This window comes from Phodopus roborovskii, unplaced genomic scaffold (genome assembly GCF_943737965.1).
Source record: "Phodopus roborovskii unplaced genomic scaffold, PHOROB, whole genome shotgun sequence".
NCBI classification, from domain to species: domain Eukaryota; kingdom Metazoa; phylum Chordata; class Mammalia; order Rodentia; family Cricetidae; genus Phodopus; species Phodopus roborovskii.
In genome coordinates, this window is record NW_026125295.1 from 32,068,761 (window position 1) to 32,137,065 (window position 68,305).

Sequence of the window (68,305 nt, forward strand, 5' to 3'; positions counted from 1 at the left end):
AAGCTAATTTCCCTTGTAGAAATATGGCACATGCTCAGATTCAACAATTATTTATTTGAGTACCAACCTCTGATATGCACCCTATCCCATCTTTGTCTTACTGGTTCATTTTCTCTGGAGAACACTGTGTAGAGGTTGGTGTTAATATTACCTGTTGAAGAAGAGAGAAATTAGAAGAGGTTGTGTGTCTTGGCAAAAATCCTTTAAATGTTTCAGAAATACCTACTCTGTCCTGTTGCTCACACCTCAGGCCAGTAAGGAAGGCTTCCCTGGTGAGCAGAGTGGCCTGTCTTACTTCCTCCTTTGGGGATCCGCCTCTTTTTTCATCTCTAAATAATCTTGTTTTCTAGCTTTGAGGCTCTGAAGCAGTGGTTCTCCGAGCCTGGGCCAGCAAGAATAGAATTACTTGGAACTTATTACATTTTAGTTATCTCAGACCTTTTGGATCAGAATGGGGAACAGTGGGCATGGCTAACAGATAATTCTAAAGTTTGGGAATCTCCACACTTCCTAGAAACTGCTCCCTACAATTACCTTAATTCATTAAATCCTTAATTCTGAAGTCATTGGCCTGAGTACCTGGGCAGTTTGTCTGTATTGTAGTTGACACTTGGTGATTTTACCAGAATCTCTCCCTGAAACTGTCTTTTGTTATCATGTATTTTTATCTTATCCTTACTTCAGGGGTGCTGTCCTAGTTAGGTTTCTAGTGCTGTGATAGAACACAGACCAAATGCATCTAGAGAAGGAAAGAGCTTATTTCATTTTACAGTTTGTAATTCATTGTGACTGATGAACCTAGAGGCAGGAACCTGGAGGAGAACCCATGGAGGAGTGCTGCTTACTAGCTTGCTCCTCATGGCTTGTTCAACCTGCTTTCTTATACAACCCAGGACTACCTATCCAGGGGCAGGACTGCCCACAGTGGGCTGGATTATACATATCAATCATTAATCAAGAAAATACCTCACTGAGTTCTCTCCAGGCCAATCTAATTGAGCTATTTTCTCAACTGAGATGCCCTCTTGACCAGGGCTTGCATAAAGTTGACAAAGAAAAAAAAAATCCAGCCAACACCAACACATCTACCAAAACAGAATCCCTAAAATGTCTAAGTTCCCAAGTTCCCACAGCCTTGAGCATCATGTATATTCATATCACTGGCTTCCAAATTCCTGCCCCCTTCCCAGAAGGGTCAATTAATGAGTTGCTTTGTTATTTATTAACTCAACCTGTGTTTGCTACAAAGTAGCAGGCACAGTCAAGCACTGGGGGAGGGGCTTCTCAGAAGCCAGAAGAGAAATTTACAATTGGCTTTAGAGCATGTACAAGAGCACTATCTGATCTTGACTTACAAAGATCACTCTTCTTCCCTAAATTGAGTTGAGTGTTAGGTAAAGTATAGTCATCCACATTAAAATTAGTTGGCTCTTCCCTTTGCGTTCATGCCATTCACACCTTTTATTTGGGGACTGGTCTGGTCCTCAAGCCTTGATGCTTCTTTAAATATATGGGTCACCTGTCCCTTGTGGACAATGCAGTGGACCCTGTTCTCATGGATACAGTGACAGGCTGTGCAGAACATACTATAACTATACTAAATAAACACACACTAGACCCATTTCTCCATTCCTTTCCTATCAAGTACATCTTCCACAGTGTTCTCTGATTTATTTCCTTCAGAAGTGAGATCTTGTCTCATCTTAACCCTGCTTAAAATCCCCCAGATAAACAACTGCAATGCTTGGATGGTTCCCAGTTGCTCACAGAGAACAAACTACACAACGCTTAAAGTCTTACAGCTATCCGTTTAACTTCCTCATCACAGTCTCACTGTGCTCCTTGGTGGGCCCCAATGTGCCATGCTTTTTCTGCCTTGCTATCCTGAGCTGTGTCTGTGGAGGGCCTTCACTGCTTCTCCACTCAGAGCTGTTCCACATCTGAGCTCAGTTCTGATGTCCCCTTTCTTGACAGTTTTCCTTACCTCTTCTGATGCTGCCCCAGTCCCCTGCAAAACCAATAGCTTTCTCCTTCGGGTTCCTAGACTGTTGATTTGAGTAGCAAGGTCCTTTGGATTTTACACACCTTGAGAAGGAGGGTTGTATCAACTCACCTGGAGAGCCCTGGCAACCCACTCAGTGCTTTGCACATTAATAGATATTTAATGAATCAACTAGGCTCTGGTTTAATCAGTTTGGTCTCTGGAATCACAGAATATGCAAAGGGGAGCAATTTGACATCCTAGACAGGTACAAGTCTTAGGCATGGTTGACATGGAGAACAGTGCCACCACCACCATCCTCCCAAGCAAAGAACTGTGGGGAACCCAGGCTATTGTCCACAGTGTGCACAGGCTTGCAGTGGGGTATGCTTGTTCACTTTAGAAACATCAGGGCACATTTGCAAACTCCTTGTGTATGAAAGAAATGCCATGTTTTCTTCAATTAAAACATCAGGAATTTAAACAGGTAGTTATAGCATCTGCAACTAGTAAAGAAATTAACATCAAGATAAAATTATTTTTAAAATAATGAGGGGCAAGAGGGGTATAAGGGTGAATATGGTCAGAATACATGATATATTTGAGTGAAGCTGTCATTATAAAACTCATCACTTTGTATGCTAATACTGATAAAATTTTTAAAAGTAAGTAAAAACATATTGATATTTTTAAATGGAAACTTTTTGTTTTGTTTTGATTTTTCAGATAGAGTCTGTCTGCATAGCCCTGACTGTTGTGGAACCTAACTATGTGGACCAGGCTAGCCTCAAACTCACAAAGATTTGCCTGCCTTTGCCTCCCAAGTGCTGGAATTGACCACCACATCCTGCAAAAATAAGATCCTTTTATTTGCCACACAGACTCTGAGCCATAGATAAAGAAGATTGAAAACTGAGAATGAACATTTAAAATTTATAGTAGCTTTACATCTTTGTGTCAGTCTGGCCCTTCTCTGTGTACTGACCTCACTGGACAGAATAAATAGCAGCTCTGGTGTGATTTGATTTTCGTGTTAAGTCATATGGTGCGCAAACAATGTGAAGTCACACACACACACACACACACACAGAAACAGACATGAAGTTTTAAGATTTTTTAAAATTACGTTTATTGGTGTGTGTTTGTGCGCGCGTGCACACGCATGCTTATGTGTGTGCGTGCACACACACACGCACATATGTGCAGGTGCCCATAGTGATCAGATCCCCTAGAACTGGAATTATAGGATGTTGTAATCCATCTTACAGGGTTTCTTGGGACCAAACTCAGTTCCTCTGCAAGGGCAGCAAGGGATCTTAACCACTGAGTCATCTCTCCAGCCCCAGAGGAAAAATTTAAAGAAACTTTTTCACAGAGAGTTTGAGGCACTTGTGACTATATCAAGTTAAGGAAAGAGCTAATGTCAGAACTTGAAGTTTCTGATTTCTGACTCATCTTCAGTTGGCTGGCTTCCTCACACCTCATATCTTCAACCCACATCTCTGGCCCATTGGGAGATCAAGGGCTGTTCCTCATCACAGCTAAGCCCATTGCAGGGACTCCTGAACTTTCACTAGCTCTGGACTGGTGGTAGTCTTTCACATGGGTTCCAATGTCGCATGAGTGCACTTCCTTCCAACATTTACCTCCACTCACAGCTCTTATCCTCAATCCCATTCTGGACCTTGCACTATACGGTCAGCAGCTTTGAAAATATGCATAGCCTCAAGGCACCTGTGCTGTGTCCCCACTTAACGTGCATGGGTGAGTGTGCATGTGTGTGCACGTGCACACACAAAGGAATTTGGATCCATTCCATTTTCATTTAAATCAATAGTCACCAGAGCCAGGAAGGGTGGTAGTGCAATTTGGGAGGTAGAGGCAGGAGGATCAGGAGTTCAAAGCCTACCTTGGCTGTACAGCAAGTTGGAGGTTAGTCTGGGTTACATGAGACTCTGTTTCAAATATGTAATGAGTTATGGAGTTCCAGACAAGCCTGGACTTCAAAGTGAGACTGTGTTGATAGACAAATTAGGTATGTAGGTAGGTAGGTAGATAGATAGATAGATAGATAGATAGATAGATAGATAGATAGATGTGCATGCTGGGTGTGGTAGCTCATGACTATAATTCCAGAACTTACATCAAACAAGCAAACAAAAAAATCACCTTATATTTAGCAGAACTTTTGAATAATCAATTCACTGAATTGCTTTTTTCCAAGTGTTTAGTTTGGTAGTTTGGATGTATGGTCACGTCAGACCTGTCAGATGATTCGATGGGCAGCCCACTCAGGTGACTGCCAGTTCCCATGTAGTTCACTTTGCAGATGCTGCAGCTCCTTTCTAGGACTCCCCATTCAAAGATGTGAGTAGAAGGGCTTTACCCACCATGGAACCTTCACATGACTCTGCAGGCTGTTCTCTGCCTGGCTCTGCACTACAAGAGGCAAGACAAGAAGCTTGAAACTTCTCCACCTTATAAACATGTGGGAATGTGCTCACAGACATTCTGCAATTGGGATGCAGAGCCACCAGCAACTATCACCATTGCTGCAGTTGTTTCTGATCACAATGGAGATGCTTTCCAGTTTGGAAGAGAAAACTGGTCTTCAACAAAATGAGTGTTTTCCTACTTATGGTGCCAAATAGCAAGACCATAGGACCACTAGCTCCACCCAAGTGTTGTTTCCTGTTGGACACATTCCTTGCATTGCAGAGAGGGACCACAGCAGCTTGTGCCCGGATGGGAGTGTGCAGATTAAAAGGGGGAAATTAGAGGGAAGACAATGAGAGAACAAAATGCAAGAGCAATGCCTTTTGCCTTGACCTTTATTGAGCACCTTGCCATCTCAAAGGACATTCAAGCATACAACTTCTTTCTGCACTCATCATCACTTAATGCATTTTCAGGGCCCACTTTAGAGCCCCCCTTTTTCTATTAAAGAAATTGAGGCTCATAAAATTTAAAGAACTTCCTGTAAGTCATAGAAGCAGTGAGCAAAAGGGTAGGCCCCAGAAACCACTGCTCAACTTGGACTCCTTCACTTGGCCCTGACTCCTACATTGTTGCTTTTTTTGACATTTTTGCCTAATAGAATACTGGCCAAATAGTTTCACCAACATTTCCTTTAGGTAATGAGTTTGCTTCTAGCCATGACTTCTCTGCTCTACTCATATAGTTAAATGGCCTTTTAAAACCTTTTCCTTACAGCTCATTCAACTCCAAAATCTTAAAGGCAGAGGCCAGGTCTTCATGACCCATACAGTTATAACGTGTCTTCTGGCACTCACCAGACGCCCATTTCATCCTTCCTTTGGCTAAGAGCTTCCTTCGAGTGCCTTGACTACAGCCAGTGAACATCACCCAGTCACACCAATCACACAGTTCGGAGGTTCTGGCTGAACTTAGACCCACGCACAAGTTCAAGAATACAATTGTTCTAAGAAGAGGCGACAGAGTGCTCCTTCTAGTCCCTTTGCCTCACCACAAAGAGCTCTCAGGGCCTATTGTCTGCTGTACTTATGATCTGGAATATTTGACTGCACTCTGTTGAACATGTGCTAAATGATATTACAATACACTCTTCAGCGAAAAGGTAAAATTCAAGACTGTGTTGAGGAAACCTTCACAAGAAGACTGCAACCACTTTACACATGTAAAACTCCTTCCATTCGGGGTGGGGACCATGAAACTTCCACCAAAGCACATGCACATGAAAATGACATCAGTGGTCTGTTCCCCCACCTCGTAAATGAACCAGACCTAGGCAGAGATATTCGAGCAATGTCAGCTTTTGTCAAGCCAAGACAAGGTTTGACATCTGTTAAATCATTAAAGATGCAGATAAAATGGTGACCAAGATGGAGGAGGGAAGGAAAGTGTGGGTGACATGTACTAAGACTGCGGGTGACAGGCCAGGGCGGGCTGATTAAGTCCTGGATTGGAAATATCACTCAAGCACCTTGGCTAAGCCTTCCCAAGTTCTATGTCACTGGTAGCACACTCATAGTAAAACGACTATGGGAGTCTATAATAGAAAGTTTTGGGGCTTTGAGCACTGATGAGGTTGTTTCCAGTAAGTGGGTATCATTTGGTACCTCACATCCTCATGTTCTTCCAGGCAGCTTGTTTCAATACTGTGGAATATAATTTGCCCTGACCTCCAAGAGACCATTGTCCTTGAAATTGCCCCATAAGAGTAAACCTGAACACAGCTTACAATTACTCAGTTTTATTCCAAGTTAAACAGGAGATTCAACTTCCTCTGCTCTCTGGGTACAGTGGCCTTGGAGTTTCTCTTCTAAGCCTATGACAAGGACAAAGCAAGCAAAGGAGTCATCAAATTCTCTTATTCTTATTTCCCTTGGGAGAAGGAAATGCATGCATTTCTCCTAGTTCCTCTGCAGGCACATGAGCTTAGAAATCCACTTCTCTTCAGTAGAAATTGAACAGGAATCTATTCTGGACCAAGGTGATGGAGAAGCAATGTGTTTTCCCCACATGTGCTTCCCTTTCACAGAGAACTTAGAGGTAAAGTTCTAGATGGCATAGGTACAGAAAATTAACTTCTAGATCCTCAAGTCAAGGAAAGATGTCCCTAAAGCTACTGGGACCGAATGGCATTGGGTTACTCTGCTGCCCTTACACTGGATACACCAACTGTTGGATACACCTTAGCATTTAGTTTCATGACTCATGAATATCTTTTGGGGTGCTGACTTTTCTCAAATCATCAAGACTAAAACTTACATGGTGAGTGTACCATAAAATCAGAGATGAATATGCATCCAGGTGAGCTCAGGAAACCTCAGAGCCCTGAGCAAGAACAGAGACCAGTTTCCATTCATAAATTCATCTTGACTTCCTATAGCTTCAGGGAAAAACAAAGAAAATATCCAGCCAGTGAATGAGGGGACTTCAGTAAGGATGATGGCAGTGCCTTCATTCATATGTTAGTTAAGTTTATATTGGGAAACCATTACCAAAAACAGCTTAAGGAAGAGTTTATTTTGGCTTACAGGTTGAAGAGAGTCCATAAAAGTGGGGAAGGCATGGCAGTAGGTTGTGCAAATTGGAAGCTGGCTGATCTCTTTTGTCATCTACACAGCTAGACTAGTTGGGAATGGCCAACAGAAAATGTGGCAAGGCCATACATTCTCAAAGCCCACCTCCAGAGGCACACTTCTTCCTGTAAGGCTGCACCTCCTGAAAGTTCTATAACCTCCTAAATAGCACCACCAACTGGGGACTAAGTGTTTAAATACATATGCTTGTGGCTGGTATTTCTCTATCAAAGCACCACACTCACACAGCATTGCTGTGTGAGGGTAGGGCTTGGGAAAATGGGAGATCCACAGCAAGAGGAAAAGGCAAGAAAGCTTGACCTGATGAATAGAGCCTCCATCCAACATGTAAGACCCAACCTTGTACTAGGTCCTAAAATGGGTATTTCTAAGACAGTCTAATTAGCAAAAGCAACTTAGTAGCAGACACTTTAGAAGCATCAATCTTCCATGGAAGAAGTACACGAACCCTGAGCCAGCTATCCCAGGCTGAGAATCTGAGCTTGCCAGAGCAAGAAAGGCTCCTTTCAGGTGAGTGCCAGGCACTGAGTCAGGGGCACAGGTGCAGCCTAGCAGAAGCCAGGAAATGAATGTTGGTAAAAATTCACTGAGTTCTTCTCCCTCTGAGATTTCTCCAGAGAGTGGGCTCTGGTTCTGGCTGTTGTCTTTTTCTGTAATCTGTTAAAAAGAGGAACCCAGAGACACAGAGCCAGAGTGAGTTTCCCTTTCACCTATCTTCCCCTGGTAGAGATGGAGCTTAGAGGAGATAATGCCACAAGAGCAAGCAGGACTTTTAAATGCCCCTTTCTAGGACCTGGTAGACTCATGGCTGCCTGCATGGCACACCCAAGGCCAGAAAGGCACAGCTCAAGACCTGTTACCTATTCCCAGGACTAGAAGCCATCCCCCATGGTGCTCTCTGACACCATCAAGCCTGCTGACTTCAGGCTACATTTTTATCTAAGCTAAGAAATGGATCTGTCACCTGTCCTGGATGATTCAAGCCACACTTGACAGCAAGATTTAACCAAGAGGGTCTAGCATGTCTGCTGTCTACCAAGAATGCAGCCTTGTGGGACAGTTGACATTATTTAAAAAGTCAAGACTTTATTTCACTGAAAATATTTATCAAGGAGGATACATGCATATATTGAGGAGGGAAGTTCAGTTTTCTTTAAGCGGTGGCCCCTGGTAGAACCATGCTTGAGGGAATGGTTCCCACATCCAAGAGTGTATTATGGGCACCATAAATTAGACTTGATGGATTATTAAAATGAAAAGAAAAAAAAGAACAAGAAATTGGGAGGGGTGGGGAATTGGAGAGTTGACCTCAGAGGAGTTAGAGGAGGATTTAGAATGAGTATGATCAAAATACATTGCAAGCATGTATTAAATATCAAAGAATTAATAACAATATTATACTAAAAATACTTATTGAGGTGCTGCAGTTCAGTGGTGGACCAATAGCCTACCATTCACAAGGCCTTAGGTTCCATACACAGCATCATGTCCAATGAATGAATGAATGAATGAATGAATGATAAAGCATTGAGTGCAGTGGTAACTTGGAGGTGGTCCTGAGCTACATGAAACCCTGTCTCAAAAAGGGAGGATTGTAAAATGTCATGAGAAGATAGTGGTTTTAAAGTTAATTAGAAAGAAAGCCTGACTACTCTCAGTTGGGAGGTGAATTTAGTGTCACAAAATGTTAGTGCTACATGGTACCATTGAGAGCCCCTCATCTAAATGTTCAAGCCTTGACCTTCATTGGCTCATTCCAAGACTTTAGTCACTTGCCCTTGCTGTCATACCCCTCTGCCTGGGGCTACCTGAAGTGGAAACAAATTTCCTGCTGCTCTACACCCCCCCCCCAGGACGATGCATATACATCTGGAGGGTTCTGACCTCAGAGCAGAGGAGCGTGCAACTTAGTGGAAAAGAAGACACGGGTACATTTCTTTAAGCTTAAGACTCAGTTAACCTTGGGAAATAGACTGAAACACACTGTTGGATATGTAATCCATTCTGAGCCTGCAAGTTTCAGCAGGTGAAGGATGGACCTCCAGTATTTGCTGAACAAGATGGATGGAAGGAAGGAAGGGAGGGAGGGAGGGAGGGAGAGAGGGAGAGAGGAAGGGAGGGAGGGAAAGAGAGGGAAGGAGGGGCAAAAGGAAGGTAGCAAAGAGAGAGGGAGGGAGGAAGATAGGGAGGGGGAAGTGGCAAGGAGGGAGGGATGGTAGGAGAGGGGAGAAGGGAGGGGAAGGGAGGGAGGAAGAAAGGAAAGGGAGAAAGGCAAAGAGGGAGGGAAAACGCTAGAAGAGAGCACTTCCCCAGTGAGCCAACTCCCATGTCTTAGTGGGTAGATCCAAGACAGAGATCTCTTCATAAAACTCAACCCATTTCCTTGACTCAGCATCTCAAGGTGAGAGAAGAAGGGAAAGGAAACTTTACCCTCTCTTTCCCTGGGTTCCAAGTCATCCATCATTAGGAGAATACTGATGTTTTTGTCATGACCCACAAAACTATAGTGTATAGTGATACATTCTCCTTCCCAAATACTTAGATGTATCTGGTCCCCATGCAAACTCATTCATGCAGTAACCATGTTACACAAAGGCAATCCAGACCACTCCACAGGCTGCCACACAGAGGCCAGGTAGGCCTGCACCCTCTGTACTGACAGGCCTCAGAGGCTGAATTTGTTGTTCTTATTTGCTTGGAAGCACAGACTTAGAAATGCCCTCAGATTTCACAGCTGCCAGAAAGAAAGCTGGAAAGTAACAGTAGAGGCACAGCAGGGCTGGGCTTTGGAAGCTTCTTAGACTAAGTATGATGATCCAGGCACAGAGAAGCTCCTGTGAGTTTGAGGCCAGCCTGGGCTACAAAGAAGACCTTGTTGAAGAGACATTTCTTAGGTATCAGTCTCCAGAGTGTCCTTTCTATAAACCAAATGCCTTCATATTGTAAAGAGAATTTGGAGGGAGGGAGGAGAGGTGGGAATGTGGGGTAGAGGGAGGGAATGGATCTAAAGGTCAGAGGGAGGGAGGAAGGGGTAGAGGGAGGGAGGGGGAGGGAATTTAAGCACTTTGCCAGGCTCTGCAGTTCTGCCTGAACCCTAAGAAGCCATCTCTGAATTCAAGACTGATTCCCAAGTTTCTCTAGATAAACTGCATTTTGTAGAAGGTTAGCTTTGATTTATGTGCAGCAAAGTAAAACCACAACCCAGGAAGTGCTGGGTGAGACAGGGCCAGGTGATTCCCTAATGGAGCAGCATCTGAGACAGACCACTCCTGCTGCCTCTGTGGCTGTCAACTATAAAGAAATGGTTTGATTTCTCCTAGTATAACGAGGGTCCCGCTTTACTTCTTACCCTTGCTGCTAGGAAGCGCCGAGGCAAATTTAAAGACCTGCTTTAGTAAACAGCCTGTGGTCTCACATGCACAGCAGAGCTCTTGTTTTCTTCTCATCTTGACTCTGGATTCTGATTTCAATTTTACGCAGTCTTAAGTTTTTACATAGCATTTACATGCTTGTTGTAAGTATTCTCACAAGGCATCCTCAAACCTAAAATAAAGCATGCATGACATTAAAAAAATAATAATTTACCTGGGATGTGCTTTCATCTGTTGCACCACACAGATCCTTTAGTGCTTTGAATCCTATTTCTTTAAAAAAAAAAAAAATCTGAAGCAAAATCAAGGCACCATCTGGCTGTCTTTAGAAAGACAGAGGTAGTTCAGGTCTTTGATCTGCACTGCACATGGGCTGAAAGAGGGAGAGAGGACCAATCTCCCTGACATAGACAATCGTTCGCTTTATTAAACAAGTGTCTTGTATTACACACAGAGAGCATGCATTATGCGGATGCACACGGGAAAGTTCGAATGAAAAAGTAGATATGGAGCGAGCATAGGAGACTCTGGGTTTGAAATGTTCACATCACAGCTGTTTCTAATAAAGTCCTCTAAATGCGAGCTTATTTCCACAGCATAGACTAATGCAACTATAACTGCCTTGAAATGTTTTATTTATTTTTCTAAATCCAAAGTATCAGAAATAACTGCTCGACTAAGAGTCCATAACCATAGCAGGTCACCGACCTGTAGACAGGTTACTTCGCGTTTTTAGCTTAGTATGTGATCATTCAAGACCAGGCAGTTTGTCACCCGTTGACCTAGTAATAAAGTTGTGAATGTGACTATGAAAAAAGAAGAAAGGTCTGGGGAAACAGAGGACCACACTAATGAGGGAAGTCTAAAAGGTCACTGGGGATTGCAAATGGAAATGATGGCGGCCAAGAGGCTCTTTGCAGCTTGCTGTGTGGGAAATGAGAACTGGATGGGTCCTGGGAACTTCACAAAGTGCCCCTTAACTGGCTCTGGCCTTGGGAAGGGTGGGGTCTTGGTCAGTTGATTGGCTCAATTAACCCTGTGGTTAACCTTCACACCAGTGCAAGGAACGCTTGTTTATATTTCCCAAGTTTCGCTTTTACCTTTTAAATTTCCCATCATCTTCCTCTGTCTGAGTGGAGGTTTCCGTTTCCCTGCAGCTTTACATTTTTGTGAAAAAACGGGAGATTTCTCAGTGAAAGTTGAACACAAAAATCAGAGGTCATGGCTTTCTCTGTCTGGGTTGGTTCTGCTACTCACAGCCCTCTCCACTTTGGCAAGGGGGAAGGGGGCCACCTGCAGAGCTTCACTTTCTGCCGGACTTGGATTTCCCGGGTGCATCAATGAGTCCGCTAGAAGCCCTGTGCAGGACACAGGCAGAGCTTGGCTCTGCAGCTAGTGCCTGGCAACTCTGCTTCACTTGAAGTCAGTCTCCTGACTTCGCCAACAACTGTCCCCAGAGGGCGCCCTGGACCGGGACCCTGGTTCCAGTCCAGGCCTAAGGAACAGCAAGAATATGAGTGGGATGGGGGCATTAGGGAGCTTTGCGGGCCCTCCTGCAGGATGAGTCTTCAGTCTGTCACCTCTGCCCTAGGCCGAGGAGGGCTGGAAACAGGGTTGACTCTCTGCCACCCCTTCCTTTTCCCCACCCGAGTATATTGTCCCACCCGCACCCAGTCCGCTTCCCAGGCTGGGATGATTATTTAGGCTTAGGCTATATGCAGAGGTTAAGGCTGGGACTCCTTTGGGTCTTGCCACAAACACTTGCCCGAATCGCGAAGCACGCGCGGTGGTCACGGCACTACCCCTCCTGTAGCTCCGGATTATTCAGGATTCCTTGATTTGGGCTAGGCCCCCACGCCAGGACGTCGTTGTTTTGTGCCAGGCGGGAGTGGCAGCATGCCTTTGGAGGGGACTAAGACTCTAGATCCCTGGGCCGATCCAGAACAAGCTTGAGCTGCTTCGCCAGACCCAGGCTCTTGGTCGCGGTCAGGAACCTGCGCGAAGACCCTGCAGACAGACTCGGAGCCCTGGAAAACTGCACTCACGCCTCTCTGGAACGCCTTCCTTGGGAGTTCAGTTTTGCGCTCAGTATCCTGAACCTCGTCTTTCTTTTCTTTTTTAGTGTTTTAGGGAATTCTTAGTTCGGGTGTTCAAAAGGCACCCGCCTTTTGTTCCGCTCTCGCTTTCCCACGATCACCGAGGGCGACCTAAGGAGAATCCACAGCTGCATGCACACCAGCACGCGGCTCTGCTTACTGGGTTACCATCACTTTTTTGGATAAGGTGGGTCAAGACGCGAGCTCCTAAGGTTTCTGAGGGTTTTTGATGTGCGCTGCTAGCTGCCAGCCCTTGCCTGAGGGCTAGAGAGACGCCTGGCCAGGCCGCACTATTTTGTAACCCAGGGCCAGACCACAGACGTACAGACGCCGCGAGAGGTCAAGCCTTTACCAGACGAAGCCTTTACGCGCTGCGCCCACTGCGTGCCGGGCACCAGAGTGCCTCCTTGGCAGAGCGACCCACACGCTTGGCTCACAGTGGCATCCGTGTGCCATGCTGGCCTCCTACTGCTCTGGCTCTCCAACAGGTGTGCGGGCAAAGGCTGGAAATCGGGACCACCCTCGGGCCCAGCTGATCAACAACGCTGAGGAGAGACCGAGGCTGGCATCCAACTCTGGGAGGCGGGGATGCGGGCTAAGTGGGAGCCTGTCTCCGAGGATGAGGCTTGTGCGCTTTGGAACGGAGATGCCAACAAGCTGCATAGGGAAAGCCCGCACAGAGTTCAACTGCCCAGCCAGCCTCCGGTGGTCCCTTTTAGGGCTTCCAGGCTAAGGGCAAAAACAATTCTATTTTTCAAGGGGCAGGGCCAGCAAAAAGATCCACGGAGAGAGTCCTGGCTAGGAGTTCCTTCAACGCTCCCCTCTCCACCACTCCCTTTTTAGTCCTTTTTGGTTTCACACACACACACACACACACACACACACACACACACACACACACACACACAGGCTGGGAGAACTGTTGATGGTGAATTAGTTAGGGGTCGCTTAGGAGTGGCCAGGCATCTCCCCCCCCCCACACACACACAAATATCGCGCCCCTTCCACGGACGACTTTGAATTCTATGTCCAGTCCGACCCCCATTTGGGCCGCGGCTTGTGAGCCCTGCGAGTCTGGCTGCTGCCTAGGCACAGGGGCAAGTGGACGCAAGACGCGATCTCTGATTTATGAACCAGCGGTTCAGGAGAACTCCAACGCTTTGGCTGGGTTAATTTTTGTCGTTGTTCCTCATCAGGTTGAGATAGTTTGAAGTTTGGGGCGGGTTTTATTTATCACCCCACACGTTTGAAATATAGTCAGGCATAAAAATAACTGACTCTGGGACTCTGGCGCAATATTGGAACCGTCGGGGAATAATTTGGCTAACTGACTTGGACATTTCACCTTCTAAACAGAAATGCAGCTTTCAGTCAAACTGTAAATCAGATTGTCTTCAGCAAAAGGGTGGTAGGGGGGAAACACCAAGACCAGAAAGAACGGAAACCGAAATGAAAGAAAATGCAGATACTGACCCAAGCAACTCAAGCTTCAGAAAGCCTGGCTGGATTTTAATTTCAGGTGTGGAACCCCATCGGAAATGGGAATTCCTAAATGTTTTGCCAGCGAGATCGGTCTCCAGAGTTTTAGGATACCCCAGGAAATTGGACTTAGAAAAATATTTTCGTCCGTTTTGTATCAATACCAAGTAAGCAATGAATGAAAACAAGCAAACAAAACCCACCCAATTAAGCTTACTCTGCGTCAAAATTGAGGTCCCTTTCTAGAGTTGTAATTATAAAGGGAAATAAAGAGACAGGGACTGGTCTGGGGTCAGACTGGATGGGATCTCAGGAAAGCTGCTTAAATTTGATAAAGAGAAATTTCTTTTGCAGTCCCCTTGTTCCCAGCTGGCGCCGAATCTTGGGAACAGAACCTGATAGCCTTTTCTTCTCCTTTGGGACTCCTCCCTCCATTTATCGGGAAGTCCGAATATTAAACGCTTGATTTCTTACCGCCACATAGCACGGAGTGATCAAAAAGTCTCCCAAAGCAGGAACTGGAAAGGAACAGAAGGTCAGTCCAGGCAGCTACTCAACAACTGATCACAAAAGAGAATGCAAACTACAACCAACTAAAACATCTTCCAGGAAGGAAGCATCTGTTATTATTTTGCATTATGTCTCTCCCCCGTTACCCCCTCCACAAGGAAATTTCTTCGGAGTTCCATCCTGGACACAAAGACCCAACATTTCTCTTCTACTGTGGGAAAATAAGCTATGCTACAGCAGTAGCACCTGTAAACACCTGCTCTACTTTTAAGGCACTTAAACAAATATATATTAAACTTACCTTTTTAAACCAAAGCGCCATTCACATAACTTGCTTAGGAAATATCTTAGAAAAAAAAGCCAAAACACACACACACACACACAAAACAACAACAACAACAACAACAAAAAAAAGAATTCCATGATTCTCTTTTTTAAAAGACGCACAATTAAGTTTATACACACACACACACACACACACACACACACACACACACACACATAAGAAAAGAGAGGCAGGTGGATCTCTGTGACTTGGAGGCCAACCTGGTCTACAGAGTGAGTTCCAGGACAGCCTCCAAAGCAATAGAGAAATCCTATCTGGAAAAATCAGAGGGGGGGGGGAGGAGAGAAAGAGAGAGAGAGAGAGAGAGAGTTTTAATATAAAGATAACACAGACTTCTGGTAGGAAAAAAAGATCACTTGAAAGTAGCTTTGAAACTGTTCTGGAAGATCCCCTGGTAGCAGATGGTAATTTAGTGTCTGCTGATAATGCTGAGCGTACAATTTAAATTATTCTTGCAATCAAAACACATTTCAAATTTTTTAAATAAAATAATTAAGATGAAAATATATTTTGATAGGCAAAAGGTTGGCAAGGTGATGTTTTTGTTTCCCTCCCGACTGAATTTGGTGCGGTTTTGATATTTGCAAGGGTGGGTTCTTAATGCGATGGTGTTTTGTTTTATATCCGTTTCTAGTTTTGTTCAGATTCATTTATCTGTTTCAGAACAGGAACTCAAAAAATGCAACTTAATCTGCTGGGCACCTTTTTTCCTGTGTGGTGAGTGATCTTTTGCCAAAATGACCAGAAGTCTTTTTCAGGATAACCAGCTGGGAAATAAAACAAAAGTGTTTGTCTTCCCATACACTTATTTTTATTTGTTAGATGTTTTCCTCCTTTGCCTCTAATGAATCATGAAGAAGAGCTCTTTCTCTTTGAGTTTTGAACCACAAATATTTTTAAAAAACATGTATTTCAAGAACTAAATCTACAGATGTAATACATACTGTGAACCCTATAAAATGCGTTTACAATGCTGACTTAAAAAAGAAATTTATAACTTTCATATGTACCTTCCTTGTGCAATAGGCAACCACCATATGTTTCCGACTTCCATAATTCAGTTTTCCTGGACATCTGTAGCAGGTAGTGAGTGCTTCTTAAAGTACATTTTGGGTAATTTGAGAAGGAACCAAGCTGAAGACTAAAGGTGAACATAAAAAAGATTTTCTTTCTAGAAATGCTAGTTACTATAAGCGTTTAACCTGAAATAAGTGTTTTTGCCTCCTTGATTAATGTGGCCGAATTCAGAACGTGACAGTTTAGAAAAACCAAGTATGCTGAGGATTCATCACAACAACTTCCTAAGAATTTTATAGAGTTCCTCTTGTTACCTCCAGGCCACTCTTTAGCCTTTGGCTTGAAGATTTTCACTGACTCTTCCTGAAAATCCAATTTGAGAGCTAGAGAAATGGCTCAGGAGTTTCCTCCACTGGCAACAGGCAGTTCACATCTGCCTCTCACTTCATCTCCAGGGGACCCCAACACCTCTGTCCTTGGACTCCTGTGCTTACCTGCACATACCCACACTCAAATAAAAGTAATTTTGAAAATATTTTTAAAAGAGAGGATTCAATTTGATCATATATTCCAGAATGTCTTATTTTAGATATTTTCATTTTTGTAATAAAAAGAGAATACAACCTTTTCATTTTTGACTTCTTAATTGTTTGCGTACACTTCTTAAATAATAGAAGACTTTGTCCAATTCAAAAAGAAAACAAAACAAAGATATGTAGACAAGCCATGCTTTTGGTTCAGTTTGTGCCATGTGCTGAAAGATAGGACCATTCCAATGCTTGTTTTCAATTTTTTCTTTTTACACAATTAAATTAATCTGTTAAAATCCTGTCATTCAAGAAAAGTGAATGTCTCTTTGCTGGTATGAAATATGAATAAATTCCATCCACATTTTTTGTTGTTGTTTCAATAGATTACATGTATGTGCATCTATGCACAGATGTAAGGTACAAAAACCGGTCTCAATAGAGGATGCAACAGTTTTTATAGAAAGATTGGCATAATGGATAGAGCCTGTGTTCCCCTGTGGGGCCATATGGCAGGAAGACCACTTAGGATCAAGTGTGGAGGCCAGCCTGGGCTCACCCTCTATTGCCAAACAAAGCTGAAGGGCTAAACAGCAGTTTTTCAAGGGGGCCTATGCTTAGTCCCATTTTCTATCCATTTGTTAGACTGGCAGCCACAAGGTTGGTTGCCTTCGCTTACAGTGAGAAATAGGATTACTTCAAAGTTTCAAGAAGTATATAAATTTGCATTTAAAAATAATGAAACTGAAAAAAAAATAATGAAACTGAGGCTTTTTATGGCATAGACTACTTTCCAGTAACTAGAGAATATATATTATTTTTCAGGTTCCTTCGTTGTCTTTGATTCAAATCGTTGCTATACTGGTGTTAGCAATGCCCAGCCACTCACTTGTCCTCCAGTGTTAATTGTATGACCTTTTTCAGTCCATCTTATTTTAGACCAGGCATTAAGAAGATACAGTCCGTACGGTGAGAAGAGAGTAGGCCAATAAATGCAATAGAAGGGCACAGCACAAATATAGCTGGAAGTAGTTTGAATGAGATGAGGGGAGTTATTCACTCAGAGCCCGGATTTTCTTCTGGCTATACAGGGTGGGTTCTTTATCCCTTAGGTAGGGGGAATGTAGAAGGAAAATGGACTTAAACTCAGACTACACTTCATTTGGCTCTACCGGAAACCATATCTCTACGGAGCACAAGGAAGCAAGAAGGAAGCTTGTGTTAAGAAGATCTGGGAATCCACTGAGCCCCCCAGAGGGGAGGAAGGAACTGGGGGGGGGGTGTTCTTGTGCTGTCTGAACCTAGAGGAGACCGGTTGTTAGGAGAGGAGACAGTAGAAGAAATAGGAGGGTGTATTGGATGAAGTGTGGGCAGTTGGTGCGGGTTGTGAGTCAGTTACAGTAGCCAGCTGAAAGGAATCCCAGCTTTCTGCTCCCCTTGGCTTTGCAGTGGCTTGCTAAGAAGGTGTCTCTGGAAGAGCAATATTACAACACAGCCAGCCCTGATTTACTTAGTCTTGGTAAACTTTATGCGGGTTATGATCTGTTTGCATTTAACCAGAGTAGAGGGAGAGGTGAGGTAGCTAGGGACCAGAATGAAGAGAGGCAGAAGCAAGAAACTGGATCAGTCTATAGACCGGTTACTGTGAGAGGTGTTGATGTACATGGTCCTGAATTAAGATCCTACATCTCCTTCTGCGATCCAGTTACAAAGGAACAACAAAATACCCTTTGCTTTTGGTATTTGTAGTCAATGGTAGACTATGGCATTGCTCATCCCCCCACACTGTCGCGATTTTCTGTGTTTTTCAATCTTTTAGACAATATTAAAATATTCCTTTTAACGTGTGGAAAGGGTCCAGGGACCACCGCAAATGCCCCCAGTACAGTTGACTGGTCACTTCCCGGTACCAATATATCAGGTTTCTACTCTGAGAAATCAAACCTAAAGGTTAGAATATTTTACAATGATTGTGACCTGCAAAGTGGGGGAGGGCTGCTAGTTCAGAATGAAGTCTGGGCAGGTGGGCCTACTTTTAGAAAATCATCAATTGTTTATAAAAATAGGTGTCATATAAATCAGGCGAAATCTCTCTCTCTCTCTCTCTCTCTCTCTCACACACACACACACACACACACACACACACACACACACAGTCGCAGCGTTCCAGGCGAAAATGCTTTGTGGATACAGGGAGAGAATGTTTCTCTTCATTTATGTTTCTTTTAAAAAAAAAAGAAAAGATAGGAGATTTCCTTTTTAAAAACTTAACTCTTCTTTTCAGCGTCTACTCTACTTCATCCCAAAAAATGGACCATACTGGATTTTCTGCCTCCCTTTGGGCTACAAATTCGCTCTGGCTGACTCCATTCTTAAAGGGTGGCTTTTATTTAAATAGTGCCTGTCTGTTGCTGGAGAGGCCTGCGTGAGTGTGGCTTCAGTTCTAATCCTGCTTTAATGTAAGGAATACAGTGGGAGAAGACATTTTCTCTCCTCGTGTTATAGCACACACTTCATAGTACTTAGATCTTTCCCAGGCTTACAGGTGCTCAGTCAGGTGGGCATGCACACAACATGAATACAGAAGGTCGCGCGCACGCAAGAACACAGGGGCACACCGACAGACCCTTGCTAATGAGATCCCAGGATTCAGAGGATCCCTGGGGCATCCCTGCAGGAGGATGTGGCCCTTTCCTAGTGTGCCCTCCTGGCATGGTGGAAAAGGGCCTTGGGAGATGGTGGCTTCTTTGGCTTGAATTCTCAACTTACTGGAGTCTAGTTTCTCTCTCCAGCCCATGATGAGATTCTCTGCCAGTTTCCAGGGAACATGGGTCGCACTTTGTGCACAGTTTATTACGCAGTGGGAAACCAGCTTGTCCTTGGTTCTGGAGCTGGAGCCCACCCAGTTCTAGCAGTGGCGCTTGAGCTGAAGCTTGATTCGAGCAGGCGAGGGAAGTGACCGTGTGGCAAAGCCCAGCCTGGCCTAGGACTAAGGGAGCTAGCGCCCCCATTCTGCCCTGAGTGCGCTGTGCACACTAGTAAGCATAAGGGCTACTTTTATTTCTCTTGTCAGTTTGTACTATTCCGTATGTCCGCAAGGTCTGGCTTTCCAGTTCATTTGTTATGTCAACCCAAGTCCAAATATGGTGGCTTGTGCCTCCAGCTGCCAGGGGTAAGGTCGCAAGAAGAGACAGAGGAACAGAGGAAGGCTTGGAGCCCCATGGTTCTTAGGGAACCCTTGAAGGCCTGTTTAATCATCCCAACACAGTTGGTCTAGAAATCCCGGAGGTTTCTTAGAACCTGCCGCTCCTCCTTTTCTTGCTGCGTGGTCAAGTAGGCCCGAAACCTCCAGTGACTCCACCCCTGGGACACAGAATTTACGAAATCTCCTAGGCTGCCAGCAGGGCTTGCTTGGAGAGTCCCCCTCGGATCGCTCCACTGTAGGATCTGGGAGGGCCAGGGACTGGGGCCGGGCACTCTAGCCTAGCGGGCTACTGAAGGTGGCTTCACGCGCTGCGCTGCAAGGGCTTTACTCACAGTCGGGAGCTGTGGGAAACGCCTTTGGAGTCTGAATCCCACTTCACCCCAGACCCCGCTGATCAGCTCGAACTTGCAGGCTGCCTTTCCAGGCTCTTTTATCGGCTCCCGCTTTCTTTCCGCCAAACTTCACGAACAGGGCTTGAACTTATTTCCCTAAAACACAATGTCCTGCATACTGCTGAGTTTGGGGCTCTCCGGACAGCTCCAAGGAAGTGACACAGCCCCCCCCCCAAAAAAAAACAACAAAAACCAAAAACCAAAACTAACAATGCCTTCTCAGGGACTTAAAATCTTCACCCTCGACCAGGATATTACTAAATCTTTCAGGACGGAAGGCTGTTGCCAGGCTTGCCCTGGGCCTGCAAGCACCTCTAGGCACTCCTGCTTGGTCCCCTCTTCCCCAGCTTTCTTGCCCTGAAGGAACTGAGGGTTTCTCCAGCTATGATTAAAAAACAAAATAACTGGTTCCAATGGTGATGCCACGTCCAGAGTCCAGAAGTCACTCTCCTGAAGGCTGGGGGGAAGCGAGAAGATAGCTCAGGTTTGCAGTGCTCAGCTGAACATTGAACAGAAACAAAACTAATCGTTCCTAGCGTGTCTTTTATACTAAAGATTTGTGATCACTGTGAATTTCATTCTACAAGAGACTTTTTAAGTTCACATCAAACGCCTACCCTGATAAACTCAACTTATCCTAAGAAAAAGTTGAGTTTAAGCAACAGAACTGCATATACGTGTTTGCTGTCGTTTAAATGCTGTTTTCCTTTTAATTTATCTTAAAGAAACACACCAAGTCTTAAAAACCCAATATGAAGGCACTTTAACTTACAGATATTACAAAAACCTACAAGTGCGTCGTAAAACTTGTTTTACTTTGTGAAGTTGTAAGGCGTTTTAAAGTTAAGCCAGTATCTTTAAAGACATACAGAATTTAAACCCTGTGACCTGTGTTTTAAAATAATTACTCTGAAATAAAAGGAAATCTCCATAAAGGAGGCGAAACCTGATAGTTTATATGAAGGGCTGAGAGATAATAAAATAATTAACTTTTAATACAAAAAATTCAAATATACGTAAACTCATCTCACCTAAAGAAAAATCTACGAGTAAGATTTAAGGCCATGGCCATGTTCTGCGGAGAATGGGCATTAATTAAGGAGGGAATGTTTAAATGGAAAAAACAAAGCAAAACAAACAAACAAAAGACAAACATGTTGTTTGTGAGTTCTTGCCCATTCCAAATGCTGTGATTTGTAGCACATCAATAAGGATGCGGGATAGCAGATTAAACGTTCCTTAAAAGACCAGTGATAAATGCTAACTTCGGTGTTTTTCTTTCGTTTAAACCTGGAGACTCAACTTTTCCTGGTCCAGATTTTAAAAGCCTTAGGGTCTGGACTGGGTTGGTGGGAGTCAGCGAAAGAGCGGTCAGCTTTCGCTAGGCTGGCACATCCGAGCCAGATGGCGGCGCTTCTCAGTCCGAGATTTTTCCGACCTTGTAAGGAAGTGGGCGCGGGCTGAGTAGAGCCAACGCCTCCTGATTGGTGAGTCATCGCAGAGATGGACAGCTCCGTAGGCTCCGCCCCCACCGCTTTATTGACACTAATGAGCAAGTTCTTCCCACCGCTCTCCTGCCTGGAAGTGCTGACAGATCAAGGCAACAAATTTCAATTACAATCCCTAATTTGTGTCCGCAGAGTGTTTTTTTACCCGTGTTAGTGCTCTCTGGCGCATCAGTCCAGGCAGATCTTGGAGCAGTAGGAGGAGGTGGAGGGGTTGGGAGTAAAGAAGTACATCAGGGAGCTCTAGGCAGAGAGGGAGGGAAAGAAACTTGGCTGCTGCGTTCCTGCGTCCTCGGATCCCAACGCCAGAGAGAAAGAGGAAACGGCAAATTTGGTTTTATTTTGCCGGCCGCGGGGAAGGGAGCAGATCTCGGGAGGCGTCGGGAGCTGCGGAGCGTTTGGTGGGGCCAGGAAGGCGAGCGCGTGCCTGCGCCCCGGCCGCGGGTTTATGAGAGAGGGGCGGGCGGGCGCGGGGCGGCGGGGATGGCGGAGAAGCGGAGGGGCTCGCCGTGCAGCATGCTAAGCCTCAAGGCGCACGCCTTCTCGGTGGAGGCGCTGATCGGCGCCGAGAAGCAGCAACAGCTTCAAAAGAAGCGGAGAAAGCTGACCACGGAAGAGGCGGCCGGGGCGCCGGACGACGCTGGCTGCAGCCGTGGCGGTGGCGTGGGCGATCAGGGCTGCTCCGAGGCCGACGAAGACGCAGCTCTCCCGCTGCCGCCAGCCGGGGCGGCGTCCGGGACAGCGCGGAGCTGCACGGACGTGGAGCGGAGCTGTGGCTCCCGCGGAGCGGCGGGTGAGTCGGCCCCTTCCTGCCCCAGCGGCTTCCCGGGGCGTCCTCGCCCGGGTCCCGTGAACCTGAGGTTCGGCAAGGCTGTGCTGCTGGTGCGGGGTCCCCCGCTCCCGGCCTCTGCCGCTGAGCCCCGGGTGTCGGGCGCTGATCTGTCGGCCTCGCGCACCGTCGGACCGGGGATCCCAGCCGGGCCCAGCCGGCTATGGCTGTCGTCTCCTCTGAGCTCGGGGTTCCAGCTCAGAGTGCTACTTTTCGCCTGGCTAAGTTTTAGGAGCCCCAGGGCGCATGCGGGAGGGCGCGGGCTGAAGCGCCGACACGGGACGGATGCCCCAAAGCCGGGCGTGCCAACCCGGGCTGCGGCGAGCTCGCCCACGCTCCTTCCCCGGGATGCCGAGCGCTTCCCTGCCGGGGCTCTCGGCGCCCCAGGGCTGACTTTTCGCCCTCTTCCAGCCGCTGCGCCCTGGGGCCTGGAAAGCCTGCAGCCGGGAGGATTGGAGGGAGCCAGGTCTGGAGATGTTTCCAGAAGGTGCCTCGGGCCGGGCCCTGAGAGAGGCTCGGCCGCTGCACAGAGTGAAGGGAGGCCCCAGGCTGCCCCGAGAGAGGCGGCGGTGGCGGCAGGGTCTGCGCCCTGGAACTGTGAGCTCAGGAACGGGTCTTAGACAAAGTAAAGTGTGTGTGTGTGTGTGTGTGTGTGTGTGTGTGTGTGTGTGTGTGTGTGTGTGTGTGTGTCTGTGTCTGTGTCTGTGTGTCTGTGTGTGTGTCTGTCTGTGTGTCTGTGTGTCTGTGTGTGTGTCTGTGTTTTACACCCGAGAGCGGGGCCACATACAGGCCAGGCGCATGGGGAGGACACGGCCCTGGCTTTCAGAGATGGGGACTTAGTGGGAACCCACAGGCCTCAAGGTAGGTCGGAACGCCCCGCGGCAGGACTGCGGGCGGCTGTCCTAGGGCCTGGCCTCGAGTTGGTCCCCAAGGCCAGTTCTCTCCCTCACTGCTACTCCATCTCTGCCCTCTGCTGTCCAGGCAGCTGTGAGGACGGCTTCCTGCAGGGTGCCTCCCCGCTGGCGTCCCCGAGAGATTCCCCGAAGGGGTCTCCGGTACCGGGCCTAGCCCGGACAGGGACCCCGCTACCCGCGCCGCAGGCCCCGAGGGTGGATCTGCAAGGAGCGGAGCTCTGGAAGCGCTTTCACGAAATAGGCACGGAGATGATCATCACGAAAGCCGGCAGGTAAACTTGTGCTCCCCAGGGTGCTCCTGGATTCTGGGTTCATCTTACCCTTCTCCTGGCCATAGCTGTGACCTATCCAAAAGGGCCCTGGACAGTAGGCCCCTTTTTTTTTTAGAGCTTTGGTTGCCTTCTTTACCGAAGCGCTGTGGATGAACAGGGCCCAGTCTTGCTAAAGGTCAGGGAGATCTTTGTCACTATGGATGTTACAGCCTTAGCTGTGGATGCTCTGAGTAAGGGAGTGCGGGCTGGTTATGCCAGGTCATGTGTACCCCAGTCTGCATTTAAGGCTCTAATTATCTGTCCTGAACTAAGTAATAGATTCACCCTTCCCGCTTTAGTTATTTTTAATTCTTATTTTCTTTTGCATACTCTGATTTTTTTATTTTTATTTATTTTTTATTTTTATTCAAAACTCCCCTGCTGGTCCTGGACCATGAGCTCATAGTGTATTGTGCTATTCTGATATTAGGTAGCCACGGTCATATTTAATCATGTATTGCTGTAAAAATCATCATTATTATTATAGCAACACACACACAAAATCCAGCCCATCACCTTAAATTTACTGAATACAAAAACATTTGGAAGGAAATTAGCTTTTAGACTACCTGATTTGTGCATCCTTCGTTAGTCAAATAAATGAATTAGTTGGCCACATCATAATAATTTGAGGTCGATGAGAGAAATTTGCGCTTTCAAGTTTTCAGCTCATTTAGTACATTTAGAATCATGAACCCTAATAATAATATGTTCCTTTTAAAGGTTCTTTAAAAAGCACACACAACTCTTTCAGGGAGTACACATGGTAAAAACCTGGGTAGCATAAAAGTATCCAAACTATTAGAAATTACCAAAACATATTTTATTGAATCCATATGCTACCTTTTGCATTCTCAGGGAGGTTTTTGGTTTTTTTGTTTTGTTTTGTTTGTTTGTTTGTTGTTTTGGTTTTTTCAATTAATGATCCAAATGCAGTCTTCAGCAACACAAAGCAACAGTTGTCTTATAAAGGATGTAGTTAAAGACCTTTCCTCTTTATCTTACAGGTGCCTTGAAAGAACACTAACACAGCCAGCATATTAAACTGCTCATCTTCATGTTAGTTAATATTGATGGACTTTCCTTTGTCCATCAGTGGTCTTTAATAGCATTGTTGTTTTTTTAAAAAAAAGTAGATAAATTTGTGTTATAAGGTTACATGAACAAAACTGAGCTTATTTGGAGGGTCCTAGACATAAATCATTAGAAGAAAGTCTTTTTTTTTTTTTTAAGGGTGAAACTTATGTTGTTTTTAATACACAGTAATGCCATGTTGTATTCCTTGCTTCTGTGGCCCCCTTTAAAGGGGATTATGTGCCTTTACTTCAGCCTCTCCTTTGATATACATAACAGGGAAGTCAAAAGAAAAATGAAATTTTCATTTGCTTTAATTAGCAGTAATTGTGGTTAGAAAAGAAAACATTTTTGGGTTACGGCAAGGGGAAGGAAATTCGTAAATATATGTTGTGTTTAGTTTCTGCTTCCAATAAAGAAGTTTTACTATACCTTTCAAATTTAGAGCGCCTTTTGCACTTTACCTTACCAGGCTGCAGACAGGAAGTCCTGTCTCAATAAAGAACATATTGTTTGGTTATAGCATGGCACATTGGCTCCTTGTGGGATTTTTATAACCCCCTTTAAAATTTCACATTATAATATATTTTATCACTTTCAGAAATTTGAAATTTCTATCAATGATGTATTTCATTATTTGTAGTAAGAGAAATAGGCTTGTTGGTTTTGCTTCAAAAGTAAAGTTTCTTCGGTGTAAAATCCTTTCACTTTTAAGATACATCGATGTTTCAATAAACACAGAACATGTACGGTGCAACAGATCACATTTTTAAGGTTGTAGTTTTGATGTAGCCTATGCTCTGACACCCGGAGTTATGTTATCTAAGTGAGTGTGATAAATTTGTCTACATTAAAATGGAAATTAGACTTTATTCCGTTTCTAGTCTTAATCTCGAGCAAAACAAAACCCAATCCCCGTTTCTCCCTCCCTTCCATTACAAACAGGCGCATGTTTCCAGCAATGCGAGTGAAGATCTCAGGATTAGATCCTCACCAGCAGTATTACATTGCCATGGATATTGTGCCAGTGGATAACAAGAGATACAGGTATGATGACCGCAAGCAGAGCCATAGCAACACCGAGAAGCTGTGGTCTACTGCCTGTCTCATCCACACCCTTGCGGTCTTTGTAGAATTTCCAGATTCGCGATCTAACTCCCATGGGCTCTAGAAGCTCGAATGGTGCTTCTCCCCTAGAATATGTGGAAACTCGGTGTTTGTTTTGTTTTTAGTAGGTGAAGAGATGTCTTTAGTCTTTGAGACTGTGAGCAGGATCCAGTTTGGCGTTGCTGAGTAAACTCTATGTTTAATGCTGGTTAGCAGTTGAGTTAGAATTTTGATATGAAGTGTTTAATGGAAAGTTTGCAGATACACTTTATAGTAAGTGTTATATTTTTGCTCTTATGTTAATTTTCTTGTTATATTAAAAATAATTATGTATTTTAGACTTTCATTTAAAAAAAGTGTTTGCAAGTTAGAAAAATAAAATCTCATAATTCGTTGTGACATTAAATCATTCTCTAAACTTGTAGTGAATTGTTACCCCTGGCCTTGTTTTTAGGTTGGTAATTGACAATTCTTTAAAATTTTCTATTGAATTTTGAAACAGAATATATTTGTCTGTGCATCAAGTAAACTCGGAAAAGATAATCAATTCTTTAGTTTCAAACTGTCTTTACTTAGGCAAGAAAGCTAGTTAGTGATTTTCAATGACAATGCTTTTCCCTTGTTGGAAAAGTTTGAAATGCTAATCTGTTTAAAAGGAAGTTTGAGAGTTTGGGAGATCAGGAGATGGGTCTCTGAAAATTTCTTTTTCATTTAGTATTGATCTAAATGAAATAATTTGGTTTCTCTCACTTTTTAAAAAATGGGTGCTAGTTTTAATAAAAAAAGAGTTTTTTGATCTCAAAAATATTTAAATTTAAATTTGTATATGAGCCTAGAATATACTAAAACTGTTGAGTATAGTAGTTTTATTGTGTTTTCTACTCAAGTTATATTCTTCTAATTAAACAAGTCATTAGAAATTTTGCTCCCATTATCTACTGACTAGCAGAAAGTAGAACATATTAAGTTTACTCATTAAATATACATGATTTTAAACCATTTTCTAATTTGAGTTTTGTGTTAAGGTACATAATATAATTTTTAATGAGTTTCTATTCTGTTTCTTCGTCCAGTTTTCCCCCTTATATTTTAGATTCTTTGTTTTACACAATTCATATTTACTCTCACAGAGAGCAATGAAAATTTAGATCTTGGTAGATCAAACTGTGAAACACACAATTGCTTTCTTCCATTGCTCCCTAACATACATTTAGCTTTGGTATTTAGACTGCTTTATGAGGAATGTTTATATGTACAGTTTATTTTCTTAGAGAGTATTGGATTTTGAACTATTTAATATGCATAATTTTTCAAGGTTTTGATAAAGCATTTTTATTTATTTTGGTAGAAACCCAAGTCTTATCTCAAGTGCTTTTTTCCCCATGCATCTCTAAGGTTTCTATTTTATTTTACAACTTGTTTCATCAGTATCAGAAATTACTTTTTGACTTATTCTGTCAAAGAAAGGTATTTGGTCCAAGTTAAAAGCATTATAAAAAATGAATAGTCACAAAAGCTCATAAGAATTTGTTTATTAAAGCCATACCATATCAATTAAAGGAAGGATTTAAAAATTAATTTAAATGCTGAACTTACATAATTTGCTTCAAGCAAAGGAATTAAAATCCGCAAGGGACATTGATCTTAAAATTCATCTAAGACAAAGAACTTCACCAAAGTTACATGTAGGGAAGTGTTTCATGCTTTTTTATGAACGATGTGTGTTTGTGACAGGTATTTCTGACACTATCTGGATTTATCACTGTAAATTGTGTTCGGTATCTTAACACATGAGCTGGAGGCAATATATCCAAATGTATAATCTCACTCCATCATTTCACTATGCTTTCTAGTTCTTAAATTCACATTGTTAGATAATAATCTGAATAGTCAGCTAAATTTAAAGATTTTTCATCTGTTCCTGGAAATTTACTATTTAAATGTTTTTCTTGCTAAGTCAATTTATTCGTGTATATATATATAAAAAAGCAGAATAAGCTGTTGTGGTTTTTTACTGTGAAAATAACATTAATTGCCTGTACAAATTGAGAGCATTTTGCATGTTGAATGTTGGTAGTTGGAAACTAGTGTTTGCTAACTGAAGTAATTTTCTTAGAATGGTTAAGAAGGAGAAGCATGGATGATTAATGATAGCCTATATTTTATAACTCCTCAACAATTTAAATTAGCCTGAATTATTTTATCCTGTAAGTATAACATTGAAGAATTGGGGAAAATGATCCTAAATGTTAAAATGATTAACTTTCCCCCTCCCCAAACCTTCACCAAAAAACAATGTGACAGTTTCCTCCACTGATTTTTCCACCAGGCTGTACAGAGCCAAAAAGGGAGTGACCTTTAAAATAAGACACTGAAATTTACAGAGATTTACTCAGAGGTGAGATTGATGACTTCATAGTGTCTTTGTGTCAATGAAATATTCAGATGAAAAATATCAGACTATCAGTTAGGTCCTATTGTAAGTGTAATGCATTGGAGTCAAGATGCTTTGTGTTTATGGGAGAGACAGCCTGTATATCTTCACTAAGCCCCACAGTACAATCTCAGAATTATTTAAAGGCTTCTTTGGGTGTATAGAGAATTAAGTTTATATTCAGAAAAGCATGTTCGTTTGGTTTTAGTTGCTAATTCCAAGAACTGGGGTAGTACGTTCACAGTTGGACAATTTTGTCTTTGCCTTGTAGGTATGTTTACCATAGCTCTAAATGGATGGTGGCAGGCAATGCTGATTCCCCTGTGCCACCCAGGGTGTATATTCACCCAGACTCACCTGCCTCTGGGGAGACTTGGATGCGACAAGTGGTTAGCTTCGACAAGCTGAAGCTTACCAACAATGAACTGGATGATCAAGGCCATGTAAGTACACAGCCTCCTGCAAGAACCAGCAGGCGACATTGCCCAGTGTCAGGCTAAAATATGCTAAGATTGCAACACCCCTTTCTGTTTGGTCAGTATATGCCAAATCAAGTTTATATTTGTACCAGAGACCATGTCCATAACTGAAGTGTCTCATAAAGCAGTATCTGGTTTAAGCCAGATACTGGCTTTGTTTTGGAATGAAGGGACCCAAGGCAGTGACTTTAAAAAAAAATTTATGTGAAATCCCACGAGGTACTAATTATTATACTTGAAATGTGCTTGGAAGTTTGGTAAAAGAAATGATTTATTGTGTCCTCTCTGTATCCAGCTCTTTTCCCAGTGGAGGCTCAGGGCAGTCAGTAATGACCCAGGCTTACGTTGTTTGTGTGCTCCATCTGCAAGTTTCCAATTGTTTTGTAATGACATCTAATGTGTCGAAGTATATTATAATTCCCTTTACTCCTAAAACTGCTGAAACCTGATATGTGGGACCAGTCCAGCTGTTTCAGAAAGACAGTCATTGTTAACAGCTTGCTGACTTTAGGCAGGATTCTACATTATTGTTTTAATAGCTCACTGACTCTGGATACTGCGCATTTCTGTTCAAAGCTAGCCTTTTTGTTAGATGTCTGTTAGTAGAGTTTAGATTAAGAAGAATTGAAATGCCTTTACCAACTTCCTCATGTCCCAAACAAAGAAGATACCTAGCTTATTCAGAAATAAGTCACTTAAAACGGCGAACTGTAATGAGCACTAATACAGTGCTTGTGCTGTGGTTTGCAGGTGTCTAGATGAGAACCTTGGGGTACTAACCATTCTGTGACAAACGCAGTGTCACAGCTAGTAAGATTTCACACGGCAGTGCTTCATGGTTGCCTTTATGACTTAAGTCAGAATCAGGGAAAGAAGATGTTTCATTTCTTCATATATTTTCTATATGACTTCACATTCCTTCTTTTTATTTTTTATAATCCCATAATCAAGTTGTAAGAAGTATTGTTCACTTAGTTTCAGTGTGAAAACATATCAGGTTCCTCTGTCTGACTGAACTCTTGCTAGCACACGCATCTTGGGGGGGGGGAACTATTCTTCTGCCTTTTAGTAAGAAATTTAGACAAATTTGTGTTTTGTGTTGCTTGCTTTCAAAACCTAAAGCATGTCGCACTTTCTGAATTCTATAGTTTAGAAATATATTTTAAAAGAGATAATTATAGCTCAAACTATATTCTGATGAAAATTCAAATCAATATGTAATCATCTTATAATTCTAAGTCTTTTAGTTCAGACTATTTACTGGCTTTATACATGGTATGTAGCATACCAAATTTTATATATATTTTTAGAAATGTAACTATGATTTTTAGATTTGCTTTTATGTAAAAGAACATTCTCCAGAAAATATAATATATATGTATGTGTACTACATCTGTACATACAGAGAAGATAGTTATATATGGAATATTCCTTTACACTATGTGTATGTGAGAGAGAGGAGACAGAGAGAAGAAAGAGACAGAGGTAGGAGAGAGTACAGGAAGAGAGGAGGGACAGGGGAGAGAGAAAGATGGGATAAATATGACTATTGCTTCATGTGATTGTGGAAGAGTTGAAGTTGTGACTTGCATCTGAAGGTAGTCTGGTATCAGAATGTTGTCATCTTCCAGGGACTTTACTGTTTTCTCTCTTAGGGCCTTCAACTGATTGGATGATGGCCACTCACTTCTACAGAGACTAATTTGCTTTCCAAAGAGTCTACTGATTGTTTTTCTCTAAGCCATACTTTCACAGCGATATCTTTGGTGCTGTTGGGTCAAAAATATGGATATTGTGTCCTCGCCAAGCTAACAGATAAAATTAACCATCACACAGTGTTTGTTTAAAACATAAGAGAATAGTTCCAAATTGAAGTTGAGTGTCTTGGACCTAAATAAAGAATCTCACTATTAAGAAAATTTACAAAAGCAGCAAAGAACAATCAAAATTAAGGAAATGTTCTGTCTGCTGGTGAATTTTTTTCTCTTAAGGTTGTGATGGGATGCACTAAATTAAGAGATTAAAAAGAATGCACACAGGGAACACTGTGGGGGAAGTACTCTTTCACGGTACTCAACTCACAAATGTGTTAAATGTGATCAAGGACACTGAAGGCAGGGACTGGCTTCATGAGTTTCATGCATAGATAGAATGAGAAGGGAGCCTGCAGATGGCTGTCCTGTCTGTTTATTGAGGTACAGATGTACTTCATCCCAGCTCATTCCCCAAACCGGGAGGGACACCAGAAGTCTCCTGCTGTGAGGACTACATTTGATGGCCCAGTGGAAGCAGATTAGAGATTGGGGACATGCTTATAATTCTGCTGCCATTTGGGTCTCAGAAGGCAGTACTGTCATGGTGGAACCTTAGCAGAGACTCCCAGGGACATCTGCCTTTTGCTTTCCATCATTCCACCAATTGTAAAAGAAGTCATTGTCACCTCCAATAAAGTTGCATGCACCATAGTTAATTTCCTAAATTCCTTTCCTATGTTTTAATCTCACCCCTCCCCCCCAATTGTACTGTGCTAAAGGTGCACATGTATATAGCTTTGTGATGGGTGAACTCTGTGGCTCTGGGAGTTTTACTAAATTAGCATAAGGTAATCACAGTAATCAAAGTCTTGTAGGCAGTCACTAGACTTGTGACCACATGAGATAATGTGTTTTCTCTAAAGTAACTTTTCAGCCTCCCAAGTACCAGACCTGGTTCATGAAAGAAAATTAAGGAGAAGTCAGGGTGTCGGTATCCTTCAGAGCCATAGCTAATCCTTGAATATTGTGGTAAATTGTAGGCCTGATTTGATCCTTGAGGATTCTAGCCAGCTTTCTGCTAGCTTTGGTAGACACCCAGTCTGGTTCTTGGGCTGCTCTTGTACAGGGGGTTCATATGTTTGGTGATAATTTCTCACCACATGCATGCTTCCTTATTTACCTGCCATCTGTCCTTTGGAGAAAAGCGTTGATATGAGCATCTCTCTGAAAAGGAAGACATTTGACAGTGTACCTTAAATGACAGCAGTATAATACCTATAGTCCTGGATGTAGGCCCTGGCAAGTAGCCATAGTCATGGGCTTGTGGGAGGCCTATGTCTCTACTGCTGACAATTTTGTGACACACCTGCTCACACTCTTATTGTTCCTCCTTGAACATCCAGACTGGGAAGCAGGGTGGTACAGGAGAGGTAGCTGAACTCTCTCATGGGGAAGGAAGCTGGAATCGCTGTGGACACCATATCAGCGATCCCAGGCAAGTCCGTTCCACTCTCTGAGGCCTTGTTTCCTTGTGGGTCATATTGGAATTAGAGATCCAAGGAAGCTGGCAAACTTGAAGGATGTATTTAAGAAGGGCCTGAAACACTATCCCATAAGAACAAAAGGGAAAAAGCTACTTTGTCTGAGATTGACTGATAACGTTTCAACACTGTTTAAAGTGAGGCACAGTTGGTGTAACAAGCCACATAGGAAGTGGGGTGGGGTGGGGTGGTGGGGTTAACCTGATCCTTTTAGGTCCTTTGCTTGGCCTAATCCAATCTATTGTTTCTTCTCTCATAGATTAAATCCTGACCACAATTTCCCCTCCCTCCTCTCCTCCTAGCCTCCACCTCTCCCCAAGATTTGCTCCTTTTCCTTTCCCTTCAGAAAAGGGCAGGACTTCCAGGGATATCAATGAAACTCAGCATATCAAGCTATAATAAGAAGACTAGGTACAAGCCTAATAGACTCTTGAGTTTGTCATCTAGAAAAATTTTAGTTTTCAACAAATTCCACTATCAAGCTGTAAAATTAGAAGCCTTATCTGTCAGACTTCAAGCTCTTGTCAGATAAGTAAGCATGCTTCTTTTGATGTAAGTACTTTATGATTAATTAATTAATTAGCAGTGTTAGAGGTTAATCCCAGGGCAAATGCTTTACTACTGAGCCACATCCAAACCCCTCAAATCCAGTCTTTAAAGTGCAAAAGCATGTTTAAGCCTATGAATGGAACACACTGTATCTGTGGACATAGGGCTGTGTGGCTTTTCTAATATTATAGTTAGTCCCCTGCCCAAATCCTGTCTAAATAAATCAGACAGTACATAAACTACACACAAGATATGATTATTTGAACTGTAATTATGGTCCCTTTTTAAAAAGGCCAGTGGTCCTACATATCCCACTAAGTAAGCAAAATATTTACTACTATGATAAACGGGACTGTTAGTTGTGTTTATTCATTTAGTGGGTATTGAGGTTTTGCATCCCTGTATGCCTTTGCATAAGTCTAGAGGTCAGAGTATACCTTGCAAGAGCTGATCTCTCTTTCCACCCTGTGGGGACCCCAAGATGGAAGCTCAGGTGGCCAGGGAGCACAGTCCTAACAAGACAAGTCCGTAAACAGGAACTTTTGCTACCTCCATTCCAAATCACTTCGTCCAAATGCTCTGAAGTTGGCTGGGCACTTTGCTTATTTGCATGGAATTTTTATGTCTTTGATTTTTTTTTTTTTCCTGCTCTGGAAATCACTTCTAATGGGGTGGTGATTCTCTCTCTTGGAGTTTCTAGATGCTGCCATATGTGAGCCACTGACATTGTGATTCTTAACTTGGGGAGGAGGAAGAGTTCTCCTTCAAACATTTCAACCCCCAAAGATATCTATTGCAACACAGTTTTCTGAAGAGAAAGTTAAACAGAGGAGTGCAAGGTTGAATGAACATTAAAGTTATTTCTTTAAAAGTGATCGTTTACTATTTTAGGTTATCGTTGAAAAGAGTGTGTGATTACAATAATAAGTCATAGGAAAGGGACCATGGCAGTTAGGCTTGCAGTTGGGGTTGAGACACAAGCTGCATCCACAGGGATTCAAAGCCATTCTTGTGTTCCCTTTATTGGATATGGCCGAGGGACTGTGCCTACCCACATAGCATAAATTCATAAGGAAGGTATGTAGACAGGAAGGGAAAGAAAACTGGCTCTGGGCCTAGGGAGCTGTGGGGACTTGGAAGTCTCTAGAAACTGTAGAACTTTCCAGTAAAAGAAAAGTTGAGATTTGGAAATATCATGCAGAACCCTAAATATTAAACAGCTATACTTCTACTGAATCAGGGAATAGAACGAGGCTTCCCGCTCTGGCGCTCCCCTCCCCAAGCATAGCCAAAACAAGACAAAACAAAACCCATGCAAGGATATAAAATGCATTAAGAATAGAAGCTTAGATTTTTTTTTATCTGTTAAAAACAGATTTAGTGGGCATAATATAGTAATAAGGAAATAATTAAATTTCCTCATCCACTGAAAGTCTGTTGCCAGGCTATGCTAATGGTTAGACTCTTAGTAGAATTTCATTTTTGCATTTTCCAAACTTGTATCCTGGGTCACAGCAAGGCATACCTTTCATAGGATGGCTGTGTGCACACCTACACACAGCCAACAAAAACTTTTGAAAAAAAAATTGTACCTATCATGGTACAGGCAGCACCCTGTTTACTACTGTATTTTATAGTTTTATTTATTTAAAACTTATTTTGGTCAAAGCTACTAATAGTTCATCCAAATTCTGCCCTTAGTCCTAGAAAGAGGCAGTGGATTGCTTCTTCCCCCAACCCCCACCCCATTAGGGTTGCTTCTTTTGCATGTTCTTATATTCATGCTGCCTCCCTCAAAGGCATGCCTGGTTGGCAAGATCCTTAGATCAGCTTCTCAAAGTGTGTTTGCCATTGACAAAGAAAGAAACAAAAACAAAGCTGCTGGCTGCAGTGTTGGCTATTCTGAGGGTAAAGGCCTGCTCTCCTGACAGCAGCCACAGTACAGGGCTGTCTGTGTTTGAGGTGACCAAAGGCTCTGAAGGTGGCTTACTGAACTGCCTACATTCCGAACAACATGACACATCTCAAACACTGTGTTTCCCATGACCTTTGTTTGGGCATTTTCCTTCTAGGATTTTTAATTTAAAGCTTAGAGTTCAGAAAAGTTGCACACTTGTTAGCTAAAGTAATTTATGAATATCTGAATACAAATGCCAAGAAATAAGAAACCTGCTGTCCATGAAAGTATTAAAACATAAAAGGCATATGTATGCACATGCATGTGTGCATACTTGAGCACAAACACCCCCCACACACATACACACCTGTGCACACATGCACATATACATCCCTTCCTGTGATGCCATCATCAGAAGTGATCACTGTTTGTATCTCTATATGAGTCCACTGTACTCTTTTAATAAACTGTAAAATATGTCTACACATTTAGGTACTGTTTTATCATTTTAAGATTAAAAATAAAGCTGGGGGTGGTGACACACACATTTAATCCCAGCCCTGGGGAGGCAGAGGGTAAATGGATCTCTGAGTTCAAGGCCAATCTGGTCTACAAAGCAAGTTCCAGGATGGACAGGCCTGTTACACAAAGAAACACTGTTGAGAGAGAGAGAGAGAGAGAGAGAGAGAGAGAGAGAGAGAGAGAGAGAGAAAGAGAGAGAGAGAGAGATTTTATTATATGACTGAAATTTGCCTAAACAGCATTAGCTGTTATATTGTGATACCTCGTCTCACAATATAAATTTCTATTGGTACCTACTAATCTACTCATACAAGTAGCTTATAGTTCTTTCACGGCCATACATTATCTAATACACACCCTGTTATATGAAAAACTCAGGACCAATCTGGGTGGGATTGTGGAGACCACATGAGAGACTCAGGGCAGGATAGGGTCTCCATTCTCCAGTCTGAGATTTGAACAGGAGCATGGGCATTCTACTCTTCCAACAAACTAACGACTTTGCAGAACAAACACAGGAGATGGTGGATGTTCTCAGTGTGTGTGCGCTATCACCGATGAAGGAACAACTCCCTTGGAATTTGAAAGTCTTTGTGTATCATTTAGGAGATGCATTTGGTCCAAAGCACATGGTCATTTCAATCTCATTTTTAGTTTCATTGGTATTGACTCTGGTCTAATTCATCTCATTATACATACAATATTTATGAATATATTATCGTGCTTTAAGTAATAGAAATTTGATGTTGACTTCACATGGCTACAGAGAGGATTTCACTGAAGAGGTTTGCATTTTTATATAAACGTTACAGATGTCTTCCTCACCTTTCCCTGTAGCTTTGCCTGATTTTGTTAAATTAACTTCCTGTGTTTTTAGAAATGCAACTTTCCTGCAAGAATTTATTTTCCATGTTGACATATTTGTTCATTTTCAGATTGGGAGTGGTTCCTGTTTAATGTGTTTTTTTCCCCTTGATCTAGATCATTCTTCATTCTATGCACAAATACCAGCCACGTGTGCATGTCATTCGCAAAGACTGTGGGGACGATCTTTCGCCCATCAAGCCTGTTCCTTCTGGGGAGGGAGTGAAGGCTTTCTCCTTCCCAGAAACAGTCTTCACGACTGTCACCGCCTATCAGAATCAGCAGGTATTGCTTTCAGCAGTCCTCTTGCTAGACTCCTACTTTCTGTATTGCTGTATCCAAATGTCAGGAATCATCATAAACCATTCCTTATACATGACACCCACAGTGTATACAAGCATGCACACAGGGGCAACTCCTAGTCCAAAAATTCCCAAGCAGGTTACTCTAGTGAGGACTTAAACCATGTATATATCTTGCAGTGTAGTTTTACTTTCCATCTTGAGATTTGGAATCATAGTGTCATAATTAATTACAATTAAAAAGCATGTTATTTGCCTAGAAAATAGATACCTAAAGTATGAAAAGCTAGTTGTATCTTAGAGCATGAAGTGTGGTTTTGATACTACAGCTGATGAATTATAAGAAAATGTTTAGCAGGAGGATTTTTTCCTATACGTTTCTTTTCTTTATTTTTAAAGGGGTTTTTCATTTAGCCATAATTCAAACTATTGTACAGAGTACTGATATGCATTATAGTCCGAGAGATGGGCAATTTTGAAGTGATACTTTTATAATGGTTTAAGTAATCTGAGAAGTGGAATGTTTCTTTTCTATATGGACAAATGGTTGTTGTTTGTTTAAAGTTGTTTTATATGAGTCAGGAGTGTGAGTGTCAAACCCTCTTACTGGTTGACTGATGCAGATACACATGTGTGCGCACACGCATGGATGCAGATACATACATACACACACACAGCACATTGTGATGCCGGGCATACTGGCAAAACAGTTAAGAGTCAACAAATTTGAATGGGAATGGACAATGCTGCCACACCCAGTTTTAATTTTTTAGAACTATAATTTTTAAGAATTTAGAAAACTGATAGACTCTTCTGGCTAATATCAATGTGATTTCTATAGCCAGGATTCCTGGGCCATTGTATGTAAAAATTGCTTTAAAAGAAAACATAAAACTGGGATAATAACTGCATATAAGTTTCTATATATCAAGTGAGGTGTTTGGACAAAACTCAGTATGGCATACCTTTTCTATGTTGAGTAAATAGCATTAAAAGTAGTGATAGAACTATATTTTTGTTTAGAAAGTTGCTGTTGTATAAATCTATACTCTTATAACTTAAATGAACAGAGCTGAGCTTTAATAACATCTGCAATAGAAAATTCCCTTCAGTGATAGAATGTCATATATGATAAATTAATCAGCAAGCTTTCATAACACCCTTTATAATGTAGTTATATCCATACACCAAGACAATATCTTACGGGACTTGTGTGTCTGAAATATTGCAGTGCCAATAAGGCTGAGGCCATGCACAGGCCAGCAAGGGAGTCTCCAGGGAGGCCTTGCATTTCCTCAATGCTGTGTAGCCGGTCTCATTCTTAGCAGGTTAATGTAATCACAAGCATGCTCATTAACGTCATAGATTTCATTAAGACCAGGAATTGAGAAAGCAAAATACAAGGAAATACAAGGAATAGGCTCTGCATTCCTCAGATCTACCAAGAAACAGAAGAGTGTTACTTAAAATGTCAAGTTTAGGATGGCATGAGTCCAAACCAAAATTAACGGAGATGCTGACGTTATAAGTTCCTTTCTTTTAAACCTTGAGATCTTAGTGAACAAGGAGCCAGTTTTGAGGCAACAACTTGAAACTACTTAGAATTAAGTATTTTTAAATTAGTATTTATTTCTACCACTTTAATATGATTTTGTTCTGTTAGAAAATTTTAAGTCATAATCACCTCTGTTTAGACGTTCAGGATAGTTTCAAGACCAGCTAGTACTGTACAGATGAGAGATAAAAGAATAAACACAAAGGGTAAGGGAGAGGCAAGAAAAATGTGTGGCAATAACGTTAGGGAGCATGGAAACTCCCGATTATGAAGAAGGGAAACAAGCTTGCCAATAAATGTAGGTTGCTGAATGACCTCTGACTCCCAGCGCTACAAGATAATCGGGGTTAAACCATATCCTAGAGTCAAAGGGAGTGACTTCAGTTTGAGAGGATGGTCGAATAGGACAAAGCAGCAGGAGGCTATTCAGGTTCCCTCTGCAGACATTCAAAAAGAGCCTTTATCCATGTATTAAGGTGGAAAATGAGTGAAGAAGTATCTCACAGCAGGTGGCTATTCTAGATGACTTCTGAAATCTTTTACCTACACTGCCGGGGTATTGAAACATATGAGAGAGGAACACAAAAGAACCCTCTGTTTATTTTTGGATTGGTGGTAGTTCTACAGTTATTCTTAACTTTTAAATAATTTTAAATAATTCCATGTGATGTTTATGTAACATTTAATGTGATTTCTTCTCTACTCTGCAGATTACTCGCCTTAAGATAGACAGGAATCCATTTGCCAAAGGTTTCCGAGACTCTGGAAGGAACAGGCAAGTCCTTGTTAAATCTCCAGGTTGTTCTAGTAAATATATTAAAGTTGTAATGTAATTTTTTTCCATTATGAGCTTAAAGGTTAGCTTAGTAAACATAGGGTTGCAATCACTTCTGATGTGACATTAAGTCAGTAAACACTATTGTGTCTTGGAGGTAACTTAGGTATAGAGTGTAGTCATGTGTCCTGCCCTAAGATGAACTTTAATGCATGAGGCTGGAGTGAATATGCTAGCTTTTGGCATGTAGACTGCATGTTATTTCTGGAGAGGCCATGGAGAAACCTATTTTTATGGCCCATGGGCCTTCATAGTCCATAAAAATCGTCCTTTCTGCCTCTTCTTTTGGTAATGTTCTTAATGATGACACAATGTCTATTGATTCTGTCTGAAGAGTATGATAGTCTCTTATTAACTCTGACTTTCAACTATAATATGAAAGCATTTCACACTGCCAAGAGATCTGATCCTCTTCAGTTTCCAAATTTGTCTTGCTCCACTGACAGTCACATACCTGCTTTTTTTTTTTTTTTTTTTTTTTTTTTTCCCCTGTGTTGTGCTTTACGGTGTTTGTACTAAGTGGGATAACTACAACAATTAATTCCACTCTATTACTTTTATCATCGGTCTGTTAACTACAAGTTTCTATTATTGATGTGACTCTGTTCCAGTGCAGTTCAGTGTCACAGTATTACATTTTCTAATATACTGCTAGTCATAGAGGATAATAATAGAGGAACATTTTCTGGTGCCTTTTCTGGTAAAGTTTTGATATGCATACTTCTAAATATGTTTTTATGACAAGAGGAATTTGAACTTTATTACTTCGCTCCCCAAATTGTCCTGGTATGTTTTGAAATTGGCATTTACTAGGTTTGTCTACATGAACTGAAACCCCTCAATTATCAACAAACAGTTTCACTTGAAAATTTAGAAGGAAAAGCAATCAGATAATAGTCTAGATTTTCTAGGGTTTTAAGCGGACCAGGTGGTCAAGATAGGTGACAGATAGGTCTCAAATTGTGCTCAGTTGCTAAAGAGACTTGGTGTCATCCTCATTTACAGTCACATTACCTAAACGACACATAGTTAAAGTACTAAAAGGCAACTAAGAGACTAAGAGTCAGTGAGGCTGCAGTGACCTTCCAATGAGGGTTAGGAGGATCAAGACTGACCAATAAGAGAGAGAGTGTTTTGAAGTGTTTCACACTATGAGACAGTTTGCAGGTAATAACAAATTCATCTCCTGCATTGAAATTGCATTGCTTTATGTCTTTTTGGATATGTTTCAGTGTGGTGAAAAGTTGTGCCTGGCGTTTTTTTTTTTTTTTTTTTTTTTTATGCTCTTGGTTATCTTGCTTTGCAGGGATGTGTTTGAAAATTGAGTGAAAGCCATAGTTTAGTAGCCGGAAAATCATGAGTGCAGTGACTATTCTGCCTTGGGAAATGCTTGGGTGAACCTTCTTGTGAACTTAGGTCATATCAGAACAAAGTTTTAGAGCCTTGCATTGACTTTAGTTAATTTTTTTCTTAAGCAGAAAAATGTATTAAAACTCCTATAGGAGGGCCACACTCAGGCTTTGAGAGTAAATACCAGAAACCATGCCCAAGTTGCTGTTTAGTCTGGGAAAGATGTAACTACTACTGGCACTGGAGAGAAGTTCACTTATAAGGCAATGGCTTATTAATAGTATTAAAGTGTATTTTGGACAAAACACAATAACAGGTGGAGCCTCTATTAGAAGCTAGGTAATGGGTTCATAGGATAAATTTTTTTTCTCTTTTTTCCCATAGGATAAATTTTGAGGTAGAATTCTAGATATGCCAGCACAAAGAAAGATTTGATTATTTAAATCATGCCATTACAAATACTCTGTGCCGTGGGTGAAAGTAAACCACAAAGCCTGTTGTTCAGTTTGGAAGCCACAGGCTAGGTTTGACATGGATTCCCTTTCCCTTTGGCTGTTTGGAAGGAAATATGTAGGCTAGGAATCAAATTATGCTTTGTATTATTTTTTTTATTCCAATAAACCCTGTAGTGTTTTAAGTCAACACACAGAAATAATGAATTATATTTTAACACTCTGAATTTTGTTAAAATTCATAATTCTTAGTTTGCTCCAAGTGATTGTCTTGTTACAGACAAAGTGTGTTGTGTCTGCATAAAGCAGTGGTTCTCAACTTGTGGGTTGCAACCCCTTTGAGGGTCAAATAACCCTTTTACAGAGTTCGCCTAAGACCACAGAAAAACACATATGTTTACATTATGATTCATAGCAGTAGCAAAATTACAGCTATGAAGTAGCAATGAAAATAATTTTATGGTTGGGGGTCCCACAATATGGGGTACTGTATTAAAGGGTCATAGCATTAGGAAGGTTGAGAACCACTGCTTTAGAGATTTCTGGTTAATGGACTCAAGTTTCCATTCTTTCTCATGAAATACTGCTCCATATTTAAAAAAAAAAAATGACCTTAACGTGTGAAAAAGTCTGTCAATTTAAATAGTTCAAACTTATGCATTCTTTTCCTTTAAAAAAAACAAAACAAAACCAAAACAAAAACCTGTGTATAGTGTAATAGTTTTTCATATATTAATAGTCTATGAAAAATGCCCGCAATATTCCTTTATTTTTTCCTGGTTCTTCTAGGAAGTTTTACTGCTTTTAAAAACAAAATTGTATTTTTATTTTTCTCATATATGAAATAAACAAGTTGATCGGGATACAAACTAAACACAGGCATGTAATTGCCTAAGTTTTATAAAAACAATTCTGTTTAATTAAAAAGTGTCCTTCTCTGGCCACTCACAGCTCTGCAGCCTGTTTTACAGGAGTCAGTAGCTTCGGCCCTTGAAGCCCTCCTGCAGGCATTTGCTACGTGAGAGTGAATTTATGTGCTGAGAATATAGCTCCATTCCGCAGTTAGGCCTTAGGTTTGACCCTATAAAAGTTTTTACTCAGGAAGGTACAAAAATTTCTTCTCTTAAATACTTCAGGAAAAACATAACCATTTTACTAAATAAACTCAGCCATTTGATAGCATAAATGAGGGCGCTGGTAAATGTGGAGGTTGCTTGAAGGCACCTTGTATAAATTATCGCCTTGGCTACTCTCCTGCAGGAGGGGCCTTTCATCTTTCCTTTAACTAGATGGGAAAAGTCTCCATTACTGGAGAAAATGAAGGCTTTTTAACAAAAGTCCAGATTCAACTAATAAATATTTTTATAACTGTTTCCTGCAAAATATCTGAAATCCTTTGTGGAATTGGCAGTGTGAGGTGGCAGCCTCGGGCAACATGTCAATAACTCCCAATCAGAATGCTTGCAGTAGATATGCTCCCCCACCCCCAGCCATCACTTTAAACATAGGGTCATGTGTTTGCTATGCCCAGTAACTTCTCCCTACGATTGTGATTTGTGGATTTGAAACACAATTCAATTGAAATTGCTAAAACAAATAAAGCAGCAAAAACACATCGGTATGGTCTATAAACTTCTGGTTTTAGTAAAACTGTTTCATAATTAATTGTTATTTTCACTATCCCAAACTACCTTTATCCAAGTTAACCTGAGGATATATAGTAAGTGGTTTGTTTTTAAATAAAGATGTGTAGTAATTTTCTTTAACCAAAAAAAAAAAAAAAAAAAAAAAAAAAAAATTCTATCCTCTGAAAGTAGTAAAGATTTAGTATTGGTTTATGTGAAATACAGAGAGACCATCAAAGCAATACCCAACATTCATTAGTTCAGTATTAAATACAACCCACAGATAACCCTGTATTTGAGACAGACCAGGCTCACAAACTGCACAGAAAGGGATATTTTACTATAAAGAAAATATTATTGAGTTGTATGACCTCCGGGATTTGACTTGTAGTTTGGCCACAGATTTACAAAAAGTAAAGTAAAATAAAAACTAGTTAGAATGAAATGAATTATCCTGGATATAATAGGGCTTCAATTCTTCATAGTAATCTTCACTTCTCAGGAAGCTGAAATCCAGGGAAGGCAAGTAAGTTAGAGTGACTTGAAATCCCTGGCTCTTCTGATCCCAGGCTACTATCTTTACCCAAAGCAGTCTTTCTTGTGACATGTGATTACATCGGAGGTCAGATTCCATTCTTCCCACCCATGTAGCCCAGAAGAAATGGCTGGGGTTCTCCCTGTGGCAGACTGTCTTACATCTGTAAGGGCTGGTAATGCATTCTCTGAGACTGAAGAAATTAGTAAGGTCCTCATAGGAGCTCATGACAACAGTAGGCATATGCAGAAGGATGGCAATGTGAGATGTTTTGCCTGCATACATTGTTCCTGCTCTTTGAAGAGCTTTCACTGTGTTGGGGAGGTCATATGACTGGCAGGAGGTTTTCTCTAACCTTAGTTCTTAGTGATGGTTTGTGACTAGAGGGAGGCAGCAGCTGAGTTGAAAATAGTAAGAAATCCAACAGTTGTAAGAAAGGTCCAGGTGGTTAGTATTTTACCCAGAAGAAGGTTTTTGGTTCTGTAGTGCTGAGGATGGACCCAGGGCTTTGTACATGCTAGATGCACTGGTTGGGTTTTGGGTTAACTTGACAAGCTGGAGTCATCAGAGAGGAAGGAGCCTCAGCTGAGGAAATGCCTCCATGAGATTCAGCTGTAAGGCCTTTACTCCATTAGTGTCAATGAGGGAGGGCCCAGCCCATGGTATGGTACCATCCCTGGGCTGCTGGTCCTGGATTCTGTAAGAAAGCAGGCTGAGCAAGCCATGGGAAGCAAGCCAATAAGCAGCATCCCTCCATGGCTTCTGCATCAGCTCCTGCCTCCAGGATCCTGCCCTGCTTGAGTTCTTGTTGTGACTTCCTTAAGTGATGAAGAACAATAATGAAGTGTAAGGCAAATAAACCCTTTCCTCCCCATCTTGTTTTTTTGGTCATATTGTTTTGTTACATCAATAGAAACCATGACTAAGACATGAGATAAGTGGTAAACTACCAAGATGCACCCTGGCCTAGACCCATGTTATCTCTCTAACAAATTGCTTAGAGTTTAAGTGGTTGCAGATGAGGCTGTTTTGAGAATGGCTAATTGAGGGAAAGGCTCAATCCCAGATCTCAGATTGAATTCTTTAGCCAGCACATATAAGAGGAAAAAAAGACTGAATTATTTATTGTAGGAAGTTATGTTTGTGCTTAGAGTAGTGGTTTTTGTTTTCAAATATACAGATGAGTTATAAATAGTCTGCAGCCAAGTTGTCACTTTACACATCAATTCATTAAGTGTGTATGGTGAGGCTGTATAATAACTTATACTGTTGCTACTAACTCTGTGGCTCTGGAGATTACCTCCTACCCTGCAAAGCTGAGTGGGAGCTCAGTGCTGCCCACTCCTGCCTGGTTGGTAGTGGGGGATGGCCCCAGAGTAGAAGTTGGTTTTCTTTGATTTTTTCTCTGAGCTAGCTATGTATGTACTAAATGTTGGGCAGACATGTCCCTTAGAAAAGAGAACTTGACATAAAGATGTTTTTGTAACTGTCTCCTTCTTCATCAGAAGGCAGACTCCTATGACACACAGAGAGAGGCTCCAGAGTACTACATAGCCTTGGCCTCACAGTAGTCAGGTTGGACTCAGATCCTCAGTCCATGTGTTAGCTTTAGGGTCCTAAGAATGTCAGCAGGCATCTTGGTAGGTTCCCATTTTCTTCCTACATCCCTGTGCAAAGCATTTCTTCTGGTGTGGAAATCACCTAACCTGCCACTGAGTGTAGAATCTGTAGGGCATTGCCAATACCATGCTGTTTATTAAAATGCTTATTGCTAGTAAAAACTCCAACTCTTCCTAACTAGACTCGGTTTGTCCTGACCTTTCCATGTAGAATGGGATTGGAAGCCCTGGTGGAGTCATATGCATTCTGGAGACCATCACTACGGACTCTAACTTTTGAAGATATCCCTGGAATTCCAAAGCAAGGTAATTCAGTCTCTTGTGCCATGTATGCAGAAGAGGCTGAGGTGTAGAGATGCACACTTTGTCATTTACACCCACAATATTGACATTATTATCAACATCCTCCTACTCCTTTTCTGCATGACAGAAAGATGGTTGTCCTGTGGTGTTAGAGATTAAATATTACATGTATTATCTGTTTATTTCACAATGCTTACCTCACCCTGGTATCTCTCACTGAGGCATGAGATATTGGGCTCTGAAGACAGGTGTACTGTACAAGAAATTGCCCAGTTGCCCATGCCTGTTCCTCTTATTCATCTATTGCCTCTCAGTAGGGTTTCTTATTGGGTCTGTGATGAGATCAGACCATTTTGAGCTCATTTCTCACAAGCCCTGGATTTGTATCTCCTTAGAGAACGGTGCCATCTTTATTGTTCCAGTCTGCTCAGGGGGTAGACTCCCAGGTCAGGCAAATTTTTACCAAGATCCTGCCAGCTCCCAGTGAGAATTTCACATAATCAGGTTTTGGGCTCATAGATTATTTGAAGGAGTGCAATGAAATACTGTTGTTAGACTAGTGAAGGTTTTACAGCCTATTCAGCCCTTTGGAATTCTTCATTCTTCTTAAATAATGTCAAGTTTGCAAGCATCAATCTACTAGCAAATCCAGAGAAGGGAGTTGGTGATTAATAGGAGGGAGTTGCTATTGATTGGTTGCAAGATTAAGCCACCCTCTTTGAGTGTCACAGTATTGTTAATTTCTTAGACCTTTGCTCTTGTGTTTCATGCTATTTGCCAATGTGTTTTCTAGCTAGAGTTGAGATTTTTTTTTTTTTTGAGGGACAAAGTGATAGCATAGCAGAGTGGTACAATCATTGTTGCACAGTGAGAAGCTACAGATGCACATGGGGTATAGCATCCTGGACCTGTTCTGTGCTTTCCTTTCAGTAACTTTTCCTCTGTAAGGAAGTGTACTGATCCAGAGAAGACTGTGGAGAGAAAGGAAATAGTAAAGTAGAAAAGAGGAGTTTATTTTACTGTTGGAGCAAGAGGCAAAATGAGATGAAATTTAACTTTATAAAGTTCTGGCAACTTTGTCATTTGGGATATTTATTTTTACAAATAAGAAAATTACAAGAAAGCAAATTGAGATAGAATATGCATCTTACTATATTTTTCTGTATTACAAAACATCATTATTTGGAAAGATAATTTGTTCTAAAAACTTTCCTCTAATATTTCATCAGATCTAATTAAGTGTGTGTGTGTGTGTGTGTGTGTGTGTGTGTGTGTGTGTATGTGTGTGTTTGCATGTATGACAGCACATGTGTGGAGATTAGAGGACAATGTTTGGGAGTTCATTTCCTCCTTCCACCATGTGGGTTCCCAGGGATTGAACTTAGGTTATCAGACTTGGTTGCAATTATTATTACCTTTTCATTCATCTTATCAACCTTTGGTTTAAAAATATTGAGAAAATGTTATTTTAAGTTCCTTAATCTGAGTTTGATGGAATGAATTCATTGAAAGCTAGGCTACCTCTCACCTTTGCAGTCCCTCACCCCCTTGAAACAAGCTTTATGCATCATATGTTTACCAAATTTAAAGGGAAAGATGGCAATTGGAGTCATGCTTTACATTGCAACTTCTTTTTATAGGAAATACAAGTTCTTCCACTTTACTCCAAGGTACTGGGAATGGTGTTCCTGCCGCACACCCTCACCTGTTGTCTGGCTCCTCCTGCTCCTCTCCTGCCTTCCATCTGGGGCCAAACACCAGCCAGCTATGTAGTCTGGCTCCAGCTGACTACTCTGCCTGTGCGCGTTCGGGCCTCACCCTCAACCGCTACAGCACTTCCTTGGCAGAGACCTACAACAGGCTCACCAACCAGGGCAGCGAGACCTTTGCCCCACCCCGGACTCCCTCCTATGTGGGTGTGAGCAGTAGCCCATCTGTGAACATGTCTATGGGTGGCACTGATGGAGACACCTTCAGCTGCCCACAGACCAGCTTGTCCATGCAGATTTCAGGGATGTCCCCTCAACTCCAATACATCATGCCATCACCATCCAGCAATGCCTTTGCTGCTAACCAGACCCACCAGGGTTCCTACAACACTTTCCGGTTACACAGTCCCTGTGCCTTGTACGGATATAACTTCTCCACATCCCCCAAACTGGCGGCCAGTCCTGAGAAAATTGTTTCTTCCCAAGGAAGTTTCTTGGGGTCCTCACCAAGTGGGACCATGACTGATCGGCAGATGTTGCCCCCTGTGGAAGGAGTGCACCTGCTTAGCAGTGGGGCCCAGCAGAGTTTCTTTGACTCTAGGACCCTAGGAAGCTTAACTCTGTCATCTTCTCAAGTGTCTGCACATATGGTCTGATGAAGCCTTTAAGCTAAACTATGTTTGAACCTAATGGATCTTCCTTAGTTTTGAAGAAGGCCAAATGGAAAAAATATACATAGTAGAAAATGAAGGCTCACTGAGGAGTTTTACTTTCTCCTGGCAAGACTGTAATTATCTATGGCATGTGTATGTGTATATGCTATGCATTCATAGCATGTAGTATATTGAAGGCTTTTCACTATCATGTTTATCCAGTGTCCCAGAATATTGACCATATATATATATATATATATATATATATATATATATATATATATATAGTTTATCCAGAGTAGCCAGACTCTAAAAGCAAAATGGTACACTTGAATGTTGATAATGATACTAACCAAAGACTTTTCTAATGCTCCCATGCAAAGTGATGGGGTTCATTACTGCAGTCTGACCTAACCAAAGATTTGTAACTTCATCTATCAGAAGAGTGCTCTGAGCAGTTTGTATTTGAGTGTTGGTAGCATTGATTTCTATTATTCTTAGACATGATGTTGAGACTCTACAGTGCAAATGCCAGTTAATTACTAGTATATTCTGAGACATCTGCCACAATAAAGGCTTAGCTTTCCATTTCAATTTATTCTTATTTACCGCAGACCTTGGGCTTAAAAATCTATAGTTTGACTGATTTTTTTGTTTTTGTTTTTTGTTTTTTTCTGAAGAAAAGTGGAGGGAGACCCTTGTGACTTTTCACTTTCTATTGAACAGAAAAATCTTACTTACCTGCAAAAAAGATACATCTGTACTATTTTAAAATTGTTTTCCATTTCATTTAGTTTATTAAGAAGACCATTAAAAATGTCACATAAACATTTTCTAATTCCAGTTTTTACCAGGGAAGGGGTTAGATTGTATGGTATGAGAAATTGCAGAAAAGAAAAGAAAATAAGTCCTCCTCAGATTCTTTTGTCTCAGTGAGTAATGTCTATTTATTTATTTATTTTTAATTAGAGGAATAGTGTCATCCACCCTCTAGGCCTTTGTGTGGCTTGTTTTTTAGATTTAGGATCATTCTTCATCTTTGAGCTGCTTGACCTCTGGTCTATGAGTAAGGAAAAGGCATTTATGCCACTTATTTATGTCTCATAACTCCTACAAATTGAACAGTTCCCCCTCCCTAGCCTTATCTCCCTGTCTGATTCTTTTCCAAAGCAGACAGGTCTTGCCTTTATGGTGCTAATGCGGCAAGGAATTTCAGAGGGTTATCTCCAGCAATCTGTCTTGTGGTTGTAGTCAAAGGCCAAAGTCCATTACTAGAAAGGCCTCCAAGGAGGACCAAGGAGGAAGATACTCATTATGATAAGTGAGCTATAAAACTTTTAACCTCAATAGCATTTTAACTTTGGAAATGAAGAAATGAAAACAGGATTGACTTTTAAAAGTGCCTAAAAGAACACATGAGTTCAAAATAAGGAACTTTGATAGTAGATCATGAGATAAACAGCAAAAAGTAAAGCATGCAGAATGGTGCACGGTTCCTTGTGTTGAGAAACTAAAGTGATGTGTCTGCCCAGATGCTCCTTACTTTTCATGTATACCAAATGAAAAGAATGCTTTGCTATTGTGTATCCATAGGCTTACTTCATGGTGTCCCTGATATGGATGGGGAAGGAGTCTCTATCCCAGTTTACTTCTTTACAGAGCAGTATCATTGTTGGATATTTAGGGGAATGTTATGTTTAGACAGACCACATTCTGGATTTGTCTCTGTTTATAGATACTGACAAATTTCCCCATGGAGTCTTTAAGGAGATAATCAAATTAATAACAACTTGAAAATCTAAGATTAGCATAAAGGGGCATGAAATATTTTCAGTAGGTAGCTCTAGCTAAGGTTTTAAGCATGGTCTTATTAACTTGGCAGAGATTTGGAAAAAAGGCTTTGAGTCCAGTCTTTGTGTTCATTATAGTTCAAGGAGAATAGTTTTCCATCTTGAGAAAACAGCAAGTGGAGCATTTTTCTTTTTGCTGTTGGTAATTTGAGATGACACCATGATCTGAGTAGACATTTTTTAAAAAATTGTTTTGGTAAAATTTAGCAATATTGTTTCTTTTAGGTTTTACTGTAAATAATAATCACTATGTCACTCCAAAGACTAACCTTTTATTATTGTACTAAATGACATATATACATCGATAATTATAATTATCTGTCTGTATTTTATTAAGAAGTACTTAAGAAATTATATTAAAGTACATTATTAAACCTTCTTATGGTTTTGGAGGGTAATCATTTTAATTGCTTATAAATATTTTTCTAAGAATAAAGACAGCCATGTGTCCCTATACACAAATTCTGTACCTCTCAACTACAAAGGCCTGCTGTTCATTTTTCAATATAATTTCTCAGCACAATAACTATGTCATTGAAGATAAAGACCCTGACAAATGTTGAACACACAGCAGTTTGGATGTGAGAAGAGAAGGTGGAATAGCATGCCTTTTTCAGGTCTGGAAAAAAAGGCAAGGATGTAGGACTGATCTGCTTGAGCTGCTAGCCAGTGATGACAGATTACTTCTAGGCCTCTTGACTGGAAAACATTCCAGGGCACATGGAGATGGGAAGAGGGTGTTGTTATCAGGACCAGTCACATTGTGAAAATTAATACTTGCTTCCATACAAGCCCCCTCCCAGAGGTCAACAGCTTTTCGCGAGTAGGGCACACTGTTGTTGACCCCTGATTTCTGGAATGTAGGGGGTCAGGAGAACTTCATGCCTCCCAGAGGAGGCACAGTATGGCCTATAGAAAGAAGGGCTCACTCTTTATTTCAGTTCATGAAATTGTGAGAGATAAAGAAAACATTTAAAATTCAAGTAGGTCTGCATTGCCCTTGCAAGTTTAAACTTATCAGTAGCTGAGATTTTATTGTATAATAAATAGCAATTTTGGGAGATAACTGGATGTTTGATTAGGAGAAAAAGGAAGTAAGTTTTGCAGCAAGTCTTTTCTTGGAATATATGACAGAAGAAGAAGGTACAAAAAGAAATCTTCCCCCCCCAAAAAAATCCTTAGTGAAACACATTATTTCTACTGTAGGGCCATTAAAGGAATCATTCCATGGGACTGGGGAGTAATGGCAGAACTGCTGCTGAATTATATACTGTAGTCTAGCTAAAGGTTTATAAAAAAATATTTTATTTCAGTGTGAGTTTCCTCATAAAAACTTGCTGGCTCGTCTACATGACGGATTTCCCACACTTTGCATCAGCAACTAGATTTTCACTAAATTATTACCATTCTGTATTTTAATCTCATCTTTTCTGAAAATAAGTGATAAGTTGGGAACAGGGTTAAATACATGAGCATTTAAATTGATGTCCATGAATTTTACAGGTTAAAAACAAGATAATCTGTGATAGAAGTGGTTAATAAAAATAATCAAAGTATAGGAAACTCTAACATATGTTAGGCATGGTATTTCTCTATGCTGGTAGATTTGCAGGTAAACTGTCAATTTTGAGACTTTGGCAGAGTGACTATATAATTGTCTTGGCAATTAGAGAAGTTGGTTGTACATCATGGATGCCTCAATCCAGATTTTGTGCATAAATCACTTTGGATATCAATTTTTTTTTAGTGTGTAAAAGGTATATTTAGAATAGGAATCTTGACCATTACTTTCAATTTTGAATTCATGTAATACCTATTTATTAATACTTAGCTTAATATCAGTAAGCATGTTCTCATGAAATTGAAAATTTATTTGGGGATATACACATACATATATATGTGCATACACACACACACACACACACACACACATATATATATATATATCATAGCAGTATCAGGATTATTTCCAATACTGGACTAATTAAAGATAACTTTTTAAGTGAAATGGAGCTTTAATCAGTTATATAGAACAAATTTTAATGTTTTCATATTTGAATGAAACTATATTTAGTAACGTATTTTCTACTATGTAGAATATATTAACAAAATTGTCTTTTAATAATGCTTTTAATTGCATGGCATAAATCATCACATGGAACAAACATGGAAATCTTGTATCTAGTCATCTAAGTCCATTCAAATTCTTGAGATGATACTTAAACTTGTCTTTGTGTAGTTTTGTTCATTCTGAAACTCAGATAATATCAAGCCATGTATTAACTGTGTTGTTGACCAAGTTTGTACAAGACTAAACAGATCCACAGAGACATTCTTTTTTTTTATTTTATATAACCAAGTCCATTTAAATGAAAACAAACATTTATAGACAATATTTGGGAATTTGGGCGTCGTTCTTTCCAAACGACTTCCTGCTGGTAAGGGGCGCTGTCATGGGGGAATCGAAGAAGATTCAGAAATCCGCTGTAGTTTGTAAGGCTGCTTTGTCCAGCTGTTTTGAATGTAGGATCACCTGGTACTCTGTTTCAGGTGGTCTGGCTTGATCAAACCACATTAGTCTGGAAGGAATCCACATCTTTTCATTTTCTGTGGAAACAAAAATAGAAATCCTTTTCCCCAGTAACTTGTCCTTCAACTTAAATTTTGGAGTCAAAGCATTTTTTTAATTTAATTTATTATTTTACATGTCGATCCCAGTTCCTTCTCTTTCCCTCCCCCCTTCTCTCCCTCCCTCCCTCTCTTCCTCCCTCCCTCCCTTTTACCGTCTCTGCCCTCTCACATGCACTCTAACCACCCTCCCATCCCCCCACCCCAATTCCATGTGTAGGGGAATGCCATCTAGTAGGTCTGACAGGTCATGTGAAGTAGGGACTAGGGCTTCTCTCCCCACAGAGACATTCTATGTTCATGTTTGAATTCTATTTACAGTAACTAAACTTATTTACTGTTGATACCAATATTTTTCTATATATAAGGTCTATTGAGACACAGTTCATACATTATACAAATTATCTTTCTGAAGTGAAATATTTAAGGGCTTCCTTATATCTGCAGAACTGTAAAACTATTACTATCATTAATTCTAGAACATTTTCATCACCTTTCTTTCCATGCCTTTCTTATTCCCAAGTCTCAGGAAACTATTAACATGGGAATGGATTTATATAGTATGTGGTCCTTTGTGACTGGTTTCTTTCACGTACCATAATATTTCCAAGGTTCATCCATTTTTAATAATGAATACATTTATTGTATGGACAAACCACTGTGTTTGTTCGTGTGTGTGTGTGTGTGTGTGATCATCATTTGAGGCCTTTTTAGTTTTCTTCACTTTTTAGTTGGTTTGTGAGACAGTTTCACTATGTAGCCTTGGCTGGGCCCCAGATCACATTATCTAGACCAGGCTAGCCTTAAACTTGGAGTAATCTCCTGTCTACCTCTGCCTCTCAAGTGCTAAGATTACAAGTGTGAATTAACATGCTCGGCCAGTTTTTACTTTTAACTATCATGAATAATGCCATTGTAAACACTGTAGTGTAAACACTATTCTGATGACACACACCTTCGTTTCTCATGGTAATATATCTAGAGTGGAGTTGTGAGATGCTGAAATATTTGTTTACTGCATTCAAAGCCCGATTGCCTCATGCCTACCAGAAGTGTAGAACTATGATCTCCTCATACCCTCGCTGACCTTGTTATCAGTCTTTCTGTTGAAACTCAGCCCAGTGGGTATGCAGTGCTATCTTACTGTGGTTAGAGTTGCATTTCTTTCAAGACAAGAATAATACTGAACATCTTTTCCTATTCTTAATGGCTGTTTGTGTATCTTCTTTGGAGAAGTATCTGTACAGATTCCTTGCCCACTTTTTAATTGGATTAACTCTTTTTTTTTAATGTGATATATTTTTCTTTGTATATAAACTAGATTCATGTCCCTTATAAGATATATGATTTGCAAATATTTTCTCTCATTCTGTGTGTTGTCTTTCAGCTTTCTTAATGGTGTCCTTTGCAGCACACAGACCTTCATTTTTGGGAGGTCTTGTTTATTGTTCTTTTGATAGTGCCTTTGATGTGAAGACTAAGATATCTTGATGAACTCTTTTAATCTGATGTTTTATATTATTGTTATTAGTGCTATCATCATCCTTAATAGTAGCAATAGTGATAACTGATGTGCATTTTAAAAGTGCTTTTAGGGTATGTAAATTTAATAGCTCTTGATAAATTACCTCCCAACAGGTCTGAAATGTTCTTAAGGAAATAAATCAACCCTGTGGTGTCCTGATAAAAGGATCCTAAAGCACCATGGACCTTTTATTCCCATAGAAAATGGTCAGCACTTTCAACATTTATTCAATCAGTGACTATTTATTAAGCAAGCCTTCACTATTTGCCAGACGTTGTTTTAGACACAGCGTACCATTGAATTACACCATTGGTGCCATCAGTGCCTTGTAAAAATGGTTTCTGAAGAAAGGGGAAAAACATCTTCAGAATGCAGTATATCACAGTTAGTGGGGAAAATGTATTGCAGCTTGACTTTTCAATGAATTGATGCCCTTGCCCTTGTTATGACATTACATATCCCAGATGGTCACTGCAAACTTGCTTGCTCATGTGCCAAGGTACAAGCGGGATGCATTATCGCCTTAACTCTGAGTTTGTTTTGTGGTTTTCTTTGGAAATCATAGCATCATTTAGGATTCATTTTTCCAATGACTTTTTTTTATAGAACAGTAATAAGATATTTCTCCATTATTAGCAGGAAAGGAAAAAACCCTGCTTATTTAGAAGTTTTGGAACACTGCACATTTTTTCTTCAAGGTATTTGGTGAAATGGATTGCAGAGATTTATAGACTTTTTTTCTTAATTTGCCTAATTGGGTTTCAAGGGAAAATGAGTTGAACCACATGTCTTCCATACAAAATAGAAGCTCTCACTGGGCAACAGGAAAGGGACTTTAAAGCCGTTGCCATTGAGAAATGTTACAAAGACCGTCAGGCCTTGCAATGAATGAACATATTTTGGAACCCCTTTGCTCCTTTGTTTCCCTAAGTTTGACAACCTTGGTGTGTGGAACTATGAGGCTGTTTACTATGAGGTGTGAATGTTTGCTGTCTATTCAGATTTACCTTGAGGACACTGAGAGGGCAAGGCAAACCTTAAAAGTTCTTGACTGGAAGATCCTTACAGTTTGACAAGGGGAGAGGTAGAGATGCATTGTGGGTAGCCGTTCTGACAGAGCTACAAATACTGGGATGCTACTGAACAAATTCAGTGGTCTTCCTTGTCTTTCCATGCCATTCTCTTTGTCCTGAATGTCCTTCCTCCTCTGCCCTCTCGGTTGAAAGGATTTACTCAGAGACTTCTTTCCTCAGTGAAGTTTTCTCCAACTTCCCTTCTTCCCCACAAGAGACACAGACCTTCCCCAAGAGAAACAAACTTCCTGGAGTGTAGCAGCACTCTAACACTTACCTTTTTATGTTTATTTACTTATTCTATGCATCCGTATTTGTGTGAAGGTTAGAAGATGACTTGCAGGAGAGGGTCCTACCTTTCCTCACCTACCACATATGTTTTAGGGATTGAACTCAAGTTTTCAGACAAACACCCTTTATCTACTTGAGCCAATTTGCTTGCCCTGCACACTTCTCTCACAGAGTATACTATCTTAGTGTGTGCTTTTCATTTAGGTCAACCAGCCCACATAAAATGTGTACCCACCCGCTACTAATAGACAAATATTTCTGTCTCAGCATTTAATACTAAGTAACAGGCAGGCAGAGAGTAAAAGTACACATGTGGAGAGTTAAGTATTATCTTTTCTATTGTAGTTTAAATGTGAAGTTTCTCCTCAAAAGGCAAATGTGTTGGAGACCTGGTTCCAGCTTCTAATACTAACCTCTGAGAGGTAATTGAATTCTGAAGGGTTGACAGATTAGTCCACTGATAGAATCATAATTTGATGATGATTTTGGGTAGTAGTGAAAGCTAGGAGATAGGACTTAGATGGAGGAAATAGGTTCTTAGAGCCTGCCTTTGAAGGGTGTATCATGTCACAGGATCTTCCCTAGTTCTGTATCTCTGGCTCACAACCGTGATATCAGGAACTACCTTTTCTGCTAAGGATGTGATTCTCTTTCCTTGCCTATGAGCATATACACACACACGGACACACACACACACACACACATACGTGTGCGCGTGAGCACAAGGGTGGGAGAGACATATGCATAAATAAGTACAAAAACAAATCATCTAAAAGGTGGATTATGCATATATATGCATATATATGTATACATACATATATATATTTTACAATAAAAATAAAAATCCCATTGTGCTAGTATGTTGACCATGTTATAATAATCCTAGTAAGGGAAACCTAATCCTCATGGCTTTCAGTAACTGAAACATGACATTACTTGGTGATTCATTTCATCTTAATTTATGTGTTGAGCAAAGAATCAGGCATAATTCTAAAATTTGGAGCAAGTTGTGGTGAAGGAGGCACAGTATTTCCCTGCATGCACAGTGTGTGAAATCTATTAGAGAAACAGAATAAGCTGGCGGTGGTGGCACACACCTTTAATCCCAGCACTCGGGAGGCAGAGGCAGGTGGATCTTTGTGAGTTTGAGGCCAGCCTAAACTACAGAGTGTTATGATCAGTTTTCCTGCATCAGCCTCAAAACACCCTCAAAAGCTGTTGCCCTGTTACTAGCGTTTCTCATTGGCTAGCTCTGTCTTAAATACTAACCCATTTCTTTCAATCTAAGTGTTTCCACATGGTCTTGGCTTACTGGAGAAAGAGTCTGGACCTTTTACTCTTCTTGGTCCTACATTTCAACTCCCCTCCTACATCTCCCAGAATCCTCCTTATCTCCTAGTTCCACCTATCTTGCTTTCCTATTTGCCAACAGTGCTTTATTCATTAACCATAAGAGAAACATATTTACAGAATGACATCTTCCATCAACTCCTCTTTTTTGTTTTAACCTTAACATAGTAAAATATATAACAAAACAAGTTATCAAATAAGAACCACAGTTAACAATACTTAGTCCATTAACATTTATCAAGATTTAAAGAAAATATTTCACCATCTATCCTATCTTTGTGAATCTAAAGTCCTATATGTAACTTATATTTAATCCTAACTAAGGAAAACTATAACCATAACTATCTGTCTTCAACTCCATCAAAGACCACAGGAGGATAATATGTAAACTCTAGAAATGACAGACATTTTGCCACCTGGTCAGTCACCTGAAGTTCTTCTGTAATGTTTTATCTTCAGCCCATAGGCCATAGTGTGTCTGGCAGACTTCTCAGTGAAGCAGGAAGCTTCAAACTGTCTACCCGTATTAGTAGTTTGTCAGTCACTTTTCTCCGTGTCCTGCAGAATGTCTGGCAGACTCTTCCATGAAGCAGGAACCCTACAGCATTGTCCATCTTGTTACAGCAGTCACTTCCCTGTGGGTCCTGCATGTCTAGTTTATACATCATAAAGTCAAACAGTCCAGACAAGAGCAGTATCTTGCCACAATGGCTAGTCTTTCCATATTGGAAGTAAGCTCCATAATGAGTTTCTTCGATGTCCTTTTTCCTTTCTGACATAGGTGGTGTTGCCAGGAGCACTTGTGCCTTAGTGTTAAGAAAAACCCTAAACCATTTTAAATGCTGTATTCTGTAGATCTTTGAAAGGTTTGAAGAATATTTATCCATCTCAAATATATCTTTGTATATGTAGTAAACCTAACTAACTTAACTCTGAGTTTTGACTATCATAGGTAACTATCTATAATCTGTGTTAAATTATACATTTCTAAATGAGCTATATAAACACAATACCTAAACAAGAGGAGAAATACACATATCACAATTTGTATCAATAAATGAAAATCCATTCCAAAACAAGATTTTCATTTCTATACCCTAATTCCCCCTTTACCTTTATTTATTATTATTATTTTTCTTATTTTACATATCAATCTCAGTTCTCTCTCCCTTCTTCCCTCCTTCCCTCCTTCCCTCCCTCCCTCCCATGCCCCCTGACCTCCCCTTCCATCCCATCCCCCCTACTCCAAAGGGAGGGATCATCAAAATCTGTCAAGTCATTTGGAGTAGGGACTAGGCCCTCCCTACTGCCCCTAGGCTAAGGGAGTATCCCTCCATGGGGAATGTGCTCCCAAAGTCCTTTTGTGCATCAGAGATACATCCTGGTTCCACTGTCAGAGGTCCCTTAGACTGCCCAGGCCTTCTATCTGAGACCCATGTTCAGGGGGTCTGAGTCGGTCTAATGTTGGTTTCCCAGTTCTCAGTCTGGGGGTCCATGAGCTCCCCCTTGTTCAGGTCAGCTGTTTCTGTGCGTTTCTGTAGCCTGGTCATGCCCAAATCCCCCCCCCCCTTTATTACTCCTCCCTCTCTGCAACTAGATTCCAAGAGTTCGGCTCAGTGTTTAGCTGTGGGTGTCTGCTTCTGCTTCCATCAGTTACTAGATGAAGGCTCTAGGATGGCATGTAAGTTAGTCATCAATCTCATTGTCAGGGAAGGACATTTAAGGTAGCCTTTCCGCTATTGCTCAGATTGTTAGTTGGGGTCATGCTTACTGTAGGTCTCTGGACATTTCTCTAGAGTCAGTTTTCTCTTCAAACCTATAATGGATCCCTCTATTATGGTATCTCTTTTTTGTTGTTGTTTATTTTTTATTTATTTATTTATTTATTTTGCTCTCGTCTATTCCTTCCCTGACTCAATCTTCCTAGTCCCACATGCTGTCCTTTCCTCCCCTTCTCTATCTCCTAACTCCCTCTCCACTTACTGCGCCCCCCCCCACTCCTAATATGCTCAGGAGATCTTGTTCCTTTCCTCTTCTGTGAGGGACCTTGTATGAATCTCTTAGGTTCCTCCTTGTATCCTAGTTTCTATGGCAGTGTGTAATATAGACTGTGATTCTTTGCTCTATGTCTAAAATCTATATATGAGTGAGTATATACCATGTTCCAATGATCCACATCCATGCAACAAGGACATCTGTTCAAGTATGTTTATAGCAGCATTATTTCTAATAGCAAGAACCTGGAAACAACCTAGATGCCCCTCAATTGAAAAATGGATAAAGAAGATGTGGCACATTTACACAATGGAATAATAGTCAGAGGGAAAAAAAATAATGGAATCTTGAAATTCACAGGCAAATGGATGGAACTTGAAGAAACCATCCTGAGTGAGGTAACCCAGTCACACAAAGAGGAACTTGGTATGTATTCTTTTTACCTTTAAAGAGATTGGTTGTGGTCATTAACCACATATAATGAAAGCAAACATTCATAGACAATATTTGGGAATTTGGGTGTTGTTCTTTCCAAACTGCTTCCTGCTGGCAGGGGGTGCTGTCTTGGGGATCCTAAGAAGATGCAGAAATCCTGGCTGTTTTGGTCTGCAAGGCTGCCTTGTCCAAGCTGTTTTGAATGTTGAATCACCTGGGACAGTGCTTCAGGAGGTCTTGCTTGACCAAGTCTGAAAGGAATCCACAGCTTTTCATTTTCTGTGGAAACAAAAATAGAAATCCTTCTCCTAAACAACATGTCCTTGGATTTAAATTTTGAAATCAAAGCATTTTTAAAATATATAAATTGGATTATTCAGCAGCATTTATTTTAACAGTTGTTGCTATTTCCTTAGCAGTCAAAGACAACAGAACAGCATATAGCATCCAGACTCTTTTTGTTCTTTCCATCACTCATGGCCTTTTTATTACTCTATTTCTTCTACTTTTATTTTTTTTCATTTTTTGAAACAGGGTTTCTCTGTGTAACTTTTATCTGTCCTGGAATTAACTCTGTACACCAGGTTTACTTTGAAATCACAGAGATCTGCTTGCCTCTGTCTCCTGAGTGTGCCACCACACCCAGCTACTCTGTCCTTTTATTATTGTTTTTTTTTTAACCATTTTATCCTGTTTCTTTTTTTCTCCCAAGCCTACATATATTTTAAAACCCACTCTAAACTTTAGAGGTTTTTCTTAATCTGAATCTGTCTTTACTATAAATCTTTATCTTTTTCTGGCCACAAGTCCTTTATCTGGTAAACAGCAACATTGCTAAAATGAAAGTCACAGCTGTATTACCTGCAGTCTATCAAAGATGGTGGGTACCTTTACCGCCAGAACTGAGAGCTGTGTTCACTACCTTGGTCTACGATGCCAACCAGCAGCATGCTGCTGGCTTAGAGATGTGGTCACTGCCATTGCCAGCTCTGGTACACACCATTAAGTTGTTAGCAGAGCTCTTAAAAAGCCTGGCAATTTTTTTTTTCTGTGATGCTGAGTCAGAAAATCTCCCTTAAAGAGTCAAACAAATCTCTGCTTGTATCTAGCAAAACAGTCCAACCGAGAAAAATGCTGCTACCAAGAGGCCTTGCTTGTCTCTGTTTTTTGTTTCTAAAACCCCCTTTTAGGCTTTTGTTAAGTTTTAAGTGGAAGTTCTTAGTATCCACGTTGCAGGTGCCATTTTGTTATGAGCAGTTTTCCAGCCATCCTGGTTCCACAACTGCATCAGCTCCAAATAATATACAAAGACACTGTATTAGATATAAAGCTGTTGGCCAGTTACTAGTGTTTCTTATTGGCTAGCTCTGTTTTAAATATTAGCCTATTTCTATCACTCTAAGTGTTTCCACATGGCCTTTGCTTACCAGAGAAAGGGGCTGGACCTTTTAATCCTCTTGGTACTACATTTTGATTCCTACATCTCTCAGAATTCTACTTGTCTCCTAGTCCCACCTATCTTTCCTTCCTATTTGCCAATAGTGCTTTATTCATTAACCAATAAGAGAAAAATATTTACAGAATGACATCTCTCATCAACAGAGCAAGTTTCAGGACAGGCTTCAAAGCGATGCAGAGAAACCCTGTCTTGAAAAACTGAGAGAGTGGGGTTTGGGAGAGAATGATCAAACATCGACTCATATAAATATTGTAGAACAAGTGTTCCTTGTGGAAAGGCATTGTTGAGCTGTGATGGTGTACTCTGGGGGGATGGGATTGAAGGGAGGGTATGTGTGTTTGATACTATGCAGAATCTCCCAAGTGTACTGGACACAATGGGATGCTCCTACCCTAGCCGGAGAGGCAGTAGCCTCCCAAGTCTTCCTTCTGCAAGCAAAGGACATTGGTGATAATGTTCTACCATCCAGGCATGGTGGTGCATGCCTATAATCCCAGCACTCAGAGGCTGAGGCAAGATGTTCATGAACTCACAATCAGCCTGACATAGTAGGCACACCTCATCTCAAGAAACAATAAAGCAATAAATAAAAAGAAAGAGTGAGAAATTTTTCTTATGTGAGTATCTAAGTATGGCATCCCTTTGAGCCTGCCTAAAACAAAATTGAAGTTTACTTACTTCTCTGGTTCCATCTGGTACTGAACTGCTGTTTTTATTTTGTTTTGTTTTAAGAAAATGTGCAATGCATGCCATTCCTTCCATGGTAACTTCACTAGTGTTAAATTCATGCCCTATCCTTCACTTCTGATGCTTTCCTTCACATGCATATGCCTTTGTTTCAATGCTAAGTTCTCATGTAAACTTTTTCATTTGATAGTTAAACTCATTCTTGTCACAGTTGTGCAAAGAAGTCGGTAAGATTGGAGCTGCCTGCTTGTCCCGCAGCGTTTTGTGAGCTGCTGTCCACTCCAAGATGCATTTCTATTTGGGAGATTTTTTTTTTTTTGAATGTGAAAAAACCCACCTAGCTGCAGACCTTTGAACTTTGGCACATTATAAGTTACTTAAAATGTTTTATGGAATACTTACGGAAAGTCATATCATGATTGAAAGCTAAGTGTCAATGAAATTAATGTGGTGTCTGATCCCACGCTGTTCTACCTCCACACCCCTCTCAGTTTTGCAGGCTTTTCTTTCCTGAGGGAGTGGGGGCCTGGAAGATACCTTTGAGGTGTTGTCATGAACTTAAACCTGGTGTCCAGATTCTTGGCTGGGCTCGGCTAGAGACACCTCAATAAATACTGAACAGCTTTTTTCGCCTGATCTGTGGACACTTGGCAGAAGCGTTGATGACAGTTGCAAAGACATGATGCACAGCAGTGTTCTTTACAGCCATTTAATCTGTGTCATCAGATCCCCAGAAACCATGATTAATAGCAGCACTTGAGTTCATCCTCAAGTTGTATATTTGGCAATGGTGAACTTTGATCTGTGGCTTCACTTTAAAGAATCATTTTGACACAAACTTTTCCTGTAGTTCTTCTATCTCGTTAAGGCCCTCACAAATACCACAGGGGAGGATGTTTAATACCATTTCTACTAGCTATGAGCTTATTACACCATTTTAAGCCTTTGATAAGGGGTGGGGAGCATGTCTTGTCCAGACAGTGAGAAATCAGCATTACAGAGAGCAGAATCATCCCGGAAGTTGCCATTGTAGGCTCCTCAAGGTCAATTTTGATGAAGGAGGAATAAAAGATTAAGTCTACAGGGAATTAAGCGACCATGATTTAGTCTCAAGTGGGATTATTCATCTTTCATAGTTATTTGAGCCAAATAAGTTTTTTTCTCACTTTTATCTATTTTCTGTCCTCTACATTTCAATGTAAAAGATTTATTCTTTTTTTCTTACAGTTCTCTCTCTAGAGTATCATTACTCAATAGTTATAGAAAAATGAACCACATACATCACATACATAATTTAACATTTCCTTGTGGCTATATTATAAAAAAACAGGTGAAATAAATTTTAGCAGTATACTTAGTCAAGTATATTCAAAATTAATTAGTGTGAAATTTATTTAGAGATTTTTACATAGTTTTGATTTTTGTACTGAAAATCTTTATAGTTTGAACTCCAGGAACACTTGCAGTACATTCAACTTGAATACTAAATTTTCAACATAGTCCTTTTTAAACAGTAAATTTGTATTTAAGGAGAAAAATATGGGGCTGGAGAGATGGCTCAGAGGTTAAGAGCACTAACTGCTTGCTCTTCCAGTGGTCCTGCGTTCAGTTCCCAGCAACCACATGGTAGCTCATAATCATTTATAATGAGATTTAGTGCCCTCTTCTGACATTCAGGCAGAACACACACACACACACACACACACACACACACACACACACACTAATATATCTTTAAAATATTTTATGTTGCCTTCAGTTCTTTAAAATTTGAATTTAATTTAGTTAAGACTGAGTAAAAGTAAGACTCAATTCTATAATTACATTAGCCACATTTCAAGTACCCAATAGCCACATGGCTTCTATGTTGGACAACACAGTACTAAAGGATCAGTGAGAAAATGTTACTGTAACCTATGAATTCATCTTATTCTATTAACATTTTAAGATGTGCAGTGTTGATTCCAAATGTTTGGAACAATGAGAAGTCTAAACACTGGGATTTCTAAAGTCTCTGTGGAAGTTTACAACTAAGACAGTAAGAATTGAGAGGAGAAACCCACATTGGCATGTCAATAGTCATTTTTTATATGCTTCCTTCTCATATACAGAAGATACCATCTCTAAGCAGACATCTCTCCTAATCTTCTGGCTCTGACAATCTTCCTACTTCTTCTGAGATATTTACTCAGCCTCGGGCATACAGGTTGTGGCATAGACATACTGATTGGGGCTGGGCACCCAAAGTCAGTTCTTCTCTGCCTTCTGTGTGGCTTTCTGTAGGACTCTTTGACTGATATACAGAGAAACTTCTTGGTTGAGGAGTGGTGATGTGTATGTGTGGGCATAAGAATGAGCATGGAGATTGCAGTTGGGAATTATGCTGGGTTAAGAAAGTAATAGAAGTAGGTTCTCTTCTAGGCTCCGTGGGTGGTGGCCTAGCTTTCCTGTACCAGACATGATTTCCCTCCTGTTGAGTAGCCCTCAAGTCAAATTAGATAGCTATTGGTTATTCCCAGGATGTAAGTGCCATTATTGCACTTTCATGGAAATTGCATTACCATCGTGGTGGTGTTTGTAAGTGATAACGCTGGGCAAGACTATTGTTTTCTCCCTTGACACCTTGCACAGTTCCTTTTGATACTATAAGATATACTCCTCAGAATGGACACTGCTAGACCAGTTACAGCCCAATTCCTCTGAAGTATCTGGTCTTCAGCAATAGGGCCTTACCTTTAGTTTTTGGGAGTCAACCAAGGGAATTGGCAGTAGTTCATATTGTTTTTGTGGCTCTCTTGGAATCTCCTGGCCAACAGTTTGTAAGAAGGTTTCTCATCTGTCACTTTTATTTTTTGGTTAGGTGGCTTTTGCCAATATGTTTATATGACAGTAGTCCCCCAACTTTGTTTAAAAAATAATATAAAGCCAGGCATTGGTGGTGCAGGCAGAGGCAGGTGGATCTCTGTGAGTTTGAGGCCAGCCTGTGTACAGAGTGATTCCAGGACAGGCTCCAAAACAATACAGAGAAACCCTGTCTCAAAAAACCAATAATAATAATAATAGTAATAGTAATAATAATAATAATAATAATAATAATAATATAAACACACACACACAAAACAAAACAAAACAAAACAAAAACCACACACACACACACACAGACTTGGGTAGAAGTTTCAAAGGCTTCATCCAAAAAAAGAGTTACAGGCAATTAATGGTTTCTGAGAAAGAACCAATCTTCTTCAGGGATGAGCACTGTGATAGGTTAACCAATTCCAAAAAGTCAGTAACACTAGCAGTGATACAAAATGAACTCGATAAGTGTGTATAAAATAAGAGGTCATGGATTTGAGAAAATCATGGGAAGAATTGGAGGCAGGAGGGAGAGAATGATTCACATACATTACTCATGTTTGAAATTCTCAAAAATAAATTAAATAAAAATTTAAAAGGAATGGCCTGGAACATGGTATCATTGGAGACTCTTTAAAAGTGTTAGACACCATGGTGAGCTTGTTAACCTATGTTAATAATATGATTATCAGATCCTCAAAGTAATAGATTATGACTGACATATCTGAGGTCTGCCTTACTAGTAGAATAATATGTAATCTAAAATAAAAACTTGCCTCTTTACTCTTATATATGCATAATAGTTGTGACTTAGGGTAGGTTTTCCTATAAAGATAACACTTGAATAATTGTTGAAGAAGAGGAAATTGCTTTCATAGTCTATGAGAATAATTTTGGCTTAGTATTAGTAGTGTGATTAGCAGCATTAAGTCTATCTAAACACATATATGAAATATATATATATCAATTCAAATATATACATATTTGTATACATATGCATATGTATATGTTTGAAAAGGTGCATAGTTGAAATCAAGGTTTGGATTTATTGAGCATGCATAGACGTTTTGGGTGGAATGAGTTGGGCAAGTGGTATCCAGCAAATGAAACTGCTCAGAAACATGTCAGGCATTGACGGCCGACTAGTGGAGCAGTATTGCGGTAAATAAGGATCAGGATAAACAAATAGGCCGAATAGATGTTTATTCAGGGAGAAATAACTTAAACCTAGACAGATGAACACCAGGAAATTCAACCCGATCCTCTCCTGTCCGACTCACGCCAGAAAGAGAGAGCGCCTTCCTGGCCCCCTCCGACCTCCTTCCTCAGGTCACCTCCGCCCATCGCTCCACCCCCCAATGGGCGTGGTCAGTGCTACAGAAGGACTATGTCACTACAATTCCCCTTTTAGTCTAAAGAAAAGATTTAGGCTTAATACAAAACTATATATAAAACAGTGAATAACAAGTGTGCTCTAAGAAAAGGAAAATCGAGAACAAAATGACCTACATATCTAGTCCTAGGGTGAGGGCATAATGGAGTTTACAATAGAGTTGTCCTAAGCTGGAAAACGTAAGTGTAGTACCTAATATATCTAACTAGGAAGAGAGAATAATAGTTGTGATAGTTTACTATTACTATTATGTCACTACAGAGCAGTTACAGCATTGGTGATGTTTTAGTGTGTGGTCTGTCCCTGGAGACTAATTCTTTGTTCTCAGCCTGAATCTTCTCTTAATGGTCTCTTTTTGGTTTCTCCTTTGCCACATGGTTTTAGATGCACTCCAGGCTCTGCAAGGAAGCCCCATACCAAGGTTTCTAGGCTGGAACACTAGACAGCAACTTTTGATGGAAATATGCCTGGCTTGCATGATGCAATGATTTAATTAATGATGTTCAAAGTACTAAACTACCATAAGTTCTAACAGTTACAGGAACTGAGACTCCGTGAAGAACATTGAAGTAATGGAAATCTAATAAAAAGCAAAGTTGAATTGGCTTAGATAAGGGGGAAAAAGGGAGATATCAAAGAGGAGGCTGGGCTCATCTGTTTAGTTGACCTACCATAAACTTCAAGAAGAATCCGAGGGGCCCCAACACCATCTTTCATCCTGAAGTGGAAATAGGTTGGATGAAGAAGATTATCACTGTGGCTTCTAGAGACCGTGATTTGTTTCTGCTGTTACTGAGTTTATAAAAAGAAAGCTGTGCTCTTCCGAATGACTCATTTATGGGCTTCCACATTGGGCTCTTCTCTAAGATTTTACAGCATGTGAACATAAAACGTCCCATCAGGATGACTGTCACTTTTAGAGGCGGGGTAAAATATAATGTCTCCTGAAGATTATGGTCCCATTGAAGTTATTTTTTATATCTTTCATTTTTGAGATGCATTTTTAGGTACATGGGTCATCGATGTTGTGAAAAATGAGCAGTTTTTCTTATAAATTATTTGGAATTTGGTGTTCATGTTAGCTCTCTTTTAGGTAAGTATCCTTCTTGAAGAGCCCAAGGTTTTTCACTGACTTATATTTCTATCAGAAATTAGGGTAGGTGTTTAGAGATGGTTAAGCAGGCATGGCTTGAACTGAAAAATGTCAATGGGTGGGGCGATCCCCCTTCCTTCCTTCTTGGTGCTAGAGAACAAGCTTCTCGACCCCCACTTCTGCCTAGATTTAAGCAGGGGCTGTGAATTGACAAAGTGCTCATGTGCAAGTTCCACTTTGTCTAAAGGGGTAGGAGAAGAAAGAGGAAGGGAGGGAGGGAGGGAGGGAGGGAGGGAGGGAGGGAGGGAGGGAAAAGGAGCAAGGTCATATGGCCTGGTCTCTCTCATAGTGGTTGTAATTCATCAAAGCTGCTCTAACAGAGGCATGTGATTGTTAATAGGCAAGTCAGTGGGAGTCTAAAAATGCCCTCCATCCGATACCACCACCTTCTTCCATACAGAGTTGCTTCTCTCCTTCCATTCCTTTATTTCTGGGATTAAACCTGGGGCTCTGTGGATACTAAGCCAACACTCTACCACAAAGCTAAACCCTCATCCCTTTCTCTCCCCTTCCTTAAGACACAGCGTGGGGTGCTGCTCCTTGCTGGGTTTTAGAAATGTACAAACTTTAAATGGGCAAAAAAATTAAAAAGGAAGATAACACTTTTTATTCCTTAAAACACAACAAAAATGAACTGGCTTTCTGGAGCCCATTCCCTATAAAGGGATACATTGCTCAGCGTAGATATAACAGGGAGTGTCTTGGCCCTGCCTCAGTTTGATGTGACAGACTTTGGTGACTCTCCACAGAGGTCTCAGCTTCTCTGAGGAGTGGATGGGAGGTGGAGTGGGGCACAGTTAGGGGAGCAGGAGAGGAGGGAAGGGGGACTGGGATTGGTATGTAATAAAAAAAAAAGATAGTTTTAACAGCACCAAAAAAAAGAAAAAACAATCCCATAATAAAAAACTTGGACAACCAGGAAATCTAGGACAGTTTGGCCTAATGAAGGTGGGGGGCAGGGGTAAGGTTATGAAACAGAAGGGGGAGATATGCTGTGAAGCAGTTGTCTCTCAAATGAGAGGGGGGGGAGGTAGAATGGTTTAAAAATATATATAAAGCTTTGTGTCAAGTGTGATTCTAAAGGCATCACATGACAGACATATAGACATTCTTTTTTTTTTAGCCAACAATCTCCTATAACGTCTCCTATTGTTTTGACATCACACTTGTTGTATAGATGTAGGCACTAACTATCAGAGAGAAAATAAGGTTACTAAGGTTACATAGCCAACAAAGAGCAAAGTCAAGATTTGCACCCAAGGGTCTGGCATCAGAGTCCAAGCCCCTTGTCATCACTCTGCTGGCCTATGACCTTCACCATGTTATAAAGTTCTGGGACCCCAGAGCCTGTCAGCAGTCAGTGAGACTCAAGAGCTGGTGGGCTACAGTACGAAGTCCTTTCTCTGTCCAAGACACTTTCTACTGTTTGTCACATACAATTTCACAAGATGTATTCAATTAAAGAAAAACATGCTAGAGATGAGACAGGGAGCTAGCCCTTCTCTAGCACTGTGCTGCTACCTATAGACACTCCGATTTCATGTGTGATATGTAGCATCCTCTACTTTCTACTCTCTCCTCTCTCTCTCTCTCTCTCTCTCTCTCTCTCATACACACACACACAAACACACACACAATTAGTTTCCAACTGGCATATTACCCAGAACTAATGGGTGCTAAATTCTTACCGAGAATTACCCTTGGAAATTTTGTGCTGGGAAAGGGTATGTCAGTCGGATATTACTTGTTTTATACTCTTTGCAGTAACTGCCTACTCAGACCTTGGTGAAACTCTACAGATACGGCCCTGCAGATAGAGAAACATTATCCAAGTGTGTCCATTCAGTTCTGCAGCCGAGTGTGGTCCTCCATAGTTACTGAGGGAGGACAAAGTAAACCAGCCAAAATGCATGAGCTCTTGAGTGCAGCCTGTTTCCCCCCTGCCTCAGCTCTGTGAAATCAAAAGTTTGAGGCACCACAGGAGCTCTTTTAAAATGTCCTGGCCAGCTTGCTGCAACCCAGATGTTGTTCCAGTCCCCGGCTGCAAGCTCCCATCATCGCATGACCCGACCGCGTGCCTGCAGACCCGCCTCCTCTGCTGGCACTGGTCTGTCCATGTTGCAGATGCCACAGCTCATTTCTTTGAAGTCTGTATGTTTTTTTAAAAAACACCCCTTTCGACAGTTTTGGCTCAGCTTCTTATTATATAAGCTGATCTGTTGGAACATCTGTCACTGTGTGGCTTCAGCCCCCATCCTCCACTGAAGTGTAATAACTTGACGTTAATAAATAATGAGGCAGTGGTGAGTTTAACACATATATTATGAGGCATTGAGGCTAAAATGGCAGACTTTCATCTTTCAGGAAGACCAGCCTAGATTAAACAAATAAGGGAAATACATCTAGAGCCCAGATGAACACTTCCAGCCATTGCTCACTTAAACCATTATAATGTACCTTGCATAAATTGTTGCCTTTTCATTGTACAGCTTTCCACAAGGTCACTGAGAGAGGATGAGGCTTCATAGCTGAAGATGTATTAACACAATATGATTTTCATTCTAAACTTTCTGGGCTACTGCTTCTTGCAACTCACTCTTCCATCCAGATAAAGTATTTTCTGAATAGTGTCAAGTTGACCCCTTTGTAAAGAGTGTTATAGGCTTAGGTAACTGGCACCTGCAGTTCTGGACCCATTATTCCTCTGTAGAGTCACTATGAATATCTGGTGTGCAAATATGCTTGGCCATATGCTAGTGAATGCCCTTTAGAGGTAGACTCTGGTTATTTCTAGGAATGAAATCCAATATTTTTGAAACTCAAATTTATATCCATTTATTCCTCTCCAAAGATAATCTAAAATCAAGGCAAACACACCCAGAAA

General features: G+C 41.0%; 1 protein-coding gene across 1 annotated transcript; it reads left to right on the top strand.

The window, feature by feature from the left end:
- Window positions 1-21,397: 21,397 nt before the first annotated feature.
- Tbx18 (T-box transcription factor 18) lies at window positions 21,398-46,747 on the top strand. Its single transcript, XM_051207593.1, has 8 exons — window positions 21,398-22,309; window positions 23,327-23,531; window positions 25,590-25,691; window positions 28,457-28,628; window positions 35,909-36,076; window positions 38,359-38,423; window positions 44,276-44,370; window positions 46,008-46,747. Exons 1-8 carry the CDS (start codon window positions 22,000-22,002, stop codon window positions 46,730-46,732), a joined length of 1,842 nt encoding a protein of 613 aa, XP_051063550.1. The 5' UTR covers window positions 21,398-21,999; the 3' UTR covers window positions 46,733-46,747.
- Window positions 46,748-68,305: the final 21,558 nt, after the last annotated feature.

What these genes read in the sequence shown, in the direction of transcription:
- Tbx18 (XM_051207593.1), top strand. Translation starts at nt 22,000, where the DNA reads ATGGCGGAGAAGCGGAGGGGCTCGCCGTGCAGCATGCTAAGCCTCAAG. An exon ending in GTGGATAACAAGAGATACAG is followed by an intron (nt 25,692 to 28,456) that starts GTATGATGACCG and finishes TTTGCCTTGTAG; the next exon opens with GTATGTTTACCATAGCTCTA. An exon ending in CGAGACTCTGGAAGGAACAG is followed by an intron (nt 38,424 to 44,275) that starts GCAAGTCCTTGT and finishes CTTTCCATGTAG; the next exon opens with AATGGGATTGGAAGCCCTGG.